This window comes from Mustelus asterias, unplaced genomic scaffold, assembly GCF_964213995.1.
Source record: "Mustelus asterias unplaced genomic scaffold, sMusAst1.hap1.1 HAP1_SCAFFOLD_831, whole genome shotgun sequence".
In the NCBI taxonomy this organism is placed as follows: domain Eukaryota; kingdom Metazoa; phylum Chordata; class Chondrichthyes; order Carcharhiniformes; family Triakidae; genus Mustelus; species Mustelus asterias.
Window position 1 is genome coordinate 3,131 of NW_027590777.1, and position 72,089 is coordinate 75,219.

At 47.6% G+C, this 72,089-nt stretch overlaps 1 protein-coding gene across 1 annotated transcript; it reads right to left on the reverse strand.

Annotated features, from left to right (window-relative positions):
- Positions 1 to 14,693: 14,693 nt before the first annotated feature.
- LOC144487480 (pancreatic secretory granule membrane major glycoprotein GP2-like) lies at positions 14,694 to 40,710 on the reverse strand. The gene is made up of 4 exons (XM_078205573.1): positions 40,666 to 40,710; positions 19,982 to 20,126; positions 15,020 to 15,096; positions 14,694 to 14,926 (listed from the first exon to the last, which is right to left on the reverse strand). The coding sequence occupies exons 1-4, from the start codon at positions 40,697 to 40,699 to the stop codon at positions 14,694 to 14,696; spliced, it is 489 nt and encodes a 162-aa protein (XP_078061699.1). The 5' UTR covers positions 40,700 to 40,710.
- Between the last annotated feature and the right edge of the window lie 31,379 nt (positions 40,711 to 72,089).

Consider the following 72,089-nt stretch of genomic DNA (forward strand, 5'->3'; position numbering starts at 1 on the left):
CTAGATAAGTCTTAAACGTTCCCAGTGTGTCTGCCTCCACCACCTTGCCTGGCAGCGCATTCCAGGCCCCCACCACCCTCTGTGTAAAATATGTCCGTCTGATATCTGTGTTAAACCTCCCCCCCTTCACCTTGAACCTATGACCCCTCGTGAACGTCACCACCGACCTGGGGAAAAGCTTCCCACCGTTCACCCTATCTATGCCTTTCATAATTTTATACACCACTATTAAGTCTCCCCTCATCCTCCGTCTTTCCAGGGAGAACAACCCCAGTTTACCCAAGCTTTCCTCATAACTAAGCCCCTCCATACCAGGCAACATCCTGGTAAACCTCCTCTGTACTCTCTCCAAAGCCTCCACGTCCTTCTGGTAGTGTGGCGACCAGAACTGGACGCAGTATTCCAAATGCGGCCGAACTAACGTTCTATACATCTGCAACATCAGACCCCAACTTTTATACTCTATGCCCCGTCCTATAAAGGCAAGCATGCCATAGGCCTTCTTCACCACCTTCTCCACCTGTGATGTCACCTTCAAGGACCTGTGGACTTGCACACCCAGGTCCCTCTGCGTATCTACACCCTTTATGGTTCTGCCATTTATCGTATAGCTCCTCCCTACATTATTTCTACCAAAATGCATCACTTCGCATTCATCAGGATTGAACTCCAACTGCCATTTCTTTGCCCAATTTCCAGCCTATCTATATCCTTCTGTAGCTTCTGACAATGCTCCTCACTATCTGCAAGTCCTGCCAATTTTGTGTCATCCGCAAACTTACTGATCACCCCAGTTACACCTTCTTCCAGATCGTTTATATAAATCACAAACAGCAGAGGTCCCAATACAGAGCCCTGCGGAACACCACTAGTCACAGGCCTCCAGCCGGAAAAAGACCCTTCCACTACCACCCTCTGCTTTCTGTGACCAAGCCAGTTCTCCACCCATCTAGCCACCTCCCCCTTTATCCCATGAGATCCAACCTTTTTCACCAGCCTACCATGAGGGACTTTGTCAAACGCTTTACTAAAGTCCATATAGACGACATCCACGGCCCTTCCCTCATCAACCATTCTGGTCACTTCTTCAAAAAACTCCACCAGGTTAGTGAGGCATGACCTCCCTCTCACAAAACCATGCTGACTATCGTGAATGAGTTTATTCCTTTCTAAATGCGCATATATTTAAGAGAGCGGTAGAGCTATAGTTATTGGGGACTCGTTTGTTAGAGGGATAGATAGGAGGTTCTGTGGCAACAAGAGAGACTCACGGATGGTATGTTGCCTCCCGGATGCCAGGGTCCGTGACATCTCCGACCGTGTCTTCAGGATTCTAAAGGGGGAGGGGGAACAGTCACAAGTCGTGGTGCACGCCGGCACCAAAGACATAGGTAAGAGAGGGGACGGGGATTTAAAACAGGAATTCAGGGAGCTAGGGTGGAAGCTGAGAGCCGGGACAAAACAGGTTGTCATCTCTGGTATGTTGCCGGTCCAACGGGATAGCGAGTTGAGGAACAGGGAGAGAGTGCAGTTAAACACATGGATGCAGGGATGGTGTAGGAGGGAGGGTTTCAGCTATGTGGATAATTGGAACACTTTCTGGGGAAGGTGGGACCTGTACCAACAGGACGGGGTACACCTGAACCAGAAGGGCACCAATATCCTGGGAGGGAAATTTGCTACAGCTCTTCGGGGGGGTTTAAACCAATTTGTCAAGGGGATGGGAAAAGGAGTTGTAGTCCGGAGGTCAGTGAGTGTAGTGAGGTACTGGGAAGGGTATCATGGTCAAAGGTGGGTACCAGCAGACAAGAAGGTGGGTTGAAGTGTGTCTACTTCAATGCAAGGAGCATCCAAAATAAGGTAGGTGAACTTGGGGTGTGGATTGGCACTTGGGACTACGATGTTGTGGCCATTACGGAGACATGGGTAGAACAAGGACAGGAATGGTTGTTGGAGGTTCCGGGGTATAGGTGTTTCAGTAAGTGTAGGGTAGCTGGTAAAAGAGGTGGAGGAGTGGCACTGTTAATCAAGGAGAGTGTAACGGCTGCAGAAAGGCATTTCGAAGGGGATCTGCCTACAGAGGTAATATGGGCTGAGGTTAGGAATAGGAAAGGAGCGGTCACGTTGTTAGGAGTTTACTATAGGCCCCCAAATAGTAATAGAGATGTGGAGCAAGAAATTGCTAAGCAGATTATGGATAGGTGTGGGGGTCACAGGGTAGTTGTCATGGGGGACTTTAACTTTCCAAATATTGATTGGAGCCTTCATAGGTCGAATAGTTTGGATGGGGCAGTTTTTGTGCAGTGTGTGCAGGAGGGGTTCCTGACACAATATGTGGATAAGCCGACAAGAGGTGGGGCCACATTGGATTTGGTAATGGGAAATGAACCGGGCCAAGTGTTGGATTTGGTTGTGGGAGAGCACTTTGGAACACTTTCTGGGGAAGGTGGGACCTGTACCAACAGGACGGGGTACACCTGAACCAGAAGGGCATCAATATCCTGGGAGGGAAATTTGCTACAGCTCTTCGGGGGGGTTTAAACCAATTTGTCAGGGGGATGGGAAAAGGAGTTGTAGTCCGGAGGTCAGTGAGTGTAGTGAGGTACTGGGAAGGGTATCATGGTCAAAGGTGGGTACCAGCAGACAAGAAGGTGGGTTGAAGTGTGTCTACTTCAATGCAAGGAGCATCCAAAATAAGGTAGGTGAACTTGGGGCGTGGATTGGCACTTGGGACTACGATGTTGTGGCCATTACGGAGACATGGGTAGAACAAGGACAGGAGTGACCACAATTCGGTGTCTTTTGTTATTGCAATGGAGAGGGAGAGGGCCATGTGGCAGGGCATAGTTTACAATTGGGGGAGAGGTCATTATGATGCAATGAGGCAGGAATTAGGAAGCATAGGATGGGAACAAAAATTGTCAGGGAAAGGCACTAATGAAAAGTGGAACTTTTTCAAGGAACAAATACTGCGTGTCCTTGATAGGTATGTCCCTGCCAGGCAGAGAGGAAATGGCCGAGTGAGGGAACCATGGTTCACAAAAGAGGTGGAATGTCTTGTCAAGAGGAAGAAGGAAGCATGTGTAAGGTTGAGAAAACAAGGTTCAGTTGGCTCGATGGAGGGTTACAAGTTAGCAAGAAATGAGCTGAAAAAGGGGCTTAGGAGAGCTAGGAGGGGGCATGAGAAGTCCTTGGCGGGTCGGATCAAGGAAAACCCCAAGGCTTTTTACTCTTATGTGAGGAATAAAAGAATGACCAGGGTGAGGTTGGGGCCGGTCAAGGACGGCAGTGGGAATTTGTGCATGGAGTCAGAAGAGATAGGAGAGGTGATGAATGAATACTTTTCTTCAGTGTTCACCAAGGAGAGGGCCATGTTTTTGAGGAAGAGAGGGTGTCACAGGCTGATAGGCTGGAGGAAGTAGATGTTCGGAGGGAAGATGTACTAGCAATTTTGAATAAACTGAAAGTTGATAAGTCCCCTGGGCCTGATGAAATATATCCTAGGAACCTTTGGGAGGCAAGGGATGAGATAGCAGAGCCTTTGGCATTGATCTTTGCGTCCTCACTGTCCACGGGGGTGGTGCCAGAGGACTGGAGATTGGCGAATGTGGTTCCTCTGTTTAAGAAAGGGAATAGAAATGACCCTGGTAATTATAGGCCGGTTAGTCTTACTTCGGTGGTCGGTAAGTTGATGGAAAAGGTCCTCAGGGATAGGATTTACGACCATTTAGAAAGATGCAGCTTAATCCGGGATAGTCAGCACGGATTTGTGAAGGGCAAGTCTTGCCTCACAAATTTGATAGAATTTTTTGAGGAGGTAACTAAGTATGTAGATGAAGGTAGTGCAGTTGATGTCATATACATGGATTTTAGTAAGGCGTTTGATAAAGTCTCCCATGGTCGGCTTATGAAGAAAGTAAGGATGTGTGGGATAGAGGGAAGTTTGGCCAATTGGATAGGTAACTGGCTATCTAACAGAAGTAAGAAGTCTCACAACACCAGGTTAAAGTCCAACAGGTTTATTTGGTCGCAAATAGTCCAACGCCGGCATCTCCACATCATATGGGCGGCACGGTAGCACAGTGGTTAGCACTGCTGCTTCACAGCTCCAGGGACCTGGGTTCGATTCCCGGCTTAGGTCACTGTCTGTGTGGAGTTTGCACATTCTCCTCATGTTTGCGTGGGTTTCCTCCGGGTGCTCCGGTTTCCTCCCACATTCCAAAGATGTGCGGGTTAGGTTGATTGGCCATGATTAAATTGCCCTTAGTGTCCTGAGATGCATAGGTTAGAGGGATTAGCGGGTAAATATGTAGGGATATGGGGGTAGGACCTGGGTGGGATTGTGGTCGGTGCAGACTCGATGGGCCGAATGGCCTCTTTCTGTACTGTAGGGTTTCTATGATTTCTATGATCTAACAGAAGACAGAGGGTGGTGGTGGATGGAAAATTTTCGGACTGGAAACCGGTTACCAGCGGAGTGCCACAGGGATCAGTGCTTGGTCCTCTGCTATTTGTCATTTTTATAAATGACTTGGAGGAGGGGGCTGAAGGGTGGATCAGTAAATTTGCTGATGACACCAAGATTGGTGGAGTAGTGGATGAGGTGGAGGGCTGTTGTAGGCTGCAAAGAGATATAGATAAGATGCAGAGCTGGGCTGAAAAATGGCAAATGGAGTTTAACCCTGACAAATGCGAGGTGATTCATTTTGGTAGGACAAATTTAAATGTGGATTACAGGGTCAAAGGTAGGGTTCTGAAGAATGTGGAGGAACAGAGAGATCTTGGGGTTCATATCCATAGATCTCTGAAGGTTGCCACTCAAGTGGATAGAGCCGTGAAGAAGGCCTATAGTGTGTTGGCATTCATTAACAGGGGGATTGAGTTTAAGAGCCGTGGGGTTATGCTGCAACTGTACAGGACCTTGGTGAGACCACATTTGGAATATTGTGTGCAGTTCTGGTCACCTCACTATAAGAAGGATGTGGAGACACTGGAAAGAGTGCAAAGGAGATTTACCAGGATGCTGCCTGGTTTGGAGGGTGGGTCTTATGAGGAAAGAACTGAGAACAGTACAGCACAGGAAACAGGCCCTTCGGCCCTCCAAAGGTTGAGGGAACTTGGGCTTTTCTCTTTGGAGCGGAGGAGGTTGAGAGGAGACTTGATAGAGGTTTATAAGATGATGAGGGGGATAGATAGAGTGAACGTTCATAGACTATTTCGTCGGGTGAATGGAGTGGTAACTCGGGGGCATAACTATAGGGTTCATGGTGGGAGATATAGGAAGGATGTCCGAGGTAGGTTTTTTACTCAGAGAGTGGTTGGGGTGTGGAATGGACTGCCTGCAGGGATAGTGGAGTCAGAAACTTTAGGAACATTTAAGAAGCTATTGGATAGGCACATGGAGTACTTCATAGAATCATAGAAACCCTACAGTGCAGAAGGAGGCCATTCGGCCCATCGAGTCTGCACCGACCACAATCCCAACCAGGCCCTACCCCCACATATTTACCCACTAATCCCTCTAACCTACACATCTCAGGACTCGAAGGGGCAATTTTTAACCTGGCCAATCAACCCAACCCGCACATCTTTGGACTGTGGGAGGAAACCGGAGCACCCAGAGGAAACCCACGCAGACATGAGGAGAATGTGCAAACTCCATACAGACAGTGACCCGAGCTGGGAATCGAACCCAGGACCCTGGAGCTGTGAAGCAGCAGTGCTAACCACTGTGCTACCGTGCCGCCCATACTTCGGGATGATAGGGAGGAAATAGCTTGATCTGGGTTTCAGACAAAGCTCGGCACAACAACGTGGGCCGAAGGGCCTGTTCTGTGCTGTACTGTTCTATGTTCTATGTTCTACATCCTATCTCTAAGAATCTTCTCCAACAACTTCCCCTCCACGGACGTCAAGCTCACCAGCCTATAATTACCCGGGTTATCCTTCCTACCCTTCTTAAATAACGGGACCACATTAGCTATCCTCCAATCCTCTGGGACCTCACCTGCGTCCAGTGACAAGCAAAGATTTGCGTCAGAGGCCCAGCGATTTCATCTCTCGTCTCCCTGAGCAGCCTTGGATAGATTCCATCAGGCCCTGGGGATTTGTCAGTCTTTATATTCTCTAACAAACCTAACACTTCCTCCCTTGTAATGGAGATTTTCTCCAACGGTTCAACACTCCCCTCCGAGACACTCCCAGTCAACACATCCCTCTCCTTTGTGAATACCGACGCAAAGTATTCATTTCGGATCTCCCCTACTTCTTTGGGCTCCAAGCATAATTCCCCACTTTTGTCCCTGAGAGGTCCGATTTTTTCCCTGACAACCCTTTTGTTCCTAACGTAGGAATAAAATGCCTTGGGATTCTCCTTAATCCTGTCTGCCAAGGACATTTCGTGACCCCTTTTTGCCCTTCTAATTCCCCGTTTGAGTTCTTTCCTACTTTCTTTGTACTCCTCCAGAGCTCCCTCCGTTTTTAGCTGCCTGGACCTAACATACGCCTCTCTTTTCTTTTTGACCAGTCCCTCAATTTCCCTGGTTATCCACGGTTCTCGAATCCTACCCTTCCTATCCTTCTTTTTACAGGCACATGCCTGTCCTGCAGCCCTAACAACTGATCCTTAAAAGACTCCCACATGCCAGATGTGGATTTACCCTCAAACAGCCTCTCCCAATCAAGAGCTGCCAATTTCTGCCTCATCCCACTAAAGTTAGCCTTCCCCCAATCCAACACATTACCCTTGGGACACCACTCATCCTTTTCTATCACTACCCTAAAGCTAACAGAATTGTGGTCACTATTTGCCACATGTTCCCCTACCAAAACTTTGAAGACCTGACCGGGCTCATTCCCCAGTACTAGGTCCAGTATAGCCCCCTCTCTCGTCGGGCTATCTACATATTGTTCCAAAGAACCCTCCTGTACGCATTTTACAAATTCCTCCCCATTCAGAGTCCCAGCTCTCAGCGATTTCCAGTCTATACCAGGGAAATTGAAGTCTCCCACTACAACAACCCTATTTTTCCTGCACCCATCCAGTATCTCCTGACATATCCGTTCTTCCACTTCCCTTGGGCTGTTGGGGGACCTGTAGTATACCCTGTCCTGGGCATGTTTGACAGGGACAGTGTGGAGGGAGCTTTACTCTGCACCTAGCCCTGTGATGTAACTGTCCTGGGAGTGTTTGATGGGGTAAGAAGTCTAACAACACCAGGTTAAAGTCCAACAGGTTTATTTGATAGCAAAAGCCACTAGCTTTCGGAACAGGCTGTTCCTTCGTCAGGTGGGTGGGAGTTCTGATCACAAACAGGGCACAAAGACACAAATTCAATTTACATGAATAATGATTGGAATGTGAGTCTTTACAGCTAATCAAGTCTTAAAGGTACAGACAATGTGAGTGGAGGGAGCATTAAGCACAGGTTAAAGAGATGTGTATTGTCTCCAGACAGGTCAGTTAGTGAGATTTTGCACATCCAGGCAAGCTGTGGGGGTTACAGATAGTGTGACATGAACCCAATATCCCGGTTGAGGCCGTCCTCATGTGTGCGGAACCTGGCTATCAGTCTCTGCTCAGTGACTCTGCGCTGTCGTGTGTCGTGAAGGCCGCCTTGGAGACGGCTTACCCGGAGATCAGAGGCTGAATGCCCGTGACCGCTGAAGTGCTCCCCAACAGGAAGAGAACAGTCTTGCCTGGTGATTGTCGAGCGGTGTTCATTCATCCGTTGTCGTAACGTCTGCATGGTTTCCCCAATGTACCATGCCTCGGGACATCCTATCCTGCAGCGAATCAGGTAGACAACGTTGGCCGAGTTGCAAGAGTAGGTGCCGTGTACCTGGTAGATGGTGTTCTGACGTGGGATGATGGCATCTGTGTCGATGATCCGGCACGTCTTGCAGAGGTTGCTGTGGCAGGGTTGTGTGGTGCCGTGGTCACTGTTCTCCTGAAGGCTGGGTAGTTTGCTGCGGACAATGGTCTGTTTGAGGTTGTGCGGTTGTTTGGAGGCAAGAAGTGGGGGTGTGGGGATGGCCTTGGCGAGATGTTCGTCTTCATCAATGACATGTTGAAGGCTCCGGAGGAGATGTCGTAGCTTCTCCGCTCCGGGGAAGTACTGGACGACAAAGGGTACTCTGTCCACCGTGTCCCAAGTGTTTGATGGGGACAGTGTAGAGGGAGCTTTACTCTGTATCTAGCCCTGTGCTGTACCTGGCCTGGGAGTGTCTGATGTGGAGAGGCAGGCGTTGGACTCGGGTAAACACAGTCAGAGTTTTAACAACACCAGGTTAAAGTCCAACAGGTTTATTTGGTAGCAAATGCCATTAGCTTTCGGAGCGCTGCTCCTTCGTCAGATGGAGTGGAAATCTGCTCTCAAACAGGGCACAGAGACACAAAATCAAGTTACAGAATACTGATTAGAATGCGAATCTCCACAGCCAACCAGGTCTTAAAGATACAGACAATGTGAGTGGAGGGAGCATTAAGCACAGGTTAAAAGAGACGTGTATTGTCCCCAGACAGGACAGCCAGTGAGATTCTGCAAGTCCAGGAGGCAAGCTGTGGGGGTTGCTGATAGTGTGACAGAAACCCAACATCCCCGTTTCGGCCGTCCTCATGTGTGCGGAACTTGACTATCAGTTTCTGCTCAGCAACTCTGCGCTGTCGTGTGCCGTGAAGGCCGCCTTGGAGAACGCTTACCCGAAGATCAGAGGCTGAATGCACGTGACCGCTGAAGTGCTCCCCCACAGGAAGAGAACAGTCTTGCCTGGTGATTGTCGAGCGGTGTTCATTCATCCGTTGTCGTAACGTCTGCATGGTTTCCCCAATGTACCATGCCTCGGGACATCCTTTCCTGCAGCGTATCAGGTAGACAACGTTGGCCGAGTTGCAAGAGTAGGTACCGTGTACCTGGTAGACGGTGTTCTCACATGAGATGATGGCATCCATGTCGATGATCCGGCACGTCTTGCAGAGGTTGCTGTGGCAGGGTTGTGTGGTGTCGTGGTCACTGTTTTCCTGAAGGCTGGTTAGTTTGCTGCGGACAATGGTCTGTTTGAGGTTGTGCGGTTGTTTGAAGGCAAGAAGTGGGGGTGTGGGGATGGCCTTGGCGAGATGTTCGTCTTCATCAATGACATGTTGAAGGCTCTGGAGGAGATGCCGTAGCTTCTCCGCTCCGGGGAAGTACTGGACAACGAAGGGTACTCTGTCCACCGGGTCCCGTGTTTGTCTTCTGAGGAGGTCGGTGCGGTTTTTTGCTGTGGCGCGTCGGAACTGTCGATCGATGAGTCGAACGCCATATCCTGTTCTTATGACGGCATCTTTCAGCCTCTGGAGGTGTCTGTTGTGATCCGCCTCATCCAAGCAGATCCTGTGTATACGGAGGGCTTGTCCGTAGGGGATGGCTTCTTGAACGTGTTTAGGGTGGAAGCTGGAGAAGTGGAGCATCATGAGGTTATCCGTGGGCTTGCGGTACAGTGAGGTGCTGAGGTGACCGTCCTTAATGGAGATGCGTGTGTCCAAGAATGCAACCAATTCCGGAGAGTAGTCCATGGTGAGTCTGATGGTGGGATGGAGCTTGTTGATGCCATCATATAGTTGTTTCAGTGATTGCTCACCATGACTCCAAAGGAAGAAAATGTCATCGATGTATCTAGTGTATAGCATCGGTTGAAGGTCCTGTGCGGTGAAGAAGTCTTGTTCGAACCTGTGCATGAAGAAGTTGGCATATTGAGGTGCAAATTTGGTCCCCGTGGCTGTTTCGTGTGTCTGGATGAAGAACTGGTTGTTGAAGGTGAAGACATTGTGGTCCAGAATGAAGCAGATGAGTTGTAAAATTGCATCTGGAAACTGGCAGTTGTCGGCGTTGAGTACTGAGGCTGTTGCAGCAATGCCATCATCGTGAGGGATGCTGGTGTAGAGTGCCGAGACATCCATTGTAACGAGGAGTGCTCCTGGTTCAACTGCTCCATGTGCTTTGGGTTTCTGTAGGAACATAGAACATAGAACATTACAGCGCAGAACAGGCCCTTCGGCCCACGATGTTGCACCGACCAGTTAAAAAAAAAACTGTGACCCTCCAACCTAAACCAATTTCTTTTCGTCCATGAACCTATCTACGGATCTCTTAAACGCCCCCAAACTAGGCGCATTTACTACTGATGCTGGCAGGGCATTCCAATCCCTCACCACCCTCTGGGTAAAGAACCTACCCCTGACATCGGTTCTATAACTACCCCCCCTCAATTTAAAGCCATGCCCCCTCGTGCTGGATTTCTCCATCAGAGGAAAAAGGCTATCACTATCCACCCTATCTAAACCTCTAATCATCTTATATGTTTCAATAAGATCCCCTCTTAGCCGCCGCCTTTCCAGCGAAAACAATCCCAAATCCCTCAGCCTCTCCTCATAGGATCTCCCCTCCATACCAGGCAACATCCTGGTAAACCTCCTCTGCACCCTCTCCAAAGCCTCCACATCCTTCCTGTAATGTGGGGACCAGAACTGCACACAGTACTCCAAGTGCGGCCGCACCAGAGTTGTGTACAGTTGCAACATAACGCTACGACTCCTAAATTCAATCCCCCTACCAATAAACGCCAAGACACCATATGCCTTCTTAACAACCTTATCTACTTGATTCCCAACTTTCAGGGATCTATGCACACATACACCTAGATCCCTCTGCTCCTCCACACTATTCAAAGTCCTCCCGTTAGCCCTATACTCAACACATCTGTTATTCCTACCAAAGTGAATTACCTCACACTTCTCCGCATTAAACTCCATCCGCCACCTCTCGGCCCAACTTTGCAACCTGTCTAAGTCTTCCTGCAAACTACGACACCCTTCCTCACTGTCTACCACACCACCGACTTTGGTGTCATCAGCAAATTTGCTAATCCACCCAACTATACCCTCATCCAGATCATTAATAAATATTACAAACAGCAGTGGCCCCAAAACAGATCCCTGAGGTACACCACTTGTAACCGCACTCCATGATGAATATTTACTATCAACCACCACCCTCTGTTTCCTATCCGCTAGCCAATTCCTGATCCAATTTCCTAGATCACCCCCAATCCCATACATCTGCATTTTCTGCAGAAGCCTACCATGGTGAACCTTATCAAACGCCTTACTAAAATCCATATATACCACGTCCACTGCCTTGCCCCCATCCACCTCCTTGGTCACTTTCTCAAAAAACTCAATAAGGTTAGTAAGGCACGACCTACCTGCCACAAAACCATGCTGACTATCACCTATCAATTCATTACTCTCCAAATAATTATAAATCCTATCCCTTATAATTTTTTCCAACATCTTGCCGACAACAGAAGTGAAACTCACCGGTCTATAATTCCCGGGGAAGTCTCTGTTCCCCTTCTTAAACAATGGGACAACATTCGCTAACCTCCAATCTTCTGGTACTATACCAGAGGCCAACGACGACCTGAAGATCAGAGCCAGAGGCTCTGCAATCACTTCTCTTGCCTCCCAGAGAATCCTTGGATAAATCCCATCCGGACCAGGGGATTTATCTATTTTCAGACCCTCCAGAATATCCTGCACATCCTCCTTATCAACTGTAATACTGTCTATTCTACTCCCTTGCAACCCAGTGTCCTCCTCAGCTATATTCATGTCCCCTTGCGTGAACACCGAAGAGAAATATTGGTTCAATGCTTCACCAATCTCCTCCGGTTCCACACATAACTTCCCTCTGCCATCTATAACTGGCCCTAAACTTGCCCTAACCAACCTTCTGTTCTTGACATACCTATAGAACGCCTTAGGATTCTCTTTAACCCTATCCGCCAAAGTCTTCTCATGTCCGTAGTGTCGCGACAAAAGCTGGGGGTTCTTTGTACAATGGGTTTCAGGATGCCCTCGACATAGCCGGAGAGGTTCTCGCACAGAGTCCCATTGCCCGATACGATGGGACAGCCGGGTGTGTTTGCCTTGTGTATCTTCGGGAGGCAGTAGAGATCTCCAACTCGGGGAGTACGATAGCCAGTTACCTATCCAATTGGCCAACTTTCTCTCTATCCCACACCTCCTTACTTTCATCAAAGCCGACCATGGGGGACCTTATCAAACGCCTTACTAAAATCCACGTATATGACATCAACTGCCCTACCTTCATCAACACACTTAGTTACCTCCTCAAAAGATTCTATCAAATTTGTGAGACACGACTTGCCCTTCACGAATCCGTGCTGACTATCCCGGATTAATCCGCATCTTTCTAAATGGTCGTAAATCCCATCCCGAAGGACCTTTTCCATCAACTTACCAACCACCGAAGTAAGACTAACCGGCCTATAATTACCAGGGTCATTTCTATATCTTTTCTTAAACAGAGGAACAACATTCGCCACTCTCCGGTCCTCTGGCACCATCCCCGTGGACAGTGAGGACCCAAAGATCAAAGCCAAAGGCTCTGCAATCTCATCCCTTGCCTCCCAAAGAATCCAAGGATATATTTCATCAGGCCCAGGGGACTTATCGAGCTTCAGTTTATTCAAAACTGCTAGTACATCCTCCCTCTGAACATCTACTTCCTCCAGCCTATTAGCCTGTCACACCTTCTCTTCCTCAAAAATATGGCCCCTCTCCTTGGTGAACCCTGAAGAAAAGTATTCATTCATCACCTCTCCTATCTCTACTGACTCCATACACAAGTTCCCACTACTGTCCTTGACCGGCCCTAACCTCACCCTGGTCATTCTTTTATTCCTCACATAAGAGTAAAAAGCCTTGGGGTTTTCCTTGATCCGACCCGCCAAGGACTTCTCATGCCCCTTCCTAGCTCTCCTAAGCCCCTTTTTCAGCTCATTCCTTGCTAACTTGTAACCTTCAATCGAGCCATCTGAACCTTGTTTCCTCATCCCTACATAAGCTTCCCTCTTCCTTTTCACAAGACATTCCACCTCTTTTGTGAACCATGGTTCCCTCACTCGGCCATTTCCTCCCTGCCTGACAGAGACATACCTATCAAGGACACTCAGTATTTGTTCCTTGAAAAAGTTCCACTTTTCATTAGTGCCTTTCCCTGACAGTTCCTGTTCCCATCTTATGCCCCCTAATTCTTGCCTAATTGCATCATAATTACCTCTCCCCCAATTATAAACCTTGCCCTGCCGTACGGCCCTACCCCTGTCCATTGCAATAACAAAAGACACCGAATTGTTGATACGATCTCCAAAGTGCTCTCCCACAACCAAATCTAACACTTGGCCCGGTTCATTTCCCAGTACCAAATCCAATGTGGCCCCACCTCTTGTCGGCCTATCCACATATTGTGTCAGGAAACCCTCCTGCACACTGATGCGCGATTAATTCACTCGGGAGGCTAGGTCATACCCGGGAATAAAGGCTTTTATTCGCAACAAGAAAAGAGCATACTGCTTAACAATACTATCCCAGACTAAGGGCCACTAGGAAGTAGCAGTGACCTTTATACTCCTATAAGAAGGCGGAGCCAAACGGAGTGTACCACAGAACAATGCTAACAGGTGGAACACCCCAACCCTAACCCCAACAGTAACAAGAGTAACATATGTACAAGTACCCATAGTGGTAACCATCTATGGTTCACCACACACACACTGCACAAAAACTGCCCCATCCGAACTATTCGACCGACAAAGGTTCCAATCAATATTTGGAAAGTTAAAGTCCCCCATGACAACTACCCTGTGACCCCCACACATATCCATAATCTGCTTAGCAATTTCTTCCTCCACATCTCTATTACTATTTGGGGACCTATAGTAAACTCCTAACAACGTGACCGCTCCTTTCCTATTTCTAACTTCAGCCCATATTACCTCAGTAGGCAGATTCCCCTCGAAGTGCCTTTCCGCAGCCGTTAAACTATCCCTGATTAACAATGCTTCTCCTCCACCTCTTTTACCAGCTTCCCTATAGTTACTGAAACATCTGTACCCCGGAACGTCCAGCAACCATTCCTGTCCTTGTTCTACCCATGTCTCCGTAATGGCCACAACGACGTAGTCCCAAGTACCAATCCACGTCCCAAGTTCATCTACCTTGTTTCGGATGCTCCTTGCATTGCAGTAGACACACTTCAACCCACCTCCCTGTCTACTGGTACCCACCCTTGACCTTGATACCTTCTCCAATACCTCACTACCCTCAACACTGACTTCCGGACTACAATTCCTTTTCCCACCCCTTGTGGTCCCCTCTGGTCAGAGGCTGCTAACGCCAGAATGAGCTGTTTATTGCCACTCTGCTTTCTGCCTGTTAACCAATCTTTAATCGATGCCAGTATATTACCTCCTATCCCAACGCTTTATTTGTGTTGACCAACTTTCCATTGCTGACCTGATTAAAAGCCTTCTGAAACTCCAGGAACACTGCATCCACTTTTCTCAATTATGTTAGGAATATCCTCACAAACCTCCAACATGTTTGTCAAACGTGATTCACCATTGATTAATCCATGTTGACTATGCCCAATCACATCTTCATTCTCAAAGTGTCTATTCCACAACTCCTTGAGAATTAATTATTTTAATTTCCCTCCTTGTGCAGGAAGGTTAGTGAGTGAGTGAAGGGCGACAAACGGGCTATCAGAGTGTCTGAATCATTTCCCTTTGCTAAAAATTATACTTTGAGTGTCAGTCCCTTACGAAACAGAGGCTCTCGTGTAACTTTGTCAGTTGAGCTGCTGAGCTGGTACATCCCAGAGTTTTCTCTTTACATCATTTCCAAACACCAATGTACCTGTGCAGTAAGCGAGGGAACAGACAGGTGGCTTCTTCAACTCATAAACAAAGAAATTGGAGCAGCGTTTGATCTTTATTTCTTGGTGCCAGCGACAGGTGTTTCCACTCCAGTGAAAACAAACTGTCCTCTTTACTATCCCTTCACGCAGACTGGGATGAGATCCTGAAATGAGGAATAGAAAGATTGAAAAGTGTCTCCAGTGTGAATTGTGTTGGACAGTCAATGTCAATCTGATGTAACAGAGTCTGAAATTACCTCTTAACCAGCCTGTGGCGTGTGTGGAGCAACGTCTTACTGGAACAACAGTCTCAGGAATGGTCGAACTACCAGGACTGAAAGGACAATCACACAGTTCATCGCTGTACTGATGCAATCCAAATAAAAAGAGGCTGCAAATACTCAGCTGGTCAGGCAGCCTCTGCGGCGAGAAACAGAATAACGTTACCCTTTGTGACGAACCATCTTCAGAGCAGAGGAGTTATCACAACACCAAACATTAACTCTGTTTATTTCCAGAGATGCTGGCTGACCTGCTGTATATTTCCAGCATTTTATTTTTGTTATTTCATTATTTTAAGGAAGAGGTGTGTGAAATATTAAATGAGATTAGCTCAGTGAGGGAGGAAATATGAAGATGTTTACCATCCTTGAAAGTGGATATGTCCCCAGGCAGAGACAATTCATACCGGAGGCTGCTGAGGAAAGCAAGGGAAGATGTAACAAAGACACAAAGCATCTTCACCCATCAACTGTGCCTATAGATGTGGAGCTGGAAAAGTAATGACATTGATTAAGAGACAGCCGGAGTAATTACAGAGCATTCAGCCTCATGTCTGTGGTGGGAAAATAATGGGAAATAATTCTGTGAAATAATAGAAATCATCATTTGGGAAGGTTTAAATAAATTTGAGTCAGAATGGATTTGTTCAAATAAGTCAAGTCTCAATAACTTGATTACATTGATTGGCAAAGTAACATGGAGAGTTGATGAGTGTAACATATATGATATAGTCCACAAGGGTTTTAGCAAGAGCTTTGACAAGGTCAAACAAGACTCACTCGTCAGGAAATTGGAAGGAGAGTTGGATGCCAATTGTCTCAATGTCAGAAGCAAAGGGTTGTGGGTAGTGTGGTTATTGAGATTGGAAGGTTATTCCCAGTGGAATTCCAGAGGGATCTGTACTGAGTTCCTTGTGTTCTTGTGGTAGTGTCAATGAAATGGAATTAAAAGTTGGGGACATGAATAAGATGTCTGCAGCAGAGATGAAAATCGTTCATGCGCTTGATAGTGAGGAAGAAAGCTGTAAACAGCAGGAAGATATCGATGGATTGGTCAGGTGGGTAGATGTGTGAGCAATAGAACTCAATGTGGAGAAGTGTGAGGGAATGGGTTTTGGGAGGACAAACACTGGATGGAGAACACACAATGAATGGTGGATATTGAGGTGAGTGGTGGAGCAGAGGGATCTTGGAGTATATGTCTATTGATTGCTGATGATAGCGCGACAGGAAAATAAGGTGCTCAAGATGATGCTGTAGAGATTTTTCTTTATTGATCAAGGACACGATTAGAAGAGGAAGGAGGTGTTTCTCTAATTGTATAAAACAATTGTTAGAGCACAAATAGAGTACAGTGTACAGTTCTGGTCACCACATCACCAAAAGAGTCTGGTAGAGACAATTGATGAGGATGGCCGGCACGGTGGCACAGTGGTTAGCACTGCTGCCTCACAGTGGCAGGGACCCGGGTTCGATTCCCGGCTTGGGTCACTGTCTGTGTGGAGTTTGCACATTCTCCCCATGTCTGCGTGGGTTTCCTCCGGGTGCTCCAGTTTCCTCCAGGGGCAATAGCCAATATAAGTGCATGGGGTTGTGGGGATGTGGCCTAGTGTGACTGTGGTTGGTGCAGACTCGATGGGCCAAATGGCCTTCTTCCACACTGTGGGATTCTATGAGATGTTGGAACATTTTATTCAGGAGGGGAGATTTCATTCTGACATATAACATCAGGAGGTATCTGGATTGAGTGGATTAGGAAGAATCGGTTTTCATTTGCAGAGAGGTCAATGTCCAGGGAGCAAAGATTGAGAATAATTGTGGGAACATTGAGTGGGGGGCGCTGAGGAGGAGTATTTCCACACACCGAGTGGTGTGAACCTCACAGAGCTAGAAGGTGGCACTCTGCTTTTTCAACCAGTATGGATACAATGGATCGAATGGCCTCGTACTGCACCCTGAATTTTAACATGTTTAAACATATTGCCACCCATCCCAGCAAGTCACTTTCCTCTCAGTCACAGAATCGAAAAATGAAACAGTGCAGAAGAGGCCCTTCAGCCCGTCAAGTCTGCATTGATACGTGAGAATCCCCTGACCTTCATACCTAATTCTGGTTACCACCTCTTGGCCCGTAGCCTTGAATGTTATGGCATACCAAGTGCTCATCCAGGTACTTTTGAAAGGATGTGAGGCAACCTGACTCTACCACCCACCAAGGCAGCACATTCCACACCATCACCACCCTCTGGGTAAAATCATTTTCCCTCACATCCATCCTAAGTTTCCTGCCTCTCACCTTGAACTTGGGCCCGTGTGACTGACCCTTCAACTAAGGGGAACAGCTTCTCCCTATTCACTCTGTTCATGTCTCTCAGAATCTTGTACACTTCGATCAGCTCGCCCCTCAGCCTTCTCTGCTCCAGTGAGAACAACCCAAGCCTCTCCAACCTCTCTTCATAACTTAACAGTTCTATCCCAGGCAGCATCCTAGTGGATGGATAATGTGGTGACGAGAACTGCACACAGGACTCTAGCTGTGGCCTCACCAAAGTCCGATACAACTCCAACATAACCTCCCTGCTTTTGTAATCTCTGCCTCCAATAATAAAGGCAAGTGTTTCATATGACTTTTTCACCACCCTACTAATTGTGCTTCTTCCTTCGGTGATCTATGTACAAACATGCCAAGGTCCCTTTTTTCCTCAGAGAGTTCTTAGTGTCATGCCATTCATTGAATACTTCCTTGTCAAATTACTCCTTCCAAACTCATACTTTTCAGGGTTAAATTCCATCTGCCCCTGATCTGCCCATTTGACTATCCCATCTATATCTTCCTGGACCCAACACATTCATATATATAATTAACACCCGACCAATCTTTGTGTCATCTGAAAACTTACTCATCCAGCCCCTCAACATAGTCATTGGTGCCATTAATATAAATGACAAATAATATCAGACCCAGCACAGATCTCTGTGGTACGTGACTAGACGCTGGCTTCCAGTCACAAAAGTAACCTTCTGTCATCACCCTCTGTCTACAACAACTAAGCCAATTTTTAATCCTCATTAAGTTACTCTGTATCCCATGTTCATTTGCCTTCTTTATAAGACTCCTATGTGAGACCTTTTCAAAGGCTTTCACACTTGGAATACTGTGTACAGTTCTGGTCACTCTGTTAGAAAAATATAATATTAAATTATATGGAGAGCGTACAGTGTACAGAAAAGAGTTACCAGGATGTTGCCTAGTATGGAGCATATTAGCTATGAGGAGAGGTTGGAGAAACTTGGTTTGTACTCACTGGAACGATAGAGGTTGAGGGGCGACCTGATAGAAGTCTACAAGGTTATGAGGGTCATGGATAGAGTAGATAGTCAGAAGCTTTTTCCCAGGGTGGAAGAGTCATTTACTTGGGGAGTATAGGTTTAAGGTGCGAGGGGCAAAGTTTAAAGGAGATGTATGAGGCATGTTTTTAACACAGAGGGTGGTGCGTGCCTGGAACTCGCTGCCGGGGCAGGTAGTGGAAGCAGATATGGTCGTGACTTTTAAGGGGCGTCTTGACAAATACATGAATAGGATGGGAATGGAGGGATAAGAAGGGTAGGGGGTTTTAGTTCAGCATGGTTGGTGCAGGTTTGGAGGGCCGAAGGGCTTGTTCCTGTGCTGTAATTCTCTGGAGTGTTGGAGGCTTAGGGGTGATCTTATAGAAGTCAATAAAATAATGAGGGGCATAGATCAGCTTGAACGTCAATATTTTTTCCCAAAGGTAGGGGAGTCTAAAACTAGAGGGCATAGGTTTAAGGGAGAGGGTAGAGATACAGAAGTGTCCAGAGGGGCAATTCTTTCACACAGAGGGTGGTCAGTATCTAGAACAAGCTGCCAGATGCGGTAGTAGTAGAGGCGGGTACAATTTTGTCTTTTAAAAAGCGTTTAGACAGTTACATGTATAAGATGGGTCTATAGGGATATGGGCCAAACGTGGGAAAGTGGGACTAGCTTAGGGGTTACAAAAATTTGGGCGGCACGGTAGCACAGTGGTTAGCACTGCTGCTTCACAGCTCCAGGGTCCCAGGTTCGATTCCCGGCTCGGGTCACTGTCTGTGTGGAGTTTGCACATTCTCCTCGTGTCTGCGTGGGTTTCCTCTGGGTGCTCCGGTTTCCTCCCACAGTCCAAAGATGTGCGGGTTAGGTTGATTGGCCAGGTTCAAAATTGCCCCTTAGAGTCCTGAGATGCGTAGGTTAGAGGGATTAGCAAGTAAATATGTGGGGATAGGGCCTGGGTGGGATTGTGGTCGGTGCAGACTCGATGGGCCGAATGGCCTCCTTCTGCACTGTAGGGTTTCTATGATTTCTATGATTTCTATAAAAAGGGCAGCATGGTTAAGTTGGGCCAAAGGGCCTGTTTCCATGCTGTAAACTTCTATGACTCTGACTCCACAAAACTGGTCACCTCCTAAAAAAAATCAATGAAATTTGTTAGGCATGACCTCCCTCCGATAAAGCCATGCTGACCTAACCTCTCCAAGTGGAAATAGATGCTGTCCTTCAGAATTTCCTCCAATGGATTACCTACCACTGATGTGAAACTCACTGGTCTGTCGTTTATGATGTCTTATGTCTACAACCCTTCTGAAACAGCAGAACCACATTATCTGTCGTCTGAGCCCCTGCAATCTACTTCCTCGCCTTCCACAGCAGCTTGGGACACAATTCATCTGGAGCTGGAGATTTGTCCGATTTGGAGCCTGCAAACAGCTCCAATACCTTGTTCTTTCCTGTGTCACACCTCAGTGTCTCTCTCCCAATATTCCCCATGCTTCACTCTGTAGAATGCGCATCTTCCCTTTCCCAGTATTCCCTTTGCTCTGAATGATGATCCCAGTCTCTTTGCTGTTTCATTGACGGGTTTAACAGAGATTTCCCCTGGATCTTACCTTTTGAATCTGTACCATCCAAGAACAAGACTCTGATCACATTGAACCGAATCAGAACACAGATTCCCCACACAGTTTGTGCTCCTCCATGGCTGGTTCAGAACTCTGTGTTTTACACACGGGTCGAAGGATTTGGAGACTGCAGCTAAATAACAGCAAGATGTTTATTGTTAACAAAAAATTTCAGAAATGTTACACACTGGCTCGTCTCCATGGAGACATTTAAAATCCTCCATTTCAGCCATTTCTCTGATATCAAATCCTTGAAATGTCAGCTGGAAACTTTGCTCCTTTTTGAAACCAGTTTTCACTGCAATTCCCAGCTCAGTGAAACATCAGACTTTGTATTTTAAAATATTTATTCTTTCAGCCTGGAAATCGCCACTGAATTTCACACCCAGGTTGAAAACGTTTCCAGGGAGTGACCTGGAGCAGAGTCAACACTGTCGTCACTGTGTGTAATAAGATGATGCTCAGTTACATCTGGTGATGATCAGATCCAGCTGGTGACAATGTTCTCTACTTGTGACATGGTTTGTTCTGAAAGAACGTGTTAATTGTACAAAGCAGCAAAACTGAAGTAGTCTCTGCCTATTCTCATTTCTCTCTCCTTGATCATAACATCTGAGGCAGGAGGACCTCATGTTTGAGTTAAAGGGTGAATGTCAAGAACACGTTCTGAACTATTTGTGGGAGAATCTATTATTGAGTTCCTTGTATTGGAGCCTACACCTTGCTCACATATTCTCTCTGAACCCTTCCCCTGCCAGATGAAGGTGTAATCCTAGGAATCATAGAAACCCTGCAGAGCAGAAGGAGGCCTTTCGGCCCATCGAGTCTGCACCCACTGCAATCCCACCCAGAATCTATCCTCACAACTCCACACATTTACCCCGCCAATCCCTTGAACCTACACATCCAGAGACACTGCAGGACAATTTAGCATGGCCAATCAACCTAACCCGGACATATTTGGACTGTGGGAGGAAACCGGAGCACCTGGAGGAAACCCAAGCAGACACAGGGAGAATGTGCAAGCTTCAAACAGACATTCACCCAAGCCGGGAATCGAACCCAGGTCCCTGGAGCTGTGAGGCAGCAGTGCTAACCATTGTGCCACCGTTCCGCCCATGTTTTCCTTTCCATGATCCACTCTGGCTGAGCCGGGTCTCTCCTAGGGAAGATACCTCAATGTTCAGCCTATCAATTTCCATGTCCATCATGTTTGCATTATGGGCAATGATTAGCAAGCTACAAATTGTCTATCAGTCCTGTGATCCTGACGTTTGCATTGCCTATCGAAGAGTTGGCATTTTTTTTTTCAATTGTTTTTTTTTCCTGGCGCAATGGAATTCCATCCATTTGTTGAGCAGAGACTAAGCTCTAAGTGCCCATTGAAACAGGTAGACTGTGCCTTGCTAGTCAGTGACTGCCTAACCTGAGGTAGGTGCTGGTTGACCATTGGGGCACGATGGTCTCTCCCACAACCAGAGACAGCCCATAGCACTGTATCATAGAAATCATAGAAACCCTACAGTGCAGAAGGAGGCCATTCGGCCCATCGAGTCTGCACCGACCACAATCCCACCCAGGCCCTACCCCCACATATTTTACCCGCTAATCCCTCTAACCTACGCATCTTAGGATTCTAAGGGGCAATTTTTTTTAACCTGGCCAATCAACCTAACCCGCACATCTTTGGACTGTGGGAGGAAACCGGAGCACCCGGAGGAAACCCACGCAGACACGAGGAGAATGTGCAAACTCCACACAGACAGTGACCTGAGCCGGGAAATAAAACAAGTGGAGCCTTGGAGACCATGTCGAACTTCAAGAAAAGTTTTTATTCCACATGCATGAGGGAGAGATGAATTCGGGCCTGAAATCCCAGGCGGCTGCGAGTTCCCTCTGCTCATTGTAGATTCATACAGGCTATTATACTTTTCCGAGTTGCAAATTTTTATATTATCGTACTAATTCCTCAAGTTGGATACATGTATTTGTCAAGACGCCCCTTAAAAGTCACTATCGTATCTGCTTCCACTGCCTCCCCTGGCAGTGACTTCCAGGCACTCACCACCCTCTGTGTAAACAACTTGCTTCATACATCTCCTTTAAACCTTGCCCCTCGCAGCTTAAACCTATACCCCCAAGTAAATGACTCTTTCACCCTGGGAAAAAGCTTCTGACTATCTACTCTGTCCATGCCCCTCATAATTTTGTAGACCTCTATCAGTTTGCCCCTCAACCTCCATCGTTCCAGTGAGAACAAACCAAGTTTCTCCAACCTCTCCTCATAGCTAATGTCCTCCATACCAGGGCAACATCCTGGTAACAGAAAAGTACATTGTACGCTCTCCATATAATTTAATCTCATCATGCAAATACATTGTTCAGTTCATCCCTGCTAATCATCTCTCTGGACACTTCCTGTTTACCCGATTATAATGTCAAAGTGTTGTGTTTGCCCAACCGATCTACAATGATGTGTTAATTGCTCCCCCACTCTGCTCGGTGATCGTGTTTACCAGAAGACTATGATCTCCCTAGACAGTATGGAGCCTGGCTGTCTCAATGCCGGTTCTCCCACTGTCGTGATAACTCAGAAAGATCTTCTGCGCATTACAATTGTAAGGAGTAGGTAACATATATTAATCATTATCTGTCAGCGGAGCAGACCTCCAGCTGTCTGTGTTAACCCTTTTCTTCCCTCTGGTGAGGCCTGGCTCTCTGGGCTTGCTCTATGTACCCTGCATGTATTACACTGAAACTAAATAAAATATGAACGGACACATAAATTAAAATATAAAAGAAACGATCCCTGATATTGCCCTGCAACAAGAACCCATTCACTCTGCCAATCGAGTTGGCCTTATCACTCATCGCCGCTGTCCCAATGTTATGTCCGCCTTCTGCAGCAAAACTGGAAAGCCCACAAGACTGGGCAACATTTTTGAAAAGCCTGGGCTGCCTGAATATCCTGGTTATGCCCAACGGAATGCCATGAACTGTGTGTGGCATTAGCTTGCTTGCAGCCATTGCTGGAAGGATGATACATTCAGATATCTGTCTGCCACTGAGTTTTGTTGATGTGGAGATGCCGGCGTTGGACTGGGGTAAACACAGTAACCCTGTTTGAGAGCAGATTTCCACTCCATCTGATGAAACAGCAGCGCTCCGAAAGCTGGTGGCTTTTGCTACCAAATAAACCTGTTGGACTTTAACCTGGTGTTGTTAAAACTGTTACTGAGTTTTGTTGGCACGGTTTTACTCCCTTAGCCTACAACTCTCCCACAGTATGCTCAAGGCAGTGGAGCTAACCACCCAAAGCTGGGAGGTTGGCTCATGAGTATCAGGATGTGTCCATATGCCGGTGACCTCGTGTCCTGGGGCCTGAGGCTCCTTCGGGTTCCTCTGAAGATTTAACCTGGGGCTGTTTCCATATGTCACCATGAGGAGACACAGCTGAGGATCTGCCAATGAAGAGGCTGTGTACTGACACAGAGAGATTTATACATTTGACTCCCGCTCTTTCACATTGCTACTAGCCAATGGTCTGGGCTGAGAATGAGAATCAAAGTAGCACACAAAAATGGGAAACATCTCCACGCTATTCAGCCACACACTAGACACATGAATCAGCTGTGCACACACTGACACTAATCCCCTTGCATTATCCATTCCTATTCAGACTCTGACTCCTCTTTTCCCATCCTACCTTTCTTTTCCAGATGTATTCTGGAATATTTATATCCTGACCTTGGCCACGATGGAACCATGGGGCAGAATTGGATGTTGCCCCGTTGGTGGCTTTCCAGGAGATGAGTGACTGCCTGTAGAATTCCGCAAATGTCCTTCCCACTGGGCTGTCGTCCACCCCATCTCTCCTCAATTTTACAGTGGGATAAGCAAAGTCGAGGCCATTCCACCCACCCTCACTCCTATTCAGTTCCCTAAGTGGCCAATCAATGATTACTTAAGGACCATTTCCCAGCCAGTGGCAATGTTCAGGCTGGTGGGTGGAGTTCAAGGTCATGCATGGGGGGAAGAGGGAAGTGGGGAGGGGGTGAGACAGCTTGTTCAGCCCTCGGGTGAGAAAAGTGGGGGACCTTATTTCAACATCAGGTGACACCCTCACAGGGTCCGTCCCCAGTTGGTGTTCTCTCCACCAGCTTCTCCTCCAACATCATAGAATCCCTACAGTGCAGAAGGAGGCCATTCGGTCCATCATGCCTGCATTGACAACCATCCCACCCAGGCCCGAACCCCATAACCCCATGTATTTACCCTGCTAGTCTCCCTGACACTAAGGGGCAATTTAGCATGGCCAATCCATCTAATTCGCACATTTTTGGACCATGGGAAGAAGATGGATCACTGGGGAGAATGTACAAACTCCACACATACAGTGACCCGAGGCTGGAATTGAACCCGGGTCCCTGGCGCTGTGAGGCAGCAGTGCTAACCACTCTGCCACCATGCAACATCCCCACCACCTGTGCCCACCCCTCAGGTTTCAGTTCTTCTTCCAGCCCTGAGACACATTACCTACTCCTGGACTCCCAGGATTCAGTGTGGGGTCAACTTAGAATTCCAGCTCTGTGCCCCACAGCTTCAGGTGCTGCTGGGATTAGAGAGCTGCCGACCAATGAAATGAGCGCTCAGCCCTCTGAGGGGGGCGGATGCCCCATCTCAAGCCAATGAACTCTCCCTGTGGAGATCAGAGCCATTTCTCTCAATTGGTGCCATTATTATTTTCTTATTGTGAATCTTTTGAACAATCGACATTGAGGTTTCTAATGATCTTTTCATTATTATTCACGGAGACAGTTTTAGTTTTGAACTCTCAGCGGGTAACTTTATGGCTTCGCTTAATCTGAGACTGGAAAATCCTGCCCGACGTCAACGGACATTTCCATTGTCCTCTTCGATTCCATGGCAGGTGGGGTGGTAAAATTCCGGTGCCCAACTCTGCCCCTCCCACTCTGCCCTTCAATTCTGCCTCTTGAACTCTGGCCCTTGAACCCAGCCTCTCCCACTCTGCCTCTCCCACTCTGCCCCTCACACTCTGCCCCTCACACTCTGCCCCTCACACTCTGCCCCTCACACTCTGCCCCTCACACTTGGCCCCTCACACTCTGCCCTCACACTCTGCTCCTCACACTCTGCCCCTCCCACTCTGCCACTTGAACCCAGCCCCGCCCACTCTGCCCCTCCCACTCTGCCACTTGAACCCAGCCCCTCCCACTTTACCCCGCCTTTACTCAAATCTCTACATCCTGCATTTTCCCTTCCTCCACTCCCTCACCTTCCTCCAATCTCTCGCTTCCCTCCAATCCCTCACCTTTCTCCACCCATAGAATCGTAGAATCATAGAATCCCTACAGTGCAGAAGGAGGCCATTTGACCCACCTAGTCTGCACTGACCACAATCCCACCCAGGCCCTATTCCCATAACCCCACATATTTACCCTGTTAATCCCCTGACACTAGGGGTCAACTTAGCATGGCCAATCCAGTGAACCCGCGCATCTGTGGGAGGAAAATGAAGAAAACCCACACAAAAGCGGGGAGAAGGTGCAGACTCTGCACAGTGACACGAGGCCGGAATTGAACCTGGGACCCTGGCACTGTAAAGCAGCAGTGCTAACCACTATGCTATTGTGCTGCCCCACTCACCTCCCTCCATCCCCATGCCCTCCTCCACCCACTCACCTCCCTCCACCCCCTCGCCTCACTCTACTCACTTGCCTCCTTCCAATCCAATGATTGAGGGTGATTTAGTGGTTTGGATCAGGAATTGGCTTGCTGTAAGAAAACAGAGGGTGGTGGTTGATGGGAAATATTCATCCTGGAGTTCAGTTACTAGTGGTGTACCGCAAGGATCTGTTTTGGGCCACTGCTGTTTGTCATTTTTATTAATGACCTGGATGAGGGCGTGGAAGGATGGATTAGCAAATTTGCGGATGACACTAAAGTCGGTGGAGTTGTGGACAGTGCAGAGGGAAGTGGCAGGTTACAGAGGGACATAGGTAAGCTGCAGAGCTGGGCTGAGAGGTGGCAAATGGAGTTTAATGCGGAAAAGTGTGAAGTGATTCACTTTGGAAGGAGTAACAGGAATACAGAGTACTGGGCTAATGGTAAGATACTTGGTGGTGTGGATGAACAGAGAGATCTCGGTGTCCATGTGCATAGATCCCTGAAAGTTGGCACCCAGGTTGTTAAGAAGGCATACGGAGTGTTAGCTTTTATTGGTAGAGGGATTGAGTTTCGGAGCCAGGAGGTCATGCTGCAACTGTACAAAACTCTGGTGCGGCCGCATTTGGAGCATTGTGTACAGTTCTGGTCGCCGTATTATAGGAAAGATGTGGAAGTGTTGGAAAGGGTGCAGAGGAGATTTACCAGGATGTTGCCTGGTATGGTGGGAAAATCGTATGAGGAAAGGCTGAGGGGCTTGAGGTTGTTTTCGTTAGAGAGAAGAAGGTTAAGAGGTGACTTAATAGAGGCATACAAGATGATCAGAGGATTAGATAGGGTGGAAATTGAGAGCCTTTTTCCTCGGATGGTGATGGCTAACACGAGGGGACATAGCTTTAAATTGAGGGGTGAGAGATATAGGACAGATATTCGAGGTAGGTTCTTTACTCAGAGAGTAGTAAGGGCGTGGAATGCCCTGCCTGCAGCAGTAGTGGACTCATCAACATTAAGAGCATTCAAATGGTTATTGGATAAACATATGGATGATATTGGAATAGTGTAGATTAGAGGGGCTTTAGATTGGTTCCACTGGTCGGCGCAACATCGAGGGCCGAAGGGCCTGTACTGCGCTGTAATGTTCTATGTTCTATGTTCTAATCCATCGTCTCCCTCCAATCTCTCACCTCCCTCCACTGCCTCACCCAGTGTCTTGTTTTTTTAAAGACTAATGCATCAGTTGTAGGTTTTGGCAGGACTGTAGCCCCCAGCCATGCTAAAGGTGCAGCTCCCTACCCCTGGGCACTTGATGCCCACACCACCCTGAGGCACAAATCTGTCACACTCTGTGCCAGATTGGCATGTTGTTCAGGTAACAATCAACAGATAACAACCTTTCTAGCGTTTCAGAGCACAAATGCCTCCATACAGAACCAATCTCCAAGTATCCTTGGTTCCCAAAAAAACCACAATAACTGGATCCTCCCCCTCCCACTCCAGATTCCTCTCTGGCCATGGGGAGAAACATAAAAGTATAGTGTAGGAATAGAGATGTTTTACTGCAATTGTATAGGACATTGGTGAGGCCACACCTGGAATATTGTGCGTAATTTTGGTCTCCTTATCTGAGGAAGGATGTCCTGGCTATAGAGGGAACTCAGGGTTCTCTTGATGCTAACTTGCAGGTTGAGTTTGTAGTTAGGAAGGCAAATGCAATGTTAACATTCATTTTAAGAGGACGAGAACACAAAAGCAGGGGCTTGAAGTTTTATAAGGCTCCGGTCAGACCACATTTGGAATTATGTGAGCAATTTTGAGACCCGCACCTAAGGAAGGATGTGCTGGCCTTGGAGAGAATCCAGGGTAGTTTCACGAGAATGATCCCAGGAATGAAAAGCTTGATGCTTGAGAACTCTGGAACTGTACTCGATGGAGTTCAGAAGGATGAGGGGGGATCTCATTAAAACTTACAGGATACTGAAAGGCCTGGATAGAATGGACGTGGGGAAGATGTTTCCACTAGTAGGAGATACTAGGATCCAAGGGCACAGCTTCAGAGTAAAGGAACAACCCTTTAGAACCGAGATGAGGAGGAATTTCTTCAGCCAGACGGTGGTGAATGTGTGGAATTCTTTGCCACAGAAGGCTATGGAGGCCAGTTCATTGAGTGTATTGAAGGCTGAGATACATAGGTCCTTGATTGGTAAGGGGATCAAAAGTTACAGGCAAAAGGCGGGAGAATGAGATTGAGAAAGATATCAGCTATGATTGAATGGCGGAACAGGCTCGATGGGCTCAATGGCCTCATTCTGCTCCTATAATTTATGGAATGCAGCGAAGGTTTACCAGGATGATTCCTGGGATGGCAGGTCTGTCATATGAGGAGAGACAAAGCCTGTTAGGATTCTATGCACTGGTGTTTAGAAGAGTGAGGGGATCCCATAGAAACTTATAAAACTCTAACAGGGTCAGACAGGGTAGATTCAGAAAGAATGTTCCTGATGGTGGGGGAGTCCAGAACTAGGGGTCATAATTTTAGGATAAGGGGGAAACCTTTTAGAACTGAGTTGAGGAGAAATTTCTTCACCCAGAGGGTGGTGAATGTATGGAATTCACTCCCACAGAATGTAGTTGAGGCCAAACCGTTGTCTGATTTGAAGAAGAAACTAGATATAGCTCTTGGGGCTAAAGAGATCAAGGGATGTGGGGGGAAGAAGGGGATCAGGATATTGAATTTGATGATCAGTGTAGAATGATATAAAATAAAGGGCGATTGCCAGGCAGTGTGAGGGTTTTTGTTTAATCAACTTAGATGTAGATTCACTTTAAATCAATGGGGAGCAAGTTTGTTCGTAATTGTAATTACTAACAAGTCTCCTGGCCCTGCTGGAATGCATCCCAGTGTATTAAAAGAGATGGCAAGGAAATACCAAATGCACGAGTGGTAATTTACCAAAATTTGCTGGACTCTGGAGTGGTCCCCACAGATTTTAAAACAGCAAATGTGGCGCCACTGTTTAAAAAAGGAGGTTGACAAAAGGCGGGTAACTATAGGCCAGTTAGCTTAACTTCTGTAGCAGGGAAAATGCTTGAATCTTTCATCAAGGAAGAAATAGCGAGACATCTGGATATAAATTGTCCCATTGGTAAGACGTAGCATGGGTTCATGAAGGGAAGGTCATGTTTGACTAATTTGGTGGAATTCCTTGAGAACATTACATGTGCAGTGGACAATGGGGAACTTGCGGATGTGGTGTATCTGAATTTCCAGAAGGCATTTGACAAGGTGCCGTACCAAAGACTGCTGCACAAGATAAAGGTGCACGGTGTTACGTGTAATGTATTAGCATGGATAGAGAATTGGTTAACTAACAGAAAGCAAAGAGTGAGGCTCAATGAGTGTTTTTCTGGTTGGCGATCAGTGACTAGTGGTGTGCCTCAGGGATCAGTGTTGGGACCGCAATTGTTTACGACTTACATAGATGATTTGGAATTGGGGACCAAGTGTGGTCTGTCAAAATTCGCAGATGACACTAAGATGAGTGGCAGAGCAAAGTGTGCAGAGGGCGCTGAAAGTCTGCAAAGGGATAGAGATAGTCTAAGTGAGTGGGCGAGGGTCTGGCAGATGGAGTACAATGTTGGTAAATGTGAGGTCATCCATTTTGGTAGGAATAACAGCAAAATGAACTATTATTTAAATGATAACAAATTGCAGCATGCTGCTGTGCAGAGGGACCTGGGTGTCCTTGTGCAAAAATCACAAGGAGTTGGTTTGCAGGTGCAGCAGCTAACTAAGAAGGCAAATGGAACTTTGTCCTTCATTGCACAGATCCTTGAAAGTGACGTCACACAGGTGGAGAAGGTGGTGAAGAAGGCATATGGCATGCTTGCCTTTATAGGACGGGGCATAGAGTATAAAAGTTGGGGTCTGATGTTGCAGATGTATAGAACGTTGGTTTGGCCGCATCTGGAATACTGCGTCCAGTTCTGGTCGCCACACTACCAGAAGGACGTGGAGGCTTTGGAGAGAGTACAGAGGAGGTTTACCAGGATGTTGCCTGGTATGGAGGGGCTTAGTTACGAGGAGAGATTGGGTAAACTGGGGTTGTTCTCCCTGGAAAGACGGAGGATGAGGGGAGACTTAATAGAGGTGTATAAAATTATGAAAGGCATAGATAGGGTGAACGGTGGGAAGCTTTTCCCCAGGTCGGTGGTGACGTTCACGAGGGGTCATAGGTTCAAGGTGAAGGGGGGGAGGTTTAACACAGATATCAGACAGACATATTTTACACAGAGGGTGGTGGGGGCCTGGAATGCGCTGCCAGGCAAGGTGGTGGAGGCGGACACACTGGGAACGTTTAAGACTTATCTAGACAGCCATATGAACGGAGTGGGGATGGAGGGATACAAAAGAATGGTCTAGTTTGGACCAGGGAGCGGCGCGGGCTTGGAGGGCCGAAGGGCCTGTTCCTGTGCTGTATTGTTCTTTGTTCTTTGTTCTTTGTTCTTGCTCGAGGGATGGAGTTTAAAAACAGTGAGGTTATGTTGCAGCTGTATAACACAGAACATAGAAAAGATACAGCACAAACAGGCCCTTCGGCCCACAAGTTGCGCCGAACATGTCCCTACCTACTAGGCTTACCTATAACCCTCTATGTTACGAACGTCCATGAACCTATCCAAACGTCTCTTAAAAAACCCCATCGAATTCGCCTCCACCACCACTACCGGCAGCCGATTCCACGCACCCACCACCCTCTGAGTGAAAAACTTACCCCTAACATCTCCTTTGTACCTATTCACCAGCACCTTAAACCTGTGATCTCTTGTGGCAACCATATCAGCCCTGGGTAAAGGCCTCTGAGAATCCACTCTATCAATACCTCTCAACATCTTATACACCTCTATCAAGTCACCTGTCATCCTTCGCTTCTCCAAGGAGAAAAGATCTAGCTCTCTCAACCTATCCTCATAAGGCATGCCACTTAATCCAGGCAATATCCTTGTAAATCTCCTCTGCACCCTTCCTATTGCTTCCACATCCTTTCTGTGATGAGGCGACCAGAACTGGGCACAGTACTCCAGGTGGGGTCTGACCAGGGTCCTATACAGCTGCAGCATTATCTCCCGATTTCTAAACACAATTCCTCTATTGATGAAGACCAGTATTCCATACGCCTTCTTAACCACAGCCTCTACCTGCGACGCTGCTTTGAGCGTCCTATGAACCCGGACCCCAAGATCCTTCTGATCTTCCACACTGCCAAGTGTCTTACCCTTAATATTATATTCTTTCACCCTATTCGACCTGCCAAAATGAACCACCACACACTTATCTGGGTTGAAGTCCATCTGCCACTTCTCCGCTCAGTCTTGCATCTTATCTATGTCTCGTTGCAACTGCTGACATCCCTCTACACTATTCACAACCCCACCAACCTTCGTGTCATCAGCAAACTTGCCAACCCATCCTTCCACTTCCTCATCCAGGTCACTTATAAAAATCACAAAGAGCAAGGGTCCCAGAACAGATCCCTGGTGCACTCCACTGGTGACTGACCTCCATGCTGAAAAAGACCCATCTACAACCACTCTTTGCCTTCTGTGGGCAAGACAGTTCTGAATCCACAAGGCAATGTCCCCTTGTATCCCATGCCCATTCACTTTCTGCATAAGCCTTGCATGGGGCACCTTATCAAACGTCTTGCTGAAATCCATATAAACTACATCTACTGCTCTTCCCTCATCTATGTGTCTAGTTACATCTTTAAAAAATTCAATTAGGCTCGTAAGGCATGATCTGCCTCGGACAAAGCCATGCTGGCTATTTCTGATCACACTATTCCTCTCCAGATGTTCATAAATCTTTCCCATCTTATCTTCTTGCTCCTAACATACTTGTAGAATGCCTTGGGGTTTTCCTTTATCCTGTCTGCCAAGGCCTTCTCATGACCCCTTCTTGCTCTTCTAATTTCCCTCTTAAGTTCCTTCCTACTAGTCGTATACTCATCTAGATTTCTAACAGTACCTAGTTCCCTGAACCTTTTGTAGGTTTTTCTAAGGTGCTGGTGAGGCCACACCTGGAGTACTGTGTACAGTTTTGGTCTCCTTACTTGAGAAAGGCTATACTAGCACTGGAGGGGATGCAGAGGAGATTCACTAGGTTGATTCCGGAGTTGAGAGGGTTGGCTTATGAAGAGAGACTGAGTACAAAGAACAAAGAAAATTACAGCACAGGAAGGCCCTTCGGCCCTCCAAGCCTTCACCGACCATGCTGCCTGACTGAACTAAAACCCTTCCGGGGACCATATCCCTCTAAACCCATCTATTCATGTACTTGTCAAGACGCCCCTTAAAAGTCACTGCCGTATCCGCTTCCACTACCTCCCCGGCAATGAGTTCTAGGCACCCACTACTCCCTGTGTAAAAGATCTGCCTTGTACATCTCCTTTAAACCTTGCCCCTCACACCTTAAACCTATGCCCCCTAGTAATTGACTCTTCCACCCTGGGGAAAAGGGAGTAGATGAGTGACAAAGATGATTGATGAGGGTAGGGCAATGGATGTTGTCTACATGGACTTCAGGAAGGCCTTTGACAAAGTCCCTCATGGCAGACTGGTGCAGAAGGTGAAATCGCATGGGATCAGAGGTGAGCTGGCAAGATGGATACAAAACTGGCTTGGTCAAAGAAGACAGAGGGTAGAAGTGGAAAGGGTGCATTTCTGAATGGAGGGCTGTGACAAGTGTCGTTGCTCAGGGATCAGTACTGAGACCTTTGCTGTTTGTAATATATACAAATGATTTGGAGGAAAATGTAACTGGTTTGATTCGTAAGTTTGTGGACGACACAAGGATTGGTGGATTTGCGAATAGCGATGAGGACCATCAGAGGATACAACAGGATATAGATCGGTTGGAGACTTGAGCGGAGAGATGGCAGATGGAGTTTAATCCGGACAAATGTGAGGCAATGCATTTTGGAAGGCCTAATACAGATAGGAAATATATAGTAAATGGCAGAACCCTTAAGAGTATTGATAGGCAAAGAGATCTGGATGTACAGGTACACAGGTCACTGACAGTGGCAATGCAGGTGGAGAAGTTAGTCAAGAAGGCATACGGCATGCTTGCCTTCATTGGCCAGGGCATTGAGTTTAAAAATTGGCAAGTCATGTTGCAGCTTTATAGAACCTTAGTTAGGCCGCACTTAGAATATAGTGTTCAATTCTGGTCGCCACACTACCAGAAGGATGTGGAGGCTTTGGAGAGGGTGCAGAAAAGATATACCAGGATGTTGTCTGGTATGGAGGGCATTAGCTATGAGGAGAGGTTGGAGAAACTTGGTTTGTTCTCAATGGAACGACGGAGGTTGAGGGGTGACTGATAGAAGTCTACAAGATTATGAGAGGCTTGGACAGAGTGGATAGTCAGAAGCTTTTTCCCAGGGTGGAAGAGTCAATTACTAGGGAGCACAGATTTAAGGTGCAAAGGACAGGGTTGAAAGGAGATGTACGAGGCATATTTTTTACACAGAGGGTGGTGGGTGCCTGGAACTCATTGCAGGGGGAGGTAGTGGAAGCGGATACAGTAGTGACTTTTAAGGGGCATCTGGACAAATACATGAATAGAATGGAATAGAGAGACAAATACATGAATAGGATGGGAATAGGGGGTAGGGGGTTTTAGTTAAGTCTGGCAGCATGGTTGGTGCAGGCTTGGAGGGCTGAAGGGCCATTTCCTGTGCTGTAATTTTCTTTGTTCTTTGTAGACTGGGGCTATACTCACTGGAATTCAGAAGAATGAGGGGAGACCTTATAGAAACATATAAGATTATGAAGGGAATAGATAAGATAGAAGCAGGGAAGTTGTTTCCACTGGTGGGTGAAACTAGAACTAGGGGCATAGCTTCAAAATAAGGGGGAGCAGATTTAGGACTGAGTTGAGGAGGAACTCCTTCACACAAAGGGTTGTGAATCTGTGGAATTCCCTGCCCAGTGAAGCAGTTGAGGCTACCTCATTGAATGTTTTTAAGGCAAGGATAGGGAAGGATAAGGCAAGGATGTTTTTAAAGCAAGGATGGGCGGCAGGGTAGCACAGTGGTTAGCACTGCTGCTTCACAGGTCCAGGGACCTGAGTTCTATTCCCGGCTTGGGTCACTGTCTGTGTGGAGTTTGCACATTCCCCTTGTGTCTGCGTGGGTTTCCTCCGGGTGCTCCGGGTTCCTCCCACAGTCCAAAGATGTGCGGGTTAGGTTGATTGGCCATGCTAAAAATTGCCCTTAGTGTCCTGGGATGCATAGGCCAGAGGGATTAGTGGGTAAATATGTAGGGATATGGGGGTAGGTCCTGTGTGGGATTATGGTTCGCTGCAGACTCGATGGGCCGAATGGCCTTTTTCTGTACTGTAGGGTTTCTATGATTCTATAAATAATTTTTTGAACAGTAAAGGAATTACAGAAAAACAGTAAAGGTGAGCGGGCGGGTAAGTGGAGCTGAGTCCACAAAAAGATCAGCCATGATCTTATTGAATGGCGGAGGACACTCGAGGGGCCAGATGGCCTACTCCTGCTCCTAGTTCTTATGTTCTTATGTAATTAGGTGTTTTAAATACTTTGTAGTTTTAAAGGTACATGCAATACCTTTAATTAGTCCACACTTATAAATATATCTTCTATACATTTTTAGAAGTTAAACAAAGGTTGTTTAACTTGTGAACAGTTACAGAGTGCCCTATGATACTAAATAGGAGTTAAATACATTCCTTTAAAGCACTCAACTGTTGGAATCACAAGGCCATAAAGGGCACTTAATTGCCTCACCAGACAACTTATCAGAAACAACTGATGCACGAGTGAGTTTTAATGAAGCGGCCTTCACAGTTTCTAATTAAAACAGAGATTCAGTTAACTTCTCTGACAAGGCCATAAAATACTAAGGCCCCTTTTATCAAGTGAAGGATGCCCATGTGAGACTGTTTTAGTGAAGATGCTTTGAGAGGCTGCTATCAAAATAGAGACATGATGTCTGACTAAGTGACTAAAGGATAGTTCACCAAGGCTTAGAGATGATATATTGGGGTATCCCAAGAGGTATCATGGTCACATAGATCAGGGTTGTTCAGTATTTCATTCTATTGGATCAATACATAATGTATGTCATTTGTAACACTTTTGATTGGATTGTGTCCAGCTGATTGTGAGCTGTAGAATTGTATAAACCAGGATGATTTTCTTGGGGGACTGGTTTTTTTGACCCATTGCGTCAAACCCCCTGCCCTTGCTAGCAAGTAAACTAAAGACAATCTGTCGGTTAAGTATCTTGTGTTAATGTGTGTTTGTGTTGAAGTCAAACTCAGAAGTCAAGATTTCGACATCCGCCATGATCAAAAAGAATGGGGGAGCAGGCTCAAAGGGCCGAATGGTCTACTGCTGCTTCTATGTTTCTATACGAAGTCTTGAACCCCAGCCCTGGACAGACTCAGGATTTTGGCTGCAAAGTCCGGTATCTACGCCCCTGACCATACTGTCTCCTATCATGAAGCTTCTTACTCTCCGTTCACTGGAAATGGCATCCTTCACCTTGATGCCAGGGTCATTCTACTTGCCCACCCTGCTTCTCATCCACACAGGTAACAAGCAGCTTGTACCCAATGGACAGAGTCAGGGGCTGAGGCTCCTCCATCACTATGTGCTCATTCCTCGTCCCTTTCTGACCTGCAGCCACATCGTCCTTTTCCTGACCATGGACCCACTGTTAGCTTCTGATTCCTGGAACAGAGTGTCCAGAGAACTCTTCCCCTTCGCAATGTTTGCAACTCAGACTCCAGCTCAGCAACTCTGAGCACAAGTTGCTTTTTCTGGCTGTCCGTGATTCTGATGTTTTCCACACATTCCCACATGTAGTCATGGACAACACATGTCTGTCTCACGTTACTTGTTGATTTGATAAGTCAAATAGCTAACTAACTGGGGAAACAAATGTTGAGTTATAATCTTATGGTTTAAAGATAAAAGAGCTACTGAAATGAAAAGAAAAAGAATAAAAAGCAGCAGTTTGTTCAGAAGGAAGAATTTCCAAAGTTAGCACCTCAGTCAGCTCCCCGGGCAAACTCTCTGACTTAGATGACTGTGTAAACTCTCTTGATCATCCTCAAATTCAAAATTAAAACTTTCCAAACACCCTTTTCTCTCTTACATATCTGATTCCTTTGTCACATCTCTAAGGTGACACATCTGCAGGTTTTTCGGGAAGATAACAAAATAACACAACTACTTATGTGGAGTGAAAGGGTTAATAATCTCACAAGTTTAAAAATCACACAAGCTGTAAGCTGTATCTCAGTCACAGAGGGGAAGCTATGTGAAAAGCACAGGTCTTAATTAAAGCAGACCCAGATAAGAGTCATGAACCATTGAATTGATGTGCAGCTTCAGCTCATGTTTGCCCATTAGAACAAGGAACAATGGAAAAGAAGGTTTATAGACCATTGGCCAGAGATATAGCTATCATTTCTTGATGATATAACATGCACAAGTTTTAATTGGACACTACACTCTTACGTATGCATGATGTAACCTTAATCAATAACTGCAAGTGGATAGAGATAGCTCCTGTACTTTTATTGGTATTTGCTCATTATTTGTCATTGAATTTGAAACTATAATTGCTTGTGTATTTCTGAATTCTGCACCCTGACTGGTCTGAGAGACTTATTCAGAGTCCTAAAGCACTGGAGTTTCTCAATAGATCATCTTGAAACCACTCCGTGACTTTGTCTGGCTACCTAAGGGGAAATGATAGTTTTAAATATCACAAGAAAAACATAACAGATTGGCAATGGAATGGGGCTTGCTCTGGCCAGAAAAAACTGTGACAACATCTTGGTCCGGTGAGTATGTTCTATATTAACAGCTGGATGCTGTTGTTAACCAATTGTAGTCAATATAAAGAGTGAAATCTGAAGCCAAAGTAAACTGGACCAGACAAAGGGAGTGAAATGGTGAAAGAAAAGGGGGACACCCTAGGGATTTTGTCAAAAGAACCGTGAGGGCGGAATGGTTAACAAGACCATGGGCCACGGCAAAATCCAAGAAGGTGAATGTCAACAAGGAGACGGCTGAAAAGGCAGAACTGGAATTTATTACTGACGAGGGAGGAGAAGCCATAAAAATGCTGGGAGCTTTTTTAAAACAAATCTGAGAAAGACAAGCTCTCTCTTAAATCAAGATTCCTAATGCAGTGCAGGTCGCCACAGCTGCAGAAAAATGTAACCAATATCTGTCCAGAGCAAGGGTGAGTTGGAAACTTGAATTACAGTTATAAAAGTAAGGAAAAGTAAGAGTGCAGAAAAGATTTACTAGGATGCTATCGGGACTTGATGGATTGAGTTATAAGGAGAGGCTGGATAGACTGTGACTTTTTTCTCTGGAGCGTAGGAGGCTGAGGGGTGACCTTATAGAGGTCTATAAAATAATGAGGGGCACAGATAAGGTAGATAGTCAATATCTTTTCCCAAAGGTAGGGGAGTCTAAAACTAGAGGGCATAGGTTTAAGGTGAGAGGGGAGAGATACAAAAGTGTCCAGAGGGGCAGTTTTTTCACACAGAGGGTGGTGAGTGTCTGGAACAAGCTGCCAGAGGTAGTAGTAGAGGCGGGTACAATTTTATCTTTTAAAAAGCATTTAGATAGTTACATGGGTACGATGGGTATAGAGGGATATGGGCCAAATGTGGGCAATTGGGATTAGCTTAGGGGTTTAAAAAAAAGGCGGCATGGACAGGTTGGGCCGAATGGCCTGTTTCCATGCTGTAAACCTCTTTGACTCTATGACACTATGACTTCTGGTTGGTTTACCTGGACATTTGTAAATTTGATAACTTTGGTTTTGAACTCAAGGTTTTTCCATCGAGGGAGATAACATTATGGGTTTTTAATTACAAGAATTTAGAAGGTTAAAAACAGAACCACAAGAATGCTTCTGTAATTCATTGTTGCTTAAAAGTGTGTGCTAAGTTTCTCTGCTTGTGTATAGAACAGTACAGCACAGAACAGGCCCTTCGGTCCACAATATTGTGCCGAGCTTTATCTGAAACCAAGATCAAGCTATCCCACTCCCCATCATCCTGGTGTGCTCCATGTGCCTATCCAATAACCGCTGAAATGTTCCTAAAGTGTCTGACTCCACTATCACTGCAGGCAGTCCATTCCACACCCCAACCACTCTCTGCGTAAAGAACCTACCTCGGACATCCTTCCTATATCTCCCACCATGAACCCTATAGTTATGCCCCCTTGTAATAGCTCCATCCACCCGAGGAAATAGTCTTTGAACATTCACTCCATCTATCCCCTTCATCATTTTATAAACCTCTATAAAGTCTCCCCTCAACCTCCTCCGCTCCAGAGAGAACAGCCCTAGCTCCCTCAAACTTTCCTCATAATACCTACCCTCCAAACCAGGCAGCATCCTGGTAAATCTCCTCTGCACTCTTTCCAGCGCTTCCACATCCTTCTTATAGTGAGGTGACCAGAACTGCACACAATATTCCAAATGTGGTCTCACCAAGGTCCTGTACAGTTGCAGCATAACCCCACGGCTCTTAAACTCCAACCCCCTGTTAATAAAAGCTAACACACTATAGGCCTTCTTCACAGCTCTATCCACTTGAGTGGCAACCTTCAGAGGTCTGTGGATATGGACCCAAGATCTCTCTGTTCCTCCACAGTCTTCAGAACTCTACCTTTGACCCTGTTATCCACATTTAAATTTGTCCTACCAAAATGAATCACCTCACATTTATCAGGGTTAAACTCCATCTGCCATTTTTCAGCCCAGCTCTGCATCCTATCTATGTCTCTTTGCAGTCTACAACAGCCCTCCATCTCATCCACAACACCACCAATCTTGGTGTCATCAGCAAATTTACTGATCCACCCTTCAGCCCCTCCTCTGGGTCATTAATAAAAATGACAAATAGCAGAGGACCAAGCACTGATCCCTATGGCACTCCGCTAGCAACCTGCCTCCAGTCCGAAAATTTTCCATCCACCACCACCCTCTGTCTTCGATCAGATAGCCAGTTACCTATCCAATCGGCCAACTTTCCCTTTATCCCACACCTTATCAAACGCCTTACTAAAATCCATGTATATGACATCAACAGCTCCTACCTTCATCAACACACTTAGTTACCTCCTCAAAAAATTCTATCAAATTTGTGAGGCATGACTTCCCTTCATGAATCCGTGCTGACTATCCCGGATTAATCCGCATCTTTCTAAATGGTCGTAAATCCCATCCCTCAGGACCTTTTCCACCAACTTACCAACCACCGAAGTAAGACTAACCGGCCTATAATTACCAGGGTCATTTCTATTCCCTTTCTTAAACAGAGGAACAACACTCGCCACTCTCCAGTCCTCTGGCACCATCCCCGTGGACAGTGAGGACCCAAAGATCAAAGCCAAAGGCTCTGCAATCTCTTCCCTTGCCTCCCAAAGAATCCTAGGATATATTTCATCAGGCCCAGGGGACTTATCGACCTTCAGTTTATTCAAAACTGCTAATACATCCTCCCTCTGAACATCTACTTCCTCCAGCCTATTAGCCTGTAACACCTTCTCTTCCTGGATGGGTTATATGTTTCAAGCTTTAATGTTTTCCGTATAATTTTGTGACCATATTTTGTGATTTAAGTCAGATTTTTAAAAAAGGAAGTGTAATTGATTAAGTTTATTTTCATAGGTTATGAACCTGAATTCATGTTTCATAGAATCCCTACAGTACAGAAGGAGGCCATTCGGCTCATCGAATCTGCACCGACCACAATCCCACCCAAGCCCCACTCCCGCAACTCCACATATCCACCCTGCCAATTCCCCCCGACACTAGGGTCAATTTAGCATGGCTAATCAATCTAACCTGCACATCTTTGGACTGTGGGAGGAAACCGGAGCACCCGGAGGAAACCCACGCAGACACGGGGAGAACGTGCAGACTCCACACAGACAGTGACCCGAGCCGGAAATTGAACCCAGGTCCCTGGCGCTGGGCGACAGCAGTGCTAACCCACTGTGCCACCGTGCCACCCGTTTCAATGGCCACAAGCATGATTCCAGGATATTTTGAGAAACATCTGGGAATTTAAAACCGGATATAAATTCACTTATGTGAGAACAAGATTTTTAAAATTGTAATCGTTGATTAAAATTTGGGATAGTTGAAATGATCATGACAAACCCTGTGTTGGATTGATCTTGGGTTAGAACCCCTTGTCAGATCGGAAGATTTATTCCTGACACAACTGGCATCACAAAAAGGAAAATTCATGGAATAGATCATAGAATCCCTACAGTGCAGAAGGAGGTCATTTTGCCCATTGAGCCTGCAGTGACCACAATCTCATCCGGGTCCTATTCCCACAACCCCACATATTCACCCTGCTAATCCCCCTGACACTAGGGTCAGTTTAGCATGGCCAATCAACCGAACCCCACACGTCTTTGGACTGTGGGAGGAAACCGGAACACCCAGAGGAGACCCAGACAGGCATGGGGAGAATGTGCAAACTGCACACAGACAGTGACCTAAGCTGGGAATCGAACCCAGGTTCCTGGTGCTGTGAGGCAGCAGGGCTAATCACTGTGTCACCGTGCCATCCAAAAGGACATTTTTTTTCTCACTGCAGCAGGAAACTCTAAAGTTTTTGATAAAATTAATAGGAAAGGCTATTTCATTTTTAAAAATGTTTTCGTGGCATATGGACATCACTGGCTGGCCAGGGTTTAATGCCCATCCTGAGTTTTGGGGGCAGTTGAGAGTCAATTCTAGAATGAGATACTGTGGAACAAAAAGGAGAGATTGAAACCACTCTGCGACTTTGTCTGGCTACTTGAGGGGGACAGTAGTTTTAAATACAACAAGAAAGATATTGTGACAACCCCACAAAATGGATCAACGGGCATACATCATTGAGAATGAATATTACTTACTCAGGTAGCCTAGAATCAGCAACAAAGTCTTCATCGTACTGAGCAATATTCTGCAATGGAAAATAGACAATAAGTATTGGTGAGAATTCCAGAGATATGAAAATCAGAGAGAGTTTTAAATTGTGAGTAGCATTGTCGACATTGAGTTAAGTCTCCCTCTCTCTGGGAGTGGGATTGTAGACATTGTGTTTATCTATCTATATAGAGTGAAGTCTCTCTCTCTGAGAGTGGGGTAGTAGACATTGAAGTTATCTATCTATATTGAGTGAAATCTCCCTCTCTGGGAGTAGGTCTGCTATATATATAGACGTTCACGAGGGGTCATAGGTTCAAGGTGAGCGGGGGGGGAGGTTTAACACGGATATCAGAAGGATGTATTTTACACAGAGGGTGGTGGGGGCCTGGAATGCGCTGCCAGGCAAGGTGGTGGAGGCAGACACACTGGGAATGTTTAACACTTATCTAGATAGCCATATGAACGGAGTGGGAATGGAGGGATACAAAAGAATGGTCTAGTTTGGACCAGGGAGCGGCACGGGCTTGGAGGGCCGAAGGGCCTGTTCCTGTGCTGTATTGTTCTTTGTTCTTTGTACTGCACTGCAATGTTCCATGTTCATTCTCTGGGGGGGGGGGGGGGGGGAAGGGAGGCCAGATCATTCTCTGGGGGGAGTGGGGGAGAGAGGAGGGACGCGGGTAAGCTGTATCTCTGGTGGGGGGAGGGGTGGGGGGGCAGGGGGGTCTGCTGCCACTCTGCAGGCGATCAGTGGGGGGGAAGGGGGCAGGGGGTCACGATTGGTCTGGGTCGCGGGGGGCGGGTGGGTGGATAAGGGGGACAGTGATATCTGGGAGGCCATTGCTCCCGCTTTTCGCTCCCGGGCCGCTTTCACCGCATTCTGCGGCTTGGGAGCGATCTGACACGGGCGCGTGTTTCCAAATTTTTTTCTCACTGCACATGTGTAGTTCAGCGCTCTGATCGTTTCAGGTGTGATAAGCCCCGCCCACAGCACGATTCAGACCCGCAATTTTTTTTTCACGCTAAGTGCGAATGGGGGCGCCTGAAAGCAGTTTTCCAAGTCGGATCTGAATTGTGCCCAGATTCAGCACTTAGAATGAAAATGGTTTGAGTTTATCTATCTATATTGAGTGAAGTCTCTCTCTCTCTGGGAGTGGGATTGTAGACATTGAGTTTATCTATCTATATTGAGTGAAGTCTCTCTCTCTCTGGGAGTGGGTAGTAGACATTGAGTTTATCTATCTATATTGAGTGAAGTCTCTCTCTCTCTGGGAGTGGGTAGTAGACATTGAGTTTATCTATCTATATTGAGTGAAGTCTCTCTCTCTCTGGGAGTGGGTAGTAGACATTGAGTTTATCTATCTATATTGAGTGAAGTCTCTCTCTCTCTGGGAGTGGGGTAGGAGACATTGAGTTATTTATCTATATTGAGTGAAGTCTCTCTCTCTCTGGGAGTGGGTAGTAGACATTGAGTTTATCTATCTATATTGAGTGAAGTCTCTCTGGGAGTCGGGTAGGAGACATTGAGTTTACCTATCTATTTTGAGTGAAGTCTCTCTAGGAGTGGGGTAGTAGACATTGAGTTATTTATCTATATTGAGTGAGGTCTCTCTCTCTGGGAGTGGGATTGTCGACATTGAGTTTATCGATCTATATTGAGTGAAGTCTCTCTCTTTCTCTCTCTCGGGAGTAGGGTAGTAGGCATTGTGTTTATCTATCTATATTGAGTGAAGTCTCTCTTTGAGAGTGGGATAGTTGGCATTGAGTTGTCTATCTATACTGAGTGAAGTCTCTCCCAAGGAAAGGAATTGTAGACGTTGACTTTATCTATTTATATTGAGTGAAATCAGGGATTGTGATCATCTCTTTCTTTTTCTCAAAGCAATATGACAAATCATTGAGCTTCTCTTCATTTTATACCTTTTGATCCCAAGATGTCCATGTTTGTTGGTTCAATCTCCCGCTTTAATCCCCTGCTCCTCTTCCCTCCAATTCACCTCCACTGATTACACCATGCTTGCTCATACCTGCTTTATATATCCTCCAACTCCATCTCAAGTCTCCTTACTCTCTTGCATATCTTCAAACCCACAATATTTTTTACCCATTGGGGGATCATCGGGGGAAAGTGGTTGAAGGATTTCCGAGCTGATTATCAGCCTGTTGAATTGCGTTAAATGCACCTTCTGTGGCCAAATTGTCCAGCCATTGGACTCGACCCCTAAGCTTCTGGTCCAGAGATAGGGACACTATCACTGTGCCAGATGGTCTCTCACAGTCCCTTTACTAACTCTGATCATTATTAAGCTATGTATTGAGGCAAAAACACATGCATAAACCTGAGTCCATAGCTAAAAACTCCTCAGCATATTCTAAACTTCAATTCATAGCTGACTGCTTACCAGAATCTCATGAGGTGCTGATGTGTGATCTCCTCAGGCTTCAGTAAAGTCTGTGACAAACTGTGAGTACTTATAGCAGAAATGGATTTGATCAGAATTATGATTTGTTTCCTGGAGGATGAGACTCACCCAGCAATATGCCTGAAGGTGTATATTGTGCTATGTGTTGTGTAATTTGATCCAATCATTGTCACTCTTAGTCCCGGATTCTGACATGTACAGTGACATTTTCACAATTTCCCAAGAATGTTCACACTCACTTTAAAAGTCAACAACAAATCAACATTTGATGGAAACCAGTTTGCAATTGGTACCTGATGTTTTGTTAACTCCTGGGGATCGGAAAATTCCATTGGTGGGAATGGTTGGAGAATTTGCCCACTGATTCTAGCATGAAGTTTCAACCCTTTATAGGTAAGACACAATTAAACTGAACATATAAGACGATCAGAGGATTAGATAGGGTGGATAGTGAGAGCCTTTTTCCTCGGATGGTGATGGCTAGCACGAGGGGACATAGCTTTAAATTGAGGGGTGAGAGATATAGGACAGATGTTTGAGGTAGGTTCTTTACTCAGAGAGTAGTAAGGGCGTGGAATGCCCTGCCTGCAGCAGTAGTGGACTCATCAACATTAAGAGCATTCAAATGGTTATTGGATAAACATATGGATGATATTGGAATAGTGTAGATTAGAGGGGCTTTAGATTGGTTCCACTGGTCGGCGCAACATCGAGGGCCGAAGGGCCTGTACTGCGCTGTAATGTTCTATGTTCTATTACATAAATCATCGAAAGAAACACTTCCTTTACAAAATTTACATCCACCCAATTCATCGCCAGGAAATGTTGTTTCTTGCATTTCATCCAATGTCTCATTTTTCATCTTGATGATCTCTGTGGGTGGTGAACTGCTGAGTGAGACATTCAGCTGGGTCGTGGAGAAGGGGAGGATTTACCGAGCACAAAATGAACATCCAATAACAGGCAAATGAGTGAGATAAAAGAACAGATCAGAGGAAGACCAAAGAAGGTGACAACAGTTGACATCATTTCACTTTATTGCTGAAAGCACGAGCCACCAATGCAGTCCAGCCTCTCCTAGAAGTCTCCAGATCAGGACAGCCAGACACGTCACAAATACAGAACTCACCCTCTAACTGTGGGCAGGATTTCTGAGTCACTACAAAATCTCAGTCCCAATTGCACCTCAAACTAAGATCCAGGACAGATCAGTTCCCCATATCAAAACAAAGGCCAATCCCCATATTTGTATTGATGAGTTAGTAAGGTTCAGGTATCACAGAATCATAGAACTCCCACAATGCAGAAGGAGGCCATTTAGCCCATTGAGCCTGCATCACCAACAATCCCACCCAGGCCCTATGCCCGTAACCCCATGTATTTACCATGCTGATTCCCCCCTGTCACTAAGGGCCCTATTTTACCATTTTCATTCTCAGTGCTGGGCGGACTTGAAACTGGGAGTGTTTCATATCCGACTTTTAGACCCGTTCTCAGGCGTTCCCGTATGCACTCTGCCTGAAAAAATAGCAGCGAATCTGAATAGTGCTGCACAAACCTGTGGGTGGGGCTTAATGCGCCTGAAATCCTGCAGCTCCGATTGGCGCCTCCATGATAGAACAATGCTCCCCTGTCACATCGCTTCCGGGCCGGATAATGCCTCCCCACTTCCCCCAAAAGTCATTGCCCCACCCCCACAACATTACTGACCCTCTTATCCTCTCATCCACCCACCACCCAGACCGATCGCCGGCCCCTCCCCTCTCCCTCCCCACTAATCACACGTAGAGTGGCAGCGGACCCCCCATTCCCCGCAGCCCCCTCTCCCCCCCCCACTGATCACACACAGAGTGGCAGCAGACCCCTCCTTCCCCCCCGCCCCTCCTGCCCCCGACCCCCTACACCCCTTTGACCCCCCTCCCCACCGATCTGAGTCAGAGAGCCATCTGACTCGCCTCCCTCCCCCCCCACCAACGATCTGAAGCAGAGAACCGCCGGACACTCGGAATAACCTCCTCAGAAGCTGGAGCGACCAAATCAAACCTTTGTGGACCATGTCTGTTTCGTGACAAATCTGGACGGGTGAACGCAGTGGTAAAGGGGGAAGTGCGGTTAAGTTTGGGCGTGCAACCCATTAAGTCAATTTAAATGCATGCCCGACTTTACCAAGTTTTGGCACCCAAAAACAGGCACAACTTGATGGTAAAATCAGGCCCTAAGAGTCAATTTACTATGGCCAATCAACCTAACCTACATATCTTTGGAGTGTGGGAGGAAACCGGAGCACTCCGAGGAAACTCACACTGACACAGGGAGAGAAGTGCAAACTACATACAGACTGTCACCTGAGGCTGAAATTGAAACCAGGTCCCTGCCATTGTAATGCAGCAGTGCTAACCATTGTGCTATGTTGGGATCAATCGTTAAAGGAAGTAATAGCAGAATACTTGGAAAGCCATAATCTAATCAAGCAGAGGTGGCGAGGACAGCACCTTTCGTACCAAAGCACAGTATTCACACAATCCCACTTTCATTTCAATTTGTGCATCAACATTCTTGCTGTTTCCTTCATTCACACCACCCCCAGGCACCCTTGGTGCACCTGTTCCAGCACCTTTCCTCTTAATAATGAGGAGTAACGACTCTCATATCCCATATTAAACATCTATCCAATACCGACAACTCCTATCTTCGGGACATATACGGCCAAACCTCGGGGTGGTTTCTATTACTCGACCTCCCTCTCAGGACAAGATCCGTTACTTGGCTCAAGATCGGATCATTCTGGGTGGCATTCCGATCCTGGTTAGAAACATAGAAACATAGAAAACCTACAGCACAATACAGGCCCTTCAGCCCACAAAGTTGTGCCGAACATGTCCCGACCTTAGCGATTACTAGGCTTACCTATAACCCTCTATCTTACTAAGTTCCATGTACTTATCTAAAAGTCTCTTAAAAGACCCTATCGAATCCGCCTCCATCGCCATTGCTGGCAGCCCATTCCATGCACCCACCACTCTCTGAGTGAAAAAATTACCCCTGACATCTCCTCTGTACCTACTCTCCAGCACCTTAAACCTGTATCCTCTTGTGGCAACCATTTCAGCCCTAGGAAAAAGCCTCTGACTGTCCACTCGATCAATACCTCTCAACATCTTATACACCTCTATCAGGTCACCCCTCATCCTTCGTCTCTCCAAGGAGAAAAGGCCGAGCGCACTCAACCTATCCTCATAAGGCATGCTCCTCAGCCCAGGCAACATCCTTGTAAATCTCCTCTGCACCCTTTCTATGGATTCCACATCCTTCCTGTAATGAGGCGACCAGAACTGAGCACAGTACTCCAAGTGTGGTCTGATCAGGGTCCTATAGAGCTGCAACATTATCTCACGACTCCTAAACTCAATTCCTCGATTGATGAAGGCCAGTTCACCATACGCCTTCTTAACCACAGCCTCAACCTGCACAGCTGCTTTGAGCGTCCTATGAACTCGGACCCCAAGATCCTTCTGATCTTCCACACTGCCAAGAGTCCTACCAATAATATTATATTCCGCCATCCTATTTGACCTGCCAAAATGAACCACCTCACACTTATCTGCGTTGAACTCCATCTGCCACTTCTCCGCCCAGTCTTGCATCCTATCAATGTCTCGCTGCAACTTCTGACATCCCTCCACACTATCCACAACACCTCCAACCTTTGTGTCATCAGCAAACTTACCAACCCATCCCTCCACTTCCTCATCCAGGTCATTTATAAAAATCACAAAGAGTAAGGGTCCCAGAACAGATCCCTGGGCACTCCACTCCATGCAGAATATCATCCATCTATAACCACTCTTTGCCTTCTGTGGGCAAGCCAGTTCTGGATCCACAAAGCAATGTCCCCTTGGATCCCATGCCCCCTCACTTCCTCAATACGCCTTGCATGGGGCACCTTATCAAATGCCTTGCTGAAGTCTATGTATACTACATCTACTGCTCTTCCTTCATCAATGTGTTTAGTCGCATCCTCAAAAAATTCAATCAAGCTCGTAAGGCATGATCTGCCTTTGACAAAGCCATGCTGACTATTCTTAATCATATTATACCTCTCCAAATATTCATAAATCCTGCCTCTCAGGATCTGCTCCATCAACTTACCAACCACTGAGGTTAGACTCACTGGTCTATAATTTCCAGGGCTATCTCTACTCCCTTTCTTGAATAAAGGAAAAACATCCGCAATCCTCCAATCCTCCAGAACCTCTCCCATCTCCATTGATGATGCAAAGATCATTGCCAGAGGCTCAGCAATCTCCTCCCTCACCTCCCACAGTAGCCTGGGGTACATCTCATCCAGTCCCGGCGACTGATCTAACTTGATGCTTTTCGAAAGCTCCAACACATCCTCTTTCTTAATATCTACACGCTCAAGCTTTTCAGTCCGCTGCAAGTCTGCACTACAACCATCAAGATCCTTTTCCATAGTGAATACTGAAGTAAAGTATTCATTAAGTACCTCTGCTATTTCTTCCGGTTCCATACAAACTTTCCCACCGTCACACTTGATAGGTCCTATTCTTTCACGTCTTATCCTCTTGCTCTTCACATACTTGTAGAATGCCTTGGGGTTTTCCTTAATCCTGCCTGCCAAGGCCTTCTCATGACCCCTTCTGGCTCTCCTAATTTCCTTCTTAAGTTCCTTCCTATTAGCCGTATACTTTTCTAGGTCTCTAACATTACCTAGCTCCCTGAACCTTTTGTAAGCTTTTCTTTTCTTCTTGACTAGATTCATTACAATCTTTGTACACCATGGTTCCTGTAACCTACCATAACTTCCCTGTCTCATTGGAACGTTGCTATGCAGAACTCCAGACACTAATGGTTAGTGGAACTTTATCTCTCTGTGTGAAGTACATTGATGTGGTGGTGCGCAAACAAATTGATGACCAAATAAACCTGTTGGATTTTAACCTGGTGTTGTTAAACTTCTTACTGTGAAGTACATTGGCCAGGATTCTCCCAAAAAGATTCTAAGTGCCATATTTGCGTAAAAGCTGGAGTAAAACCCGCTGTTTTTTTTAGCGGGAATTACATATGAATGCTCTGAGCACTGCAGAATGCACGAGCGGGATTGACGATGAAAATCAGTGGGCAGAGCCTATTCCCGCTAGAGAGGCCAGCAGCATCGTACAGAGTGGGCCACCGCGCAAGCACCGATCCATCAGAGCGGACACGGCGCAAGCGCGATAGCCCCGCACTGCTGGCTTCCTGATCACTGGCCAGCACAGCAAACCCGCATTGCTGCCCCTGCAACCACCCCCCCGCACCCCCCCCCCCGAACACTTCCCGCCCTCCCCCCCCCCCCGACCCCCCTCCCCCCGATTGCTGGCCTCCTGGACGTCTCTGGGCCAGTCCCGACACCACCCCACTCTGGCAGTCCCAACCCCCACCCCCCCTCCCCCCAGCTGTCCTGACCACCCAGCCCACAGGACCCGCCCCCCCCTCCCCCCCGCCCCCCACATCCCAGTGGCCAGCCCCGATCGGCCCCTTCCCTCCCTCTGCCACAGATCCCTATGCAGAGTGGCAGCAAGATCACCCCCAACATAGACGAAGTGCTAGCGGAGTGCCACAGGGATCAATGCTTGGTCCTCTGCTCTTTGTGATTTTTATTAATGACTTAGAGGATGGGGCTGAAGTTTGGATCAGTAAATTTGCTGATGACATCAAGATTGGTGGAGTAGTGGATGAGGTGGAGGGCTGTTGTAGGCTGCAAAGAGACATAGATAGGATGCAAAGCTGGGCTGAAAAATGGCAAATGGAGTTTAACCCTGATAAATGTGAGGTGATTCATTTTGGGAGGACGAATTTAAATGTGGATTACAGGGTCAAAGGTAGGATTCTGAAGACTGTGGAGGAACAGAGAGATCTTGGGGTCCATATCCACAGATCTCTAAAGGTTGCCACTCAAGTGGATAGAGCTGTGAAGAAGGCCTATAGTGTGTTAGCTTTTATTATCAGGGGTTTGGAGTTTAAGAGCCGTGGGGTTATGCTGCAACTGTACAGGACCTTGGTGAGACCACATTTGGAATATTGTGTGCAGTTCTGGTCACCTCACTATAAGAAGGATGTAGAAGCGCTGGAAAGAGTGCAGAGGAGATTTACCAGGATGCTGCCTGGTTTGGAGGGTAGGTCTTATGAGGAAAGGTTGAGGGAGCTAGGGCTGTTCTCTCTGGAGCGGAGGAGGCTGAGGGGAGACTTAATAGAGGTGTATAAAATGATGAAGGGGATAGATAGAGTGAACGTTCAAAGACTATTTCCTCGGATGGATGGAGATATTACAAGGGGGCATAACTATAGGGTTCATGGTGGGAGATACAGGAAGGATATCAGAGGTAGGTTCTTTACGCAGAGAGTGGTTAGGACTGCCTGCAGTGATAGTGGAGTCAGACACTTTAGGAACATTTAAGCGGTTATTGGATAGGCACATGGAGCACACCAGGATGATAGGGAGTGGGATAGCTTGATCTTGGTTTCAGATAAAGCTCGGCACAACATCGTGGGCTGAAGGGCCTGTTCTGTGCTGTACTGTTCTATGTTCTATGTTCTTTCCCCTAGTCTCTCTTCCCAGCTCCCCACAGTTTCTTTCTTTCCCTCCTCCCCCTCTCTCCCCCTCTCCAGTCTCTAACTCCTCCTAATCTCTCTCATCCCAGCACCTGATCTCTCCCTCCCCCTACCCATACCCCCATCTCTCTCTCCTCCCAATCTCTCTCTTCCCCCCACCGTCTCTCCCCCTGTCTCTCCTCCATCTCCTCCCAGTCTCTCTTTACTCCTCCCCCAGCCTCTTTCTTTCTCACCCCAACCACACACTCTCTCCCCCAATCTCTCTCCTCTGAGTCTCGATTCCCCTCCCTCCGGCTCTCCCTTGTCCTGCCCCCAGTCTCTCTCTCCCACTCCCCCAGTCTCTCTCACCTTCCCCATCGTCTCTCTCCCATCCACCCATTACCTTCTTCCCCTTTACCCAGTCTCTCTCTCTTTTTCCCCCTCCCCACACTCTCTCTCTCTCCCCCACAATCTCTCTCTCTCCCACCAGCCTCTCTCCCCATCTCCAGACTCTCTCCTCCCTCCCATTCTCTGCATTTCCCCCACAGTCTCACTCTCTCTCTCACCCCCAATCTTTCTCCACCAGTCTCTCTCTCCCCTCAGTGTCTCCCCCAACCACCCATCACCCGTTCCCCTTCCCCCAATCTGTATTTTTCCCCCTCCCCCAGTCTCTCACAATCTCGCTCTCTCTCTCCCACCTGCCTCTCTCCCCATCTTCCAGTTCCTCTCCTCACTTGCAGTCTCTCTCCCTCACCCCAGTCTCTCTCCCCCCACCCCAGCTTGTTCTCTCCCCGTTCCCCCGGTCTCTTTCATTCCCCCCTTCCTCCAGTCTCTCTCTCTCCCTAGTATCTCTCCCTCTCCCCCTCCCCCTGTCTCTTTCTCTCCCTCTCCCCCAGTCTCTCACTCTTTCCCCCAGCCTCTCTCTTTCCCTGCCCCAGCCTCTTTCTCTCCTTCTCCCCCAGTCTCTCACTCTTTCCCCCAACCTCTCTCTTTCCCTGCCCCAGCCTCTTTCTCTCCCACTGCCCTCCCATGTCTGGTATTTCTGGACCTCACGACTCGCTGTGGGCTTCTCTTGGTCTCTCACTGCTCCCCACCTGATGTATTGTGAACTGAATCCAGATGAGTGAGTAAGTGAGTGAGGGTGTGTGGGTGAGCAAGTGAGTTGTGGGTGAGTGAGTGATTGCTCTACACCCGAGCTATGACTGTAACACTACATTCTACATTCTCTCGTTTCCTTCTCTATGAATGGTATGCTCTGTCTGTATAGCGCGCAAGAAACAATACTTTTCATTGTATGCTAATGCATGTAACAATAATAAATCAAATCAAAATCAAATCAAACAATTCGAATACTGTGGATGAATGAGTGAGAATGTGTGTTGGTGAGCATGGGTGAGTGACTGAGTTAGGGTAGGTGAGTGTGTGAGGGTGGGTGTAGATGGGTGAATCAGGTAGGTCTGTTTAGCTCAGTTTGCGAACTGGTTTGTGATGCACAGCGACGCCAAAAGCGTGTGTTCAATTCCTGCACCATCTGAGGTTATTCAGCCTTCTCAACCTTGCCCCTCGCCTGAGGTGTGGTGACCCTCAGGTTAAACTGCTAACAGTCAGCTCTCCCCCTCAAAGCCAAGAGCAACCTCTGGTCATCGGGGACTGTGGCAACTTTAGATGGTGGATGAGTGAGGATGTGGATGTGGGTGAGGATGAGGGTGTGTGAGTGAGGGTGAGTGTGGGTAGAGTGAGTGAGTGAGTGTGGGTGAGTGAGTGAGGGTGTGAGGGTGACACAATGGTTAGCACTGCTAACTCACAGCGCGAGGGACCTGGATTCGATTCCCGGCCTTGGGTTGACTGTCTGTGTGGAGTCTGCACGTTCTCCCCATGTCTGCGTGGGTTTCCTCCGGGTGCTCCGGTTTCCTCCCACACTCCAAAGATGTGCGGGGTTAGGTGGATTGGCCATGCTAAATTGCCCCTTAGTGTCAGGGGGATTAGCTAAGGTAAATGCATGGGGTTATGGGGATAGGACCTGGGTGGGATTGTGGTCAGTGCAGACTCGATGGGCTGAATGGCCTCCTTCTGCACTGTAGGATTCTATGATTCTATGAGTGAGGGTGAGTGAGTGAGGCTGTGGATGAGTGATTGGGGTTGGGTGAGTGAGTGAGTGATGCTGTGTCAGTGAGTGAGTGAGGGTGTCGGTGAGCGAGTGAGGGTGAATGAGGGTCTGAGGGTGAGTGTGAGAGGGTGAGTGAGTTAGTGTCTGAGGGTGAGAGTCTGAGGGTGAGTGTGAGAGAGTGAGTGAGTGAGTCTCTGAGGGTGAGTGCGTGAGTGAGTGTGAGAGGGTGAGTGAGTGAGTGAGTGAGTGAGTGAGTGAGGGTCTGAGGGTGAGTCTCTGAGGGTGAGTGTGTGAGTGAGTGAGGGTCTGAGGGTGAGTGTGACTGAGTGGTTCAGCCTGTGGCCTGCAGCTACTATATTTTGAAACTTTGTGGTGCGCAGTTTATTTTTGCTCTGATATGAAGCTTCTGGAAAATAAAGTAAGTTTGTATTTCCTTGTTCGTTAGACATTGATCTTAACCCAGCTGTGAATCAATAGCAATCGGTAGTGAGCTGTTTTTCGAGGTCTTGCACCTTTTCCTGCTTGTGTTGAGGATAAATATTTTGTTTTTCCACTTTCTCAAGCTGGAATATGAAAATGTATTCACTTGGGTCAAAGGTACTGTTCTACTGCGTTCTGTGAACCAAATTGCTCAGTCAACGTATCTGGTCACCTGAAGCATCGGAAGATGGGACGGCACAGTGGCACAATGCTTAGCGCTGCTGCCTCACAGCGCCAGGGACCCGGGTTCAGTTCCTGGCTTGGGTCACTATCTGTGTGGAATTTGCACATTCTCCCCGTGTCTGCGTGGGTTTCCTCCGGGTGCTCCAGTTTCCTTCCACATTGTGAAAGACGTGCTGGTTAGGCGCATTGACCCAAACTGGCTGTGGCAACTAAAGGAATTTCACAGTAACTTCATTTCAGTCTTAATGTAAGCTTTACTTGTGACGAATAAATAAACTTTACTGTAGATGAAGCTTGATTGATGGACATAACACCTGATTGATGGTAGATGGAAAACACCCCTGAAAGCTGTGGTAACCGAGAATATTACAAACTCTGTTTAACCTTGAGCTTTAGAGGGAGCTTTACTCTGTATCTAACCCTGTGCTTTACCTGTCAAAGAACAAAGAACAATACAGCACAGGAACAGGCCCTTCGGCCCTCCAAGCCCGTGCCGCTCCCTGGTCCAAACTAGACCATTCTTTTGTATCACTCCATTCCCACTCCGTTCATATGGCTATCTAGATAAGTCTTAAACGTTCCCAGTGTGTCTGCCTCCACCACCTTGCCTGGCAGCGCATTCCAGGCCCCCACCACCCTCTGTGTAAAATATGTCCGTCTGATATCTGTGTTAAACCTCCCCCCCTTCACCTTGAACCTATGACCCCTCGTGAACGTCACCACCGACCTGGGGAAAAGCTTCCCACCGTTCACCCTATCTATGCCTTTCATAATTTTATACACCTCTATTAAGTCTCCCCTCATCCTCCGTCTTTCCAGGGAGAACAACCCCAGTTTACCCAAGCTTTCCTCATAACTAAGCCCCTCCATACCAGGCAACATCCTGGTAAACCTCCTCTGTACTCTCTCCAAAGCCTCCACGTCCTTCTGGTAGTGTGGCGACCAGAACTGGACGCAGTATTCCAAATGCGGCCGAACTAACGTTCTATACATCTGCAACATCAGACCCCAACTTTTATACTCTATGCCCCGTCCTATAAAGGCAAGCATGCCATAGGCCTTCTTCACCACCTTCTCCACCTGTGATGTCACCTTCAAGGACCTGTGGACTTGCACACCCAGGTCCCTCTGCGTATCTACACCCTTTATGGTTCTGCCATTTATCGTATAGCTCCTCCCTACATTATTTCTACCAAAATGCATCACTTCGCATTCATCAGGATTGAACTCCAACTGCCATTTCTTTGCCCAATTTCCAGCCTATCTATATCCTTCTGTAGCTTCTGACAATGCTCCTCACTATCTGCAAGTCCTGCCAATTTTGTGTCATCCGCAAACTTACTGATCACCCCAGTTACACCTTCTTCCAGATCGTTTATATAAATCACAAACAGCAGAGGTCCCAATACAGAGCCCTGCGGAACACCACTAGTCACAGGCCTCCAGCCGGAAAAAGACCCTTCCACTACCACCCTCTGCTTTCTGTGACCAAGCCAGTTCTCCACCCATCTAGCCACCTCCCCCTTTATCCCATGAGATCCAACCTTTTTCACCAGCCTACCATGAGGGACTTTGTCAAACGCTTTACTAAAGTCCATATAGACGACATCCACGGCCCTTCCCTCATCAACCATTCTGGTCACTTCTTCAAAAAACTCCACCAGGTTAGTGAGGCATGACCTCCCTCTCACAAAACCATGCTGACTATCGTGAATGAGTTTATTCCTTTCTAAATGCGCATATATTTAAGAGAGCGGTAGAGCTATAGTTATTGGGGACTCGTTTGTTAGAGGGATAGATAGGAGGTTCTGTGGCAACAAGAGAGACTCACGGATGGTATGTTGCCTCCCGGATGCCAGGGTCCGTGACATCTCCGACCGTGTCTTCAGGATTCTAAAGGGGGAGGGGGAACAGTCACAAGTCGTGGTGCACGCCGGCACCAAAGACATAGGTAAGAGAGGGGACGGGGATTTAAAACAGGAATTCAGGGAGCTAGGGTGGAAGCTGAGAGCCGGGACAAAACAGGTTGTCATCTCTGGTATGTTGCCGGTCCAACGGGATAGCGAGTTGAGGAACAGGGAGAGAGTGCAGTTAAACACATGGATGCAGGGATGGTGTAGGAGGGAGGGTTTCAGCTATGTGGATAATTGGAACACTTTCTGGGGAAGGTGGGACCTGTACCAACAGGACGGGGTACACCTGAACCAGAAGGGCACCAATATCCTGGGAGGGAAATTTGCTACAGCTCTTCGGGGGGGTTTAAACCAATTTGTCAAGGGGATGGGAAAAGGAGTTGTAGTCCGGAGGTCAGTGAGTGTAGTGAGGTACTGGGAAGGGTATCATGGTCAAAGGTGGGTACCAGCAGACAAGAAGGTGGGTTGAAGTGTGTCTACTTCAATGCAAGGAGCATCCAAAATAAGGTAGGTGAACTTGGGGTGTGGATTGGCACTTGGGACTACGATGTTGTGGCCATTACGGAGACATGGGTAGAACAAGGACAGGAATGGTTGTTGGAGGTTCCGGGGTATAGGTGTTTCAGTAAGTGTAGGGTAGCTGGTAAAAGAGGTGGAGGAGTGGCACTGTTAATCAAGGAGAGTGTAACGGCTGCAGAAAGGCATTTCGAAGGGGATCTGCCTACAGAGGTAATATGGGCTGAGGTTAGGAATAGGAAAGGAGCGGTCACGTTGTTAGGAGTTTACTATAGGCCCCCAAATAGTAATAGAGATGTGGAGCAAGAAATTGCTAAGCAGATTATGGATAGGTGTGGGGGTCACAGGGTAGTTGTCATGGGGGACTTTAACTTTCCAAATATTGATTGGAGCCTTCATAGGTCGAATAGTTTGGATGGGGCAGTTTTTGTGCAGTGTGTGCAGGAGGGGTTCCTGACACAATATGTGGATAAGCCGACAAGAGGTGGGGCCACATTGGATTTGGTAATGGGAAATGAACCGGGCCAAGTGTTGGATTTGGTTGTGGGAGAGCACTTTGGAACACTTTCTGGGGAAGGTGGGACCTGTACCAACAGGACGGGGTACACCTGAACCAGAAGGGCATCAATATCCTGGGAGGGAAATTTGCTACAGCTCTTCGGGGGGGTTTAAACCAATTTGTCAGGGGGATGGGAAAAGGAGTTGTAGTCCGGAGGTCAGTGAGTGTAGTGAGGTACTGGGAAGGGTATCATGGTCAAAGGTGGGTACCAGCAGACAAGAAGGTGGGTTGAAGTGTGTCTACTTCAATGCAAGGAGCATCCAAAATAAGGTAGGTGAACTTGGGGCGTGGATTGGCACTTGGGACTACGATGTTGTGGCCATTACGGAGACATGGGTAGAACAAGGACAGGAGTGACCACAATTCGGTGTCTTTTGTTATTGCAATGGAGAGGGAGAGGGCCATGTGGCAGGGCATAGTTTACAATTGGGGGAGAGGTCATTATGATGCAATGAGGCAGGAATTAGGAAGCATAGGATGGGAACAAAAATTGTCAGGGAAAGGCACTAATGAAAAGTGGAACTTTTTCAAGGAACAAATACTGCGTGTCCTTGATAGGTATGTCCCTGCCAGGCAGAGAGGAAATGGCCGAGTGAGGGAACCATGGTTCACAAAAGAGGTGGAATGTCTTGTCAAGAGGAAGAAGGAAGCATGTGTAAGGTTGAGAAAACAAGGTTCAGTTGGCTCGATGGAGGGTTACAAGTTAGCAAGAAATGAGCTGAAAAAGGGGCTTAGGAGAGCTAGGAGGGGGCATGAGAAGTCCTTGGCGGGTCGGATCAAGGAAAACCCCAAGGCTTTTTACTCTTATGTGAGGAATAAAAGAATGACCAGGGTGAGGTTGGGGCCGGTCAAGGACGGCAGTGGGAATTTGTGCATGGAGTCAGAAGAGATAGGAGAGGTGATGAATGAATACTTTTCTTCAGTGTTCACCAAGGAGAGGGCCATGTTTTTGAGGAAGAGAGGGTGTCACAGGCTGATAGGCTGGAGGAAGTAGATGTTCGGAGGGAAGATGTACTAGCAATTTTGAATAAACTGAAAGTTGATAAGTCCCCTGGGCCTGATGAAATATATCCTAGGAACCTTTGGGAGGCAAGGGATGAGATAGCAGAGCCTTTGGCATTGATCTTTGCGTCCTCACTGTCCACGGGGGTGGTGCCAGAGGACTGGAGATTGGCGAATGTGGTTCCTCTGTTTAAGAAAGGGAATAGAAATGACCCTGGTAATTATAGGCCGGTTAGTCTTACTTCGGTGGTCGGTAAGTTGATGGAAAAGGTCCTCAGGGATAGGATTTACGACCATTTAGAAAGATGCAGCTTAATCCGGGATAGTCAGCACGGATTTGTGAAGGGCAAGTCTTGCCTCACAAATTTGATAGAATTTTTTGAGGAGGTAACTAAGTATGTAGATGAAGGTAGTGCAGTTGATGTCATATACATGGATTTTAGTAAGGCGTTTGATAAAGTCTCCCATGGTCGGCTTATGAAGAAAGTAAGGATGTGTGGGATAGAGGGAAGTTTGGCCAATTGGGTAGGTAACTGGCTATCTAACAGAAGTAAGAAGTCTCACAACACCAGGTTAAAGTCCAACAGGTTTATTTGGTCGCAAATAGTCCAACGCCGGCATCTCCACATCATATGGGCGGCACGGTAGCACAGTGGTTAGCACTGCTGCTTCACAGCTCCAGGGACCTGGGTTCGATTCCCGGCTTAGGTCACTGTCTGTGTGGAGTTTGCACATTCTCCTCATGTTTGCGTGGGTTTCCTCCGGGTGCTCCGGTTTCCTCCCACATTCCAAAGATGTGCGGGTTAGGTTGATTGGCCATGATTAAATTGCCCTTAGTGTCCTGAGATGCATAGGTTAGAGGGATTAGCGGGTAAATATGTAGGGATATGGGGGTAGGACCTGGGTGGGATTGTGGTCGGTGCAGACTCGATGGGCCGAATGGCCTCTTTCTGTACTGTAGGGTTTCTATGATTTCTATGATCTAACAGAAGACAGAGGGTGGTGGTGGATGGAAAATTTTCGGACTGGAAACCGGTTACCAGCGGAGTGCCACAGGGATCAGTGCTTGGTCCTCTGCTATTTGTCATTTTTATAAATGACTTGGAGGAGGGGGCTGAAGGGTGGATCAGTAAATTTGCTGATGACACCAAGATTGGTGGAGTAGTGGATGAGGTGGAGGGCTGTTGTAGGCTGCAAAGAGATATAGATAAGATGCAGAGCTGGGCTGAAAAATGGCAAATGGAGTTTAACCCTGACAAATGCGAGGTGATTCATTTTGGTAGGACAAATTTAAATGTGGATTACAGGGTCAAAGGTAGGGTTCTGAAGAATGTGGAGGAACAGAGAGATCTTGGGGTTCATATCCATAGATCTCTGAAGGTTGCCACTCAAGTGGATAGAGCCGTGAAGAAGGCCTATAGTGTGTTGGCATTCATTAACAGGGGGATTGAGTTTAAGAGCCGTGGGGTTATGCTGCAACTGTACAGGACCTTGGTGAGACCACATTTGGAATATTGTGTGCAGTTCTGGTCACCTCACTATAAGAAGGATGTGGAGACACTGGAAAGAGTGCAAAGGAGATTTACCAGGATGCTGCCTGGTTTGGAGGGTGGGTCTTATGAGGAAAGAACTGAGAACAGTACAGCACAGGAAACAGGCCCTTCGGCCCTCCAAAGGTTGAGGGAACTTGGGCTTTTCTCTTTGGAGCGGAGGAGGTTGAGAGGAGACTTGATAGAGGTTTATAAGATGATGAGGGGGATAGATAGAGTGAACGTTCATAGACTATTTCGTCGGGTGAATGGAGTGGTAACTCGGGGGCATAACTATAGGGTTCATGGTGGGAGATATAGGAAGGATGTCCGAGGTAGGTTTTTTACTCAGAGAGTGGTTGGGGTGTGGAATGGACTGCCTGCAGGGATAGTGGAGTCAGAAACTTTAGGAACATTTAAGAAGCTATTGGATAGGCACATGGAGTACTTCATAGAATCATAGAAACCCTACAGTGCAGAAGGAGGCCATTCGGCCCATCGAGTCTGCACCGACCACAATCCCAACCAGGCCCTACCCCCACATATTTACCCACTAATCCCTCTAACCTACACATCTCAGGACTCGAAGGGGCAATTTTTAACCTGGCCAATCAACCCAACCCGCACATCTTTGGACTGTGGGAGGAAACCGGAGCACCCAGAGGAAACCCACGCAGACATGAGGAGAATGTGCAAACTCCACACAGACAGTGACCCGAGCTGGGAATCGAACCCAGGACCCTGGAGCTGTGAAGCAGCAGTGCTAACCACTGTGCTACCGTGCCGCCCATACTTCGGGATGATAGGGAGGAAATAGCTTGATCTGGGTTTCAGACAAAGCTCGGCACAACAACGTGGGCCGAAGGGCCTGTTCTGTGCTGTACTGTTCTATGTTCTATGTTCTACATCCTATCTCTAAGAATCTTCTCCAACAACTTCCCCTCCACGGACGTCAAGCTCACCAGCCTATAATTACCTGGGTTATCCTTCCTACCCTTCTTAAATAACGGGACCACATTAGCTATCCTCCAATCCTCTGGGACCTCACCTGCGTCCAGTGACAAGCAAAGATTTGCGTCAGAGGCCCAGCGATTTCATCTCTCGTCTCCCTGAGCAGCCTTGGATAGATTCCATCAGGCCCTGGGGATTTGTCAGTCTTTATATTCTCTAACAAACCTAACACTTCCTCCCTTGTAATGGAGATTTTCTCCAACGGTTCAACACTCCCCTCCGAGACACTCCCAGTCAACACATCCCTCTCCTTTGTGAATACCGACGCAAAGTATTCATTTCGGATCTCCCCTACTTCTTTGGGCTCCAAGCATAATTCCCCACTTTTGTCCCTGAGAGGTCCGATTTTTTCCCTGACAACCCTTTTGTTCCTAACGTAGGAATAAAATGCCTTGGGATTCTCCTTAATCCTGTCTGCCAAGGACATTTCGTGACCCCTTTTTGCCCTTCTAATTCCCCGTTTGAGTTCTTTCCTACTTTCTTTGTACTCCTCCAGAGCTCCCTCCGTTTTTAGCTGCCTGGACCTAACATACGCCTCTCTTTTCTTTTTGACCAGTCCCTCAATTTCCCTGGTTATCCACGGTTCTCGAATCCTACCCTTCCTATCCTTCTTTTTACAGGCACATGCCTGTCCTGCAGCCCTAACAACTGATCCTTAAAAGACTCCCACATGCCAGATGTGGATTTACCCTCAAACAGCCTCTCCCAATCAAGAGCTGCCAATTTCTGCCTCATCCCACTAAAGTTAGCCTTCCCCCAATCCAACACATTACCCTTGGGACACCACTCATCCTTTTCTATCACTACCCTAAAGCTAACAGAATTGTGGTCACTATTTGCCACATGTTCCCCTACCAAAACTTTGAAGACCTGACCGGGCTCATTCCCCAGTACTAGGTCCAGTATAGCCCCCTCTCTCGTCGGGCTATCTACATATTGTTCCAAAGAACCCTCCTGTACGCATTTTACAAATTCCTCCCCATTCAGAGTCCCAGCTCTCAGCGATTTCCAGTCTATACCAGGGAAATTGAAGTCTCCCACTACAACAACCCTATTTTTCCTGCACCCATCCAGTATCTCCTGACATATCCGTTCTTCCACTTCCCTTGGGCTGTTGGGGGACCTGTAGTATACCCTGTCCTGGGCATGTTTGACAGGGACAGTGTGGAGGGAGCTTTACTCTGCACCTAGCCCTGTGATGTAACTGTCCTGGGAGTGTTTGATGGGGTAAGAAGTCTAACAACACCAGGTTAAAGTCCAACAGGTTTATTTGATAGCAAAAGCCACTAGCTTTCGGAACAGGCTGTTCCTTCGTCAGGTGGGTGGGAGTTCTGATCACAAACAGGGCACAAAGACACAAATTCAATTTACATGAATAATGATTGGAATGTGAGTCTTTACAGCTAATCAAGTCTTAAAGGTACAGACAATGTGAGTGGAGGGAGCATTAAGCACAGGTTAAAGAGATGTGTATTGTCTCCAGACAGGACAGTTAGTGAGATTTTGCACATCCAGGCAAGCTGTGGGGGTTACAGATAGTGTGACATGAACCCAATATCCCGGTTGAGGCCGTCCTCATGTGTGCGGAACCTGGCTATCAGTCTCTGCTCAGTGACTCTGCGCTGTCGTGTGTCGTGAAGGCCGCCTTGGAGACGGCTTACCCGGAGATCAGAGGCTGAATGCCCGTGACCGCTGAAGTGCTCCCCAACAGGAAGAGAACAGTCTTGCCTGGTGATTGTCGAGCGGTGTTCATTCATCCGTTGTCGTAACGTCTGCATGGTTTCCCCAATGTACCATGCCTCGGGACATCCTATCCTGCAGCGAATCAGGTAGACAACGTTGGCCGAGTTGCAAGAGTAGGTGCCGTGTACCTGGTAGATGGTGTTCTGACGTGGGATGATGGCATCTGTGTCGATGATCCGGCACGTCTTGCAGAGGTTGCTGTGGCAGGGTTGTGTGGTGCCGTGGTCACTGTTCTCCTGAAGGCTGGGTAGTTTGCTGCGGACAATGGTCTGTTTGAGGTTGTGCGGTTGTTTGGAGGCAAGAAGTGGGGGTGTGGGGATGGCCTTGGCGAGATGTTCGTCTTCATCAATGACATGTTGAAGGCTCCGGAGGAGATGTCGTAGCTTCTCCGCTCCGGGGAAGTACTGGACGACAAAGGGTACTCTGTCCACCGTGTCCCAAGTGTTTGATGGGGACAGTGTAGAGGGAGCTTTACTCTGTATCTAGCCCTGTGCTGTACCTGGCCTGGGAGTGTCTGATGTGGAGAGGCAGGCGTTGGACTCGGGTAAACACAGTCAGAGTTTTAACAACACCAGGTTAAAGTCCAACAGGTTTATTTGGTAGCAAATGCCATTAGCTTTCGGAGCGCTGCTCCTTCGTCAGATGGAGTGGAAATCTGCTCTCAAACAGGGCACAGAGACACAAAATCAAGTTACAGAATACTGATTAGAATGCAAATCTCCACAGCCAACCAGGTCTTAAAGATACAGACAATGTGAGTGGAGGGAGCATTAAGCACAGGTTAAAAGAGACGTGTATTGTCCCCAGACAGGACAGCCAGTGAGATTCTGCAAGTCCAGGAGGCAAGCTGTGGGGGTTGCTGATAGTGTGACAGAAACCCAACATCCCCGTTTCGGCCGTCCTCATGTGTGCGGAACTTGACTATCAGTTTCTGCTCAGCAACTCTGCGCTGTCGTGTGCCGTGAAGGCCGCCTTGGAGAACGCTTACCCGAAGATCAGAGGCTGAATGCACGTGACCGCTGAAGTGCTCCCCCACAGGAAGAGAACAGTCTTGCCTGGTGATTGTCGAGCGGTGTTCATTCATCCGTTGTCGTAACGTCTGCATGGTTTCCCCAATGTACCATGCCTCGGGACATCCTTTCCTGCAGCGTATCAGGTAGACAACGTTGGCCGAGTTGCAAGAGTAGGTACCGTGTACCTGGTAGACGGTGTTCTCACATGAGATGATGGCATCCATGTCGATGATCCGGCACGTCTTGCAGAGGTTGCTGTGGCAGGGTTGTGTGGTGTCGTGGTCACTGTTTTCCTGAAGGCTGGTTAGTTTGCTGCGGACAATGGTCTGTTTGAGGTTGTGCGGTTGTTTGAAGGCAAGAAGTGGGGGTGTGGGGATGGCCTTGGCGAGATGTTCGTCTTCATCAATGACATGTTGAAGGCTCTGGAGGAGATGCCGTAGCTTCTCCGCTCCGGGGAAGTACTGGACAACGAAGGGTACTCTGTCCACCGGGTCCCGTGTTTGTCTTCTGAGGAGGTCGGTGCGGTTTTTTGCTGTGGCGCGTCGGAACTGTCGATCGATGAGTCGAACGCCATATCCTGTTCTTATGACGGCATCTTTCAGCCTCTGGAGGTGTCTGTTGTGATCCGCCTCATCCAAGCAGATCCTGTGTATACGGAGGGCTTGTCCGTAGGGGATGGCTTCTTGAACGTGTTTAGGGTGGAAGCTGGAGAAGTGGAGCATCATGAGGTTATCCGTGGGCTTGCGGTACAGTGAGGTGCTGAGGTGACCGTCCTTAATGGAGATGCGTGTGTCCAAGAATGCAACCAATTCCGGAGAGTAGTCCATGGTGAGTCTGATGGTGGGATGGAGCTTGTTGATGCCATCATATAGTTGTTTCAGTGATTGCTCACCATGACTCCAAAGGAAGAAAATGTCATCGATGTATCTAGTGTATAGCATCGGTTGAAGGTCCTGTGCGGTGAAGAAGTCTTGTTCGAACCTGTGCATGAAGAAGTTGGCATATTGAGGTGCAAATTTGGTCCCCGTGGCTGTTTCGTGTGTCTGGATGAAGAACTGGTTGTTGAAGGTGAAGACATTGTGGTCCAGAATGAAGCAGATGAGTTGTAAAATTGCATCTGGAAACTGGCAGTTGTCGGCGTTGAGTACTGAGGCTGTTGCAGCAATGCCATCATCGTGAGGGATGCTGGTGTAGAGTGCCGAGACATCCATTGTAACGAGGAGTGCTCCTGGTTCAACTGCTCCATGTGCTTTGAGTTTCTGTAGGAAGTCCGTAGTGTCGCGACAAAAGCTGGGGGTTCTTTGTACAATGGGTTTCAGGATGCCCTCGACATAGCCGGAGAGGTTCTCGCACAGAGTCCCATTGCCTGATACGATGGGACAGCCGGGTGTGTTTGCCTTGTGTATCTTCGGGAGGCAGTAGAGATCTCCAACTCGGGGAGTACGATAGCCAGTTACCTATCCAATTGGCCAACTTTCTCTCTATCCCACACCTCCTTACTTTCATCAAAGCCGACCATGGGGGACCTTATCAAACGCCTTACTAAAATCCACGTATATGACATCAACTGCCCTACCTTCATCAACACACTTAGTTACCTCCTCAAAAGATTCTATCAAATTTGTGAGACACGACTTGCCCTTCACGAATCCGTGCTGACTATCCCGGATTAATCCGCATCTTTCTAAATGGTCGTAAATCCCATCCCGAAGGACCTTTTCCATCAACTTACCAACCACCGAAGTAAGACTAACCGGCCTATAATTACCAGGGTCATTTCTATATCTTTTCTTAAACAGAGGAACAACATTCGCCACTCTCCGGTCCTCTGGCACCATCCCCGTGGACAGTGAGGACCCAAAGATCAAAGCCAAAGGCTCTGCAATCTCATCCCTTGCCTCCCAAAGAATCCAAGGATATATTTCATCAGGCCCAGGGGACTTATCGAGCTTCAGTTTATTCAAAACTGCTAGTACATCCTCCCTCTGAACATCTACTTCCTCCAGCCTATTAGCCTGTCACACCTTCTCTTCCTCAAAAATATGGCCCCTCTCCTTGGTGAACCCTGAAGAAAAGTATTCATTCATCACCTCTCCTATCTCTACTGACTCCATACACAAGTTCCCACTACTGTCCTTGACCGGCCCTAACCTCACCCTGGTCATTCTTTTATTCCTCACATAAGAGTAAAAAGCCTTGGGGTTTTCCTTGATCCGACCCGCCAAGGACTTCTCATGCCCCTTCCTAGCTCTCCTAAGCCCCTTTTTCAGCTCATTCCTTGCTAACTTGTAACCTTCAATCGAGCCATCTGAACCTTGTTTCCTCATCCCTACATAAGCTTCCCTCTTCCTTTTCACAAGACATTCCACCTCTTTTGTGAACCATGGTTCCCTCACTCGGCCATTTCCTCCCTGCCTGACAGAGACATACCTATCAAGGACACTCAGTATTTGTTCCTTGAAAAAGTTCCACTTTTCATTAGTGCCTTTCCCTGACAGTTCCTGTTCCCATCTTATGCCCCCTAATTCTTGCCTAATTGCATCATAATTACCTCTCCCCCAATTATAAACCTTGCCCTGCCGTACGGCCCTACCCCTGTCCATTGCAATAACAAAAGACACCGAATTGTTGATACGATCTCCAAAGTGCTCTCCCACAACCAAATCTAACACTTGGCCCGGTTCATTTCCCAGTACCAAATCCAATGTGGCCCCACCTCTTGTCGGCCTATCCACATATTGTGTCAGGAAACCCTCCTGCACACTGATGCGCGATTAATTCACTCGGGAGGCTAGGTCATACCCGGGAATAAAGGCTTTTATTCGCAACAAGAAAAGAGCATACTGCTTAACAATACTATCCCAGACTAAGGGCCACTAGGAAGTAGCAGTGACCTTTATACTCCTATAAGAAGGCGGAGCCAAACGGAGTGTACCACAGAACAATGCTAACAGGTGGAACACCCCAACCCTAACCCCAACAGTAACAAGAGTAACATATGTACAAGTACCCATAGTGGTAACCATCTATGGTTCACCACACACACACTGCACAAAAACTGCCCCATCCGAACTATTCGACCGACAAAGGTTCCAATCAATATTTGGAAAGTTAAAGTCCCCCATGACAACTACCCTGTGACCCCCACACATATCCATAATCTGCTTAGCAATTTCTTCCTCCACATCTCTATTACTATTTGGGGACCTATAGTAAACTCCTAACAACGTGACCGCTCCTTTCCTATTTCTAACTTCAGCCCATATTACCTCAGTAGGCAGATTCCCCTCGAAGTGCCTTTCCGCAGCCGTTAAACTATCCCTGATTAACAATGCTTCTCCTCCACCTCTTTTACCAGCTTCCCTATAGTTACTGAAACATCTGTACCCCGGAACGTCCAGCAACCATTCCTGTCCTTGTTCTACCCATGTCTCCGTAATGGCCACAACGACGTAGTCCCAAGTACCAATCCACGTCCCAAGTTCATCTACCTTGTTTCGGATGCTCCTTGCATTGCAGTAGACACACTTCAACCCACCTCCCTGTCTACTGGTACCCACCCTTGACCTTGATACCTTCTCCAATACCTCACTACCCTCAACACTGACTTCCGGACTACAATTCCTTTTCCCACCCCTTGTGGTCCCCTCTGGTCAGAGGCTGCTAACGCCAGAATGAGCTGTTTATTGCCACTCTGCTTTCTGCCTGTTAACCAATCTTTAATCGATGCCAGTATATTACCTCCTATCCCAACGCTTTATTTGTGTTGACCAACTTTCCATTGCTGACCTGATTAAAAGCCTTCTGAAACTCCAGGAACACTGCATCCACTTTTCTCAATTATGTTAGGAATATCCTCACAAACCTCCAACATGTTTGTCAAACGTGATTCACCATTGATTAATCCATGTTGACTATGCCCAATCACATCTTCATTCTCAAAGTGTCTATTCCACAACTCCTTGAGAATTAATTATTTTAATTTCCCTCCTTGTGCAGGAAGGTTAGTGAGTGAGTGAAGGGCGACAAACGGGCTATCAGAGTGTCTGAATCATTTCCCTTTGCTAAAAATTATACTTTGAGTGTCAGTCCCTTACGAAACAGAGGCTCTCGTGTAACTTTGTCAGTTGAGCTGCTGAGCTGGTACATCCCAGAGTTTTCTCTTTACATCATTTCCAAACACCAATGTACCTGTGCAGTAAGCGAGGGAACAGACAGGTGGCTTCTTCAACTCATAAACAAAGAAATTGGAGCAGCGTTTGATCTTTATTTCTTGGTGCCAGCGACAGGTGTTTCCACTCCAGTGAAAACAAACTGTCCTCTTTACTATCCCTTCACGCAGACTGGGATGAGATCCTGAAATGAGGAATAGAAAGATTGAAAAGTGTCTCCAGTGTGAATTGTGTTGGACAGTCAATGTCAATCTGATGTAACAGAGTCTGAAATTACCTCTTAACCAGCCTGTGGCGTGTGTGGAGCAACGCCTTACTGGAACAACAGTCTCAGGAATGGTCGAACTACCAGGACTGAAAGGACAATCACACAGTTCGTCGCTGTACTGATGCAATCCAAATAAAAAGAGGCTGCAAATACTCAGCTGGTCAGGCAGCCTCTGCGGAGAGAAACAGAATAACGTTACCCTTTGTGACGAACCATCTTCAGAGCAGAGGAGTTATCACAACACCAAACATTAACTCTGTTTATTTCCAGAGATGCTGGCTGACCTGCTGTATATTTCCAGCATTTTATTTTTGTTATTTCATTATTTTAAGGAAGAGGTGTGTGAAATATTAAATGAGATTAGCTCAGTGAGGGAGGAAATATGAAGATGTTTACCACCCTTGAAAGTGGATATGTCCCCAGGCAGAGACAATTCATACCGGAGGCTGCTGAGGAAAGCAAGGGAAGATGTAACAAAGACACAAAGCATCTTCACCCATCAACTGTGCCTATAGATGTGGAGCTGGAAAAGTAATGACATTGATTAAGAGATAGCCGGAGTAATTACAGAGCATTCAGCCTCATGTCTGTGGTGGGAAAATAATGGGAAATAATGCTGTGAAATAATAGAAATCATCATTTGGGAAGGTTTAAATAAATTTGAGTCAGAATGGATTTGTTCAAATAAGTCAAGTCTCAATAACTTGATTACATTGATTGGCAAAGTAACATGGAGAGTTGATGAGGGTAACATATATGATATAGTCCACAAGGGTTTTAGCAAGAGCTTTGACAAGGTCAAACAAGACTCACTCGTCAGGAAATTGGAAGGAGAGTTGGATGCCAATTGTCTCAATGTCAGAAGCAAAGGGTTGTGGGTAGTGTGGTTATTGAGATTGGAAGGTTATTCCCAGTGGTATTCCAGAGGGATCTGTACTGAGTTCCTTGTGTTCTTGTGGTCGTGTCAATGAAATGGAATTAAAAGTTGGGGACATGAATAAGATGTCTGCAGAAGAGATGAAAATTGTTCATGCGCTTGATAGTGAGGAAGAAAGCTGTAAACAGCAGGAAGATATCGATGGATTGGTCAGGTGGGTAGATGTGTGAGCAATAGAACTCAATGTGGAGAAGTGTGAGGGAATGGGTTTTGGGAGGACAAACACTGGATGGAGAACACACAATGAATGGTGGATATTGAGGTGAGTGGTGGAGCAGAGGGATCTTGGAGTATATGTCCACTGATTGCTGACAATAGCGTGACAGGAAAATAAGGTGCTCAAGATGATGCTGTAGAGATTTTTCTTTATTGATCAAGGACATGATTAAAGAACAAAGAACAAAGAACAATACAGCACAGGAACAGGCCATTCGGCCCCCCAAGCCCGCGCCGCTCCCCGGTCCAGGATTGAATCCTGAATCCAGGATCCCCGCCCAATTTTCCAGCCTATCTACATACCAATATCCTATCCACCGAGCTGTCCCTCACAGCTACGATGCTTTGTTCATTACAACCTATTAACTCACCCCCACCCCCCCATTCCAGACCATGTGATCTCCAGGGAGAGGCGAAAACCCAGAGTGAAAAACCCCAGGGCCAATATGGGGAAAAAAAATCTGGGAAATTCCTCTCCGACCCCCTGAGGCGATCGAAACGAGTCCAGGAGATCACAATGGCCCCGATCGGAAAATGCTTCCCAACCCTAGTCATTTCCACTTCCACGAACACCATATGAATTCCCTGCCCCCGAGACAGATTAGAAGAGGAAGGAGATGTTTCTCTAATTGTATAAAACAATTGTTAGAGCACAAATAGAGTACAGTGTACAGTTCTGGTCACCACATCACCAAAAGAGTCTGGTAGAGACAATTGATGAGGATGGGCGGCACGGTGGCACAGTGGTTAGCACTGCTGCCTCACAGTGCCAGGGACCCGGTTCGATTCCTGGCTTGGGTCACTGCCTGAGTGGAGTTTGCACATTCTCCCCATGTCTGCGTGGGTTTCCTCCGGGTGCTCCAGTTTCCTCCCACAGTCCAAAATGATGTGCGGGTTAGGTGGATTGGCCATGCGCAATTGCCCCTTAGTGTCAGGGGGACTAGCTAGGATAATCATAGAAATCCATAGAAACCCTACAGTACAGAAAGAGGCCATTCGGCCCATCGAGTCTGCACCGACCACAATCCCACCCAGGCCCTACCCCCATATCCCTATATGTTTACCCACTAATCCCTCTAACCTACGCATCTCAGGACACTAAGGGGAATTTTTAGCATGGCCAATCAACCTAACCCGCACATCTTTGGACTGTGGGAGGAAACCGGAGCACCCGGAGGAAACCCACGCAGACACGAGGAGAATGTGCAAACTCCACACAGACAGTGACCCAAGCCGGGAATCGAACCCAGGTCCCTGGAGCTGTGAAGCAGCAGGGCTAACCACTGTGCTACCGTGCCGCCCCAATAATACCGTGTATTGTTGTACCTGTTAATTCTCAGATACTTTCGACCAGTTTACTTACTCAAAAGTTTTATTCCGGTGCCCTTATTTGCAAGATGGACAAAGGACAAACACAAGTAAAGGTTCAATAAGTTTATTAATAATAATAATACTATTAACCCTTAATTTACCCACATAAAACAAGAGGATACCCCACATTCAAGTATGCTACATGCAAAAATGGTTTGGTTAAACTATAGGCTCGATTCTCTGAGTCCCTCTGGTCCATCGTCACGAAGGTGAGTCTCAATGGCAGCTTCTTCCTTTCTTCCTTCTCTGGTCAGTCTTCCGAATGGTCAAGGTTGCCTCCCTCGTTGAGTCTTCACTGTGCTGGTTTGTCCACTTTCCTCTCCGCCTTTCTACGAACTTCTCTGGCTTCCGACCAATGAGGTCCTGGGAGGGGGTCCCAATATCCAGTGGTTTCTTGACATCTGCCTGACAGGACACTGGGGCCCACCCCAGGTGTCCATCTGCATGGTGTTGCTTACATATAACCTGTTGTCAGATAAGGTAACTGCAGGAACTCTAGATGACAGAAAGCCTGGCCTGATCTGGGCTTCGAACAATAGGCTGGTGCATTTCAATGGGGTGTGATGATATCTTGCTGAGTCTCAGTAGAGTGCAATGATCTTTGATGGGTGATTGATGGGCCAGGCCCAGACATGTTCCTGTGTCTTCTATATTTGAGTTTCGTCAAGTCTGGCCTGCCGAGGTTTGACTGTGTTTGATTTTAATATGCCCAATTCTTTAATTTAGGATATCCAATTTAATCAGCCTTAAAACTAGGCCCTGATTATAGTTCCATAGTATCTAACCCTGAGCTGAACCTTTCCTGGGAGTGTTTGATGGGGACGGTGTAGAGGGAGCTTTACTCTGTATCTGACCCCGTGCTGTACCTGTCCTGGGAGTGTTTGATGGGGACGGTGTAGAGGGAGCTTTACTCTGTATCTAACCCTGTGCTGTACCTGTCCTGGGAGTGTTTGATGGGGATGGTATGGAAGGAAAATTAGACTGTGTCTAACACTGTCTTTTACCTGTGCTGGGAAAGATGTTGGAGACAATGTAGATGGAGATTTACAGATCTATACCCGTGCTCTATCTATCCTGGCGACAGTGTAGAGGGAGCTTAACTCTGCATCAAACCCTGTCCAGAGAGAGTTTTACACTGTACCGAACCCAATACTGTACCTGTCCTGGGAGTATTCAATGGGGACAGTGTAGAGGGAGATTTAATCAAAATGTCTCCTCAGATTTACCAGCCTCGAAAAGATAGATCTAACAAGTTGGAGACAGTTTATTTTCTAAAAGTGGATCAATCTTGGAGATGTGAAGGCTTTAGAGAAATTAGAGTAACAATATCAGAAACAGAGGGCCCTATTTTTGCGAAAACGTGGTAAAGTCGGGTGAGAGGCCATTATCGCGATCCACACCCGTGTCCGTGCAGATTGCCACTTTACCAAAACCCGGGAATGGCAGCAATCCACTTTGCGCCCAAAACGGGCGCAACAGCGATTTAAATGCATTTGCATGAATTTAAATTGAATGAATGAACTGCCCGCCCAACTTTATCAGCATTTTCCCCTTTACCACCGCGTTTGCCGATCCGGAACCGCGCCGTAATGGACCTGCTGAATAAAAGTCTGAATCAGGCGCTTCATCAGTGAGGGTCGGCGAGGAGGAAAGCGCATGGCATCCGACGGCCTCCGCTACTCACGGGTGTCCTGTTGTTGCGGCCATTTTGCTGTCCCAGGTCGGTGGCGGCTCTGCGAGTGTGTGGGGGGGAGGGGGGGCTGTTGCTATGCACGATCTGCGATGTTTGTTCAGCAGCACGAACCCGGGTCTCAGCACTGACCTCGGGTCCTGCAGTGCTGCTGGGCCCTCGCACCACAGCTCACTTCAGGCTGAAGGATGTGCACAAAGCCCTTGCAGATCGCACTGCTGCAGCCTCTCAACGTTACCAGGGGCTGTGATTGTGTGGAGCATGTGGCTGGGGGGATTGGGGGGCATGGGGGGGCTGTGATTGTGTGGAGCATGTGGCTGGGGGGATTGGGGGGCATGGGGGGGGCTGTGATTGTGTGAAGCATGTGGCTGGGGGGATTGGGGGGCATGGGGGGGGCTGTGATTGTGTGAAGCATGTGGCTGGGGGGATTGGGGGGCATGGGGGGGGCTGTGATTGTGTGGAGCATGTGGCTGGGGGGATTGGGGGGCATGGGGGGGGCTGTGATTGTGTGAAGCATGTGGCTGGGGGGATTGGGGGGCATGGGGGGGGCTGTGATTGTGTGAAGCATGTGGCTGGGGGGATTGGGGGGCATGGGGGGGGCTGTGATTGTGTGGAGCATGTGGCTGGGGGGATTGGGGGGCATGGGGGGGCTGTGATTGTGTGGAGCATGTGGCTGGGGGGATTGGGGGGCATGGGGGGGGCTGTGATTGTGTGAAGCATGTGGCTGGGGGGATTGGGGGGCATGGGGGGGCTGTGATTGTGTGGAGCATGTGGCTGGGGGGATTGGGGGGCATGGGGGGGCTGTGATTGTGTGAAGCATGTGGCTGGGGGGATTGGGGGGCATGGGGGGGCTGTGATTGTCGATGTGCTCGGGGCAAGCAGCGTTGCATGACTTCCACATTTGTTCACTTCCACCTCCCCCCAACCCACCTCCCCCCCACCTCCCCCTCACCTTTCAGAGTGACGAGATGGCATTTGCAATGCCACCATCCGACCTTGCTGTTCTCTTGATTGCTGCTGGAGCTGAGGAGGAGGACATCGAGGAAGAATTGCGGGCCCAGGAGGCCCGGGCCGTACCACCTGCAGGACCGGAGGGAGACGACCATCAGAGGCAGGAGGCGGCCGCCATTCACCCAGAGCGGGGGCTTCGGAGAAGGAGGGAGCAGAGACCCCGGCAGTTCCGTGCACGAGTGCCCTTCGAGGAGATGTCGGACACCGTGTGCCGCCGACATCTCCGACTCCGAAAGGATACCGTGCGACACCTGTGCGACCTGTTGCAGGACCTGGTGCCTCGGGGCAGCGGGGGGTTGGGAGGGGGGGGGCGGGGGTGGGGGGGCACCCACTCTCAGTGGCTGTCAGATTGATGGCCGCTCTGAACTTCTATGTGACTGGCTCCTTCCAGAGCCCAAGCGGAGATGTCTGTGGCATCTCCCAGTCTTCAGTCCACACCTGTGTCAAGCAGGTCACTGAAGCCCTGTCTGCCCGGGCTGGGCAGTACATCAAATTCAACCTGGACCAGGCCCATCAGGAAGCCCGGGCTGCGGGGTTTGTTGTAATTGCGGGGATGCCGAATGTGCAGGGGGCGGTCGACTGCACCCATGTCGCCCTCAGGGCCCCCCTACAGAATCCACGATGATTTGTTAATAGGAAGGGGTTCCACTCCCTGAACGTACAAATCGTGTGTGAC

Excerpts from the sequence above, each read along its gene's own strand:
- LOC144487480 (XM_078205573.1), bottom strand. The coding sequence starts at position 40,699 with ATGAAGACTTTGTTGCTGATTCTAGGCTACCTGA. Across the intron at positions 15,097-19,981 it reads GGATGGTACAGATTCAAAAG|TCCTGGTAGTTCGACCATTC; the intron begins GTAAGATCCAGG and ends TTGTCCTTTCAG. Across the intron at positions 14,927-15,019 it reads CGCCACAGGCTGGTTAAGAG|GATCTCATCCCAGTCTGCGT; the intron begins GTAATTTCAGAC and ends TCCTCATTTCAG.